Here is a 71,501-nt window from a genome sequence, read left to right as displayed (position 1 = left end):
CTCATGAATTATGAGAAGTAAGAAATCAATCAGCCATATACATTAAATGAGCCTTTATAGTAAAGTAGCAAACTCGATTGACAGAATGCTTCTGTACTTACATTTTTTTAAAACAAATGTTTGGCGAAAGTCAGGATAGGCTATTCTCTACTAATCTGCTAAACAGAAGTGCACAAATCAAATCTGGAAAGATTCCTGAAGGAAGGCCTTTAACAGATACATTCGAGTGTCTTATTCACCTCCGCCATTGTTTTCCAGTCATGCAGTTTGTTGTCAGCTTCTATAAAGACGTCCCAACAATAAATAGACAGCGTGGACAGGAGCACGCATGACTCATTTGGTAGTCACAGCCAGTGTTCTAGACACAGACAACCTTCTGCACGCATGTAATTTATTTATATGTCCTTTAATGTCACTCAATCTAGCTTTACCTGCAGAGACTAGCGCAAACCCCAAAAAATGGGATTATGGATTGAATTCACGGCACCATTCCTGTCTCAGCCTGAAGCGTGACAGCAAAGACAACTAATGACAGCAAATGTAGCATTCATTTATTATTATTTTATTGGAGCACACGTTTCATCTTAGATACAAAATAAAAGTTAAAACCCAACAACAATACCCCCCCCACCCCAACAGGACATCATTTAAAACTTTTATTAGCGTCGTCAACCAGGAAGGGTACATGGCTACCAGAAGAACAAAATTAAGTGCATTTGTAGTCTTTACTTGTAAACCCAGAAACACCAGATACGTTTCTTCTTATAATAGTTTATACTGCTGTTCATATGAATACGCAAGAGGACAAAACTACTGCTCATTTCAAAAAAGGATGTGACACACGGTGCAAAATGGCAACACTCCAATCCAAATAAAAGTCTCAAACGACACGTTAATTCCTTTAGCAGAGAACACAGACGCTTAGCAAATCAAATTGTGCTGGACGAACAGGACGTGACTTGAGCAAAAATAAAGCCGTCTCGATACGACACAACAACAATACAAGACTTTACTCTTTATCAGAATGGCCTGGTGAATATTTTTACGGACTTTAAAGACACCTACACAGCCGATTTGGGTAGAGATAAACCCCCCCCCCCCCCCCCCCCTCACACATTTATTAATTTGACATTCAGAGTTTTTTTTATATTTCAGCGCACGAAGAACGTGAACATTTGAGCAGAGAAGAAAACCACTCTAATTTAAATTACTTTTCTTTTCATCTGGAGGCGATCCTGAAGACATCCTTCCATATACTTTAACATTATAAGCGCGCCGTAATACAAGGAGACAGATTAAAAATACACCAATTGGCACCACTGTTCACACGGATATTCTGCTTAATTCAACAAGAAGTCAGACTTGAATTTGCTGGACGGATGCCGCCGTTTTTGCCATTTCTTTTCTCGACTTTAATCACAAATTTCTGTGGCAAAGGATGTCCAGTAAATCAGAGTTCACATCTGTCTGGGTTTACCTCTGTGTTTGCGTGTCTGTGCATGCGGTGTTATGAAACCATGGCGTCCTGGAAACCCCAAACCTCTAAGAGTGAAACCTGGAAGCTCTCAGCACACAGCGGAGGGTTGTCGAAGGTCGTGCACCTGCCAGTGCGCCCGTGGTTGAGCTCGGAGTCGATGTAGAGGGCGTTGCCTTCGCCGCCGCCTGATGCACAAAAGAGTTTGTGGAAGTTACTGACTTAAATAGTTCCATATGACGAGGCCGACACCAGTCACATATTTAAACTAAAACACGGAACCACCACCTTGTATCTGAAGGTTTACATTCACGTCCGTGCAGAATAAGATAATATTCTGTATAAACTGATGTCTTCCTTTCTTTGCGTGTCTTATATTGAACTGTTGGCGCTTCAAACAACATTTAATATAATACATAGGCAACCCGAGTCAACACACAATGCACGCTTTATAATAAGTTCTAGATAACTTTAGTTCAGTTTTAAAACGGTACTACCCCTGAACCTGATAACTAGCTGTTCCACATCTATCCAAATACAATCCAACCATAACCACCATTCCACTCACCCACTATGATGGAATCGAAGTTGCCGGCCATGAACATGGACGTATTCTTGGAATTGAGGTTGAAGTGCCGGGCGGAGAGGAAGGGCGACAGCTCTCCGGCAGGTTTCTCCGCTTGCCGCAGGCTGCTGTCGTCCATGCTTTGGCCCTCAGATGGGGGGGTTTCTTCCAGGTCCTGGCCCTTGACGGAGGAGGCCAACTCCGGGTGGCGGATCACCACCCACTCATAGCGCTCCATCTCTGGCTTCAGCTAGTGAAGGAAGCGGACACTCATCAACTACCAAAGTGAGCGACCCTCAATAAATGGAGAAATCCTGCATTTATTAGCATGAAAACAATACGCATCTCACACCTGAACATGAACAGAGAGCTCTAATAATATGATTGGTTTGCTACTGCAGAACTTAAAGTACTTCGTAAAACCAAATAAACAATCTGTTTTTGTGTGTACATGTCCATCCTGTTGATTTTTAAGAATGCATCTTGTGAAATAGAGATCACATCCTCGATTAAACTACCAGTTTAAGTCGAAACGCACGTCCCAGACTTCAGTCCTTGGAGACTGTCTCCACTTCCCTCTGGTGTCAAGCGAGGATAAGGTCAGGTACGACCGGCTTAGCTTCCGATCGGTGTGTGTGCTCAAGAATTAGTGCGTGAACCATCAGGCGTGTGCATTCAAACAGTCCACAACTGGGCATCATGCACGCCCTGTACTGTCAATAATGCTAATTATAGAGGCGGCACGACCGATAACGCAGGCGTTGATAGAAGTTAGTGCTACCCTATCACAGGCAGACACACTTAAGGCGTAGTCGAATCGTGACAGTCGAGGAAGGGCTTTCAAAGCAAGCAAGCTGGTCAGGCAACTTAGGCCTATTGTCATGTCACGGACCTGAGAAGCCAGAATGGATGGTTCCCTCTGGTGTTTAAAGTCCGGTACTGCTGAAGATGAATGTCACTTCTTTCTTTTTTTTCTTTTAAATTTTAAGATGAATAAAAGTATAGTTATTGGCTGGAAAAAAAAAAAAAGAAACTCACCCTGAAGACGAAACACTCCCCTGTGCCAAAGAAACTCAACTTGTTGCCTCCCCTCTTCCTCTCCTCCCAATCAGTGGACAGGAAGGCTCCACATACCTGAAGCAAAGTGGGACCGGAGTTAGCAACAACCGGATTCAAGTCATTCGACGGAATATTGGAGTAGTTTTAGCTGGGCAGCAGGGACAGATGTGGTCTTAGACTGGACAAGAAGCAGAGTGATGACGGTTCGTATTTGGTGCAGCCAGCCGATTGCTGCCGTTCCCAAATGGCCAATTATCTTTCAAATTAAATAAAGGCCAGAAATTTGAGCATCCCAAGTATCGTTCACCGACAAAAACTTCAATACAGATTAAAATAAAGATCGCCAGAGAAAATCAGATGAGAGCAGGGTGGAATAATGTTTGCTGCAAAAAGCTTGAATTACAGACAAGCTCCAACTCATGTGATTCCCAGTCAGTTCATCCATGAACTGGGTTTTCTCCCAGGCTTGCTCTTCATCTTACTGTGGTTCTTGATGACGACAGTAATTGTGAACGAGAGATTTCTGTTCACGTTTGTGATGCTTACGTCACCATCTATGGTCCTGATGAGGAGCAGAGTGGGTTCATAACCTTCACAGTGAGAGTAGAATCTGAAGAAAAACACAAACGATGAATCCACTGTAAAAAACGTACAGTAATGAATATTAGGATTGGACAGGGAACATGAAACTGCATCTGTACATTTTGTTTTAAAATATTTTCAAAAGCCTACGGCCTCATTTACCATTTCTGTTAAGGCTTTGTACCTCTGGAACATCTCCTTCAGGTTTTGGGCCCAACTCGTATTGCAAGACTCGCCATTGAACTGCGAGAAGCCGTGCTGGATAGAGTACCTGTTCAGGCTGCAACCATGGGTAGCGGTGGTGAAGAGGAGCTGTGGCTGACACAGGGCAAAGCGCTCCGGGATCCACGACCAGATGTCTCGCATCTCCTTGACGCCGACAATCCCCGAGGAGAAAGTGTCGGGGTTGAGAGCCAGCTGCACGTTTCGTCTGGAGACGACGCCAGAAATACAGACAGAGAGGGAGGAGAGTACAGAACTTCAGGCCGGTCACACAGTTGGTTATGAATTAAAAAAAAAAAAAATAGCAGCAGCAGACGTCATGGCATGGATAAAATACAGTTAATCCGAGAGTAAATGAGCAAGAGAAACGGACCTGGAAAAGAGCAGGGAGAACAGAACCCACCGAGAAATGTGAAATAACACAGAAGACGGTGGATGGGAAACCACGGCCCACAACCAGAAAGAAATAAGACAAAGACACCAAAACCATTTCAAAATGATTATTTGAAGCATATAAAAAAGGCTTGAAGAAAGAAAAGGTTGTTCTCGCCAATGATCAAGCTCCCTCAGTAGTTAATTCAATCATTTGTATTCCGTGGTGACACTTTGGGTCCTGCACTACTCTAAACAATAAAAGTCATTTAATCAGATGTGATGATAGCAAATATTCTAGCTTCGTTTAACTGCGAGAACCCTCTGAGGGAACTCTTGTACTTACTAATATGTATTTTAGCAACAAGACTCGACGTGGCAGGTAGCGTTTTTAATTCCAACATAACTGGAAACAGAAAGAGGTCAAGTTATCGACTGTACCGCTTCTGCTTGACAGTGATTCCTTTCTGCTGCAGGGACTTCTCATTCGTGAGTTGCAGCAGGGTGATCTCCTTGCGGCTGAACAGGCGGATGGAGAACGCTTTCTCCAGCAACTTATCCGGTGAGATGGTGGAGGCAATGCCCTTGATAAAAGCCTGAATGTCTGCCCTAACTTTATCCGAACCCTGGCGCGGCTCATCGGCCTGGTCTCCCTGGAGCCCCGCTTTATGCTTGCGGTAGAACTTCAGCAAAGCGATAGCCACACGGTAGAGGATCTTGTAGCCCTCCACTAGGTAGACATCCAGGATCCTGACGACGTGGCTGAAGGGTAGGTCGCCGAGCACCCAGCGCTGCCAGTCCGAGTACACCTGAAGCACATCCTGGGTTGAGGCAACGATCAGTTTGTGGGTGGCTGTGCAGTATTTGTTGGCCAGGTCACCGAAGGTCATGCAGCTGGACTCGTAGGCCAGGAAAGTTTGGTCCAGCATCCGTTTGCCCGGCTCGTTGCAGGACAGCAGGCGGCTGACGTGCTCGAAACACTGGGCCTCGTCTTCGCTGAAGTGCAGGAGCAACGACGTAGCGGCGGGGAGGGACGGGCAGTGGGAAATGTCCGGAAACTGTCCGGCAATGCAGTTAACAATCCGATGAACCGAGGCCACGGCCTCCTCCTTCAGGCAGTACCTTGGCACAGGATTTCCATCCACGAAATCCGGAAGTGGGCTGTGGGAGAACTGCTTCTTGTTGACGGCGTTTCCCATAACGTCACGATATACGTCTGCGTCGGGTGTGACCGTACGGCAGGGAACGGCTTTGATGAGCTGCCGGTAAACCTGCGCCCGCAGTTTGTGGTTTTTGGACCAGTAACCCTGCCGAGCCATCTGTTTGAACTCATTCTGGTCTTTACAGTCGACCTTGGTGGGCCCGCTGCTCTTGGCCAGATCACCCATCTGGTTCCAGTCCACGAAGCCGCCATATTCTCCGTCAGCCATTGTGCTGGAAAGTTACTGGCCTACCTGAGTGGGAAGAGATGGGGGACACTCCGGGACGCTGGCGACCTTCTGCACTCCACACAGCAGGTGACTAGCTTATTTTAACTGCCCATGATGGTTACTGGAAGACAAAATGAAGGAGAGAGAATAATGCAAACAACGTACAAAATCAGCAACCGTCAGGAGAGCGTTACTAAATATCAGTTTTCTAAAATATGTCTCCAAAAAGCCCGACTGTTCCGATATTTCATGACTTCCCAGGATAAATCAGTTGGTCCAGACAGGCTAAAGATAACTGAACCGTCTGGGTGGCAAGTCATTTGCACTGTGAAACAACGTTAGTCGGTTACACCGATCTGATTTGTGACCTGGTTGACGATCAAATGTAAAAAACAAAATAAAAAAATGTATTTCACATTTTGAAAGTGAAAACTAATTAAGTAAACCAAGAATTGCATGCAGGGTTGCCTTCCAAGGACAATTAGAAAGCAATACCAGGAAACCCGTGATTCACAAATCTTCGGCCAATAAAACAAATCGGCTAAAAGTTTAGCACTAAAACGCAAAAACTGGGCTTTTTGGTGAAGAGGGAACATAAACCTTCTTGTACATTGTAAAATTTAACCATTTATTTCAAATCACCATTTTTCCTAGCAATTAAATTACACATAAAGTGTGCAAACGCATGTCTGACAACAATTTGCGCTCTCCATCAAGTTAACAAATCACATGGAGATGCACGTTCATCATTTAGAAAATCACCAGATCACCACATGGAGATGTAAGCCAGGAAACCCTCACAGCGACAATCAGCTTAACCGCATCCCTCATGGTGATAAATTAATACGATCCAAATGGCATCAGAGCTCTGAGCTAACAAACATTTTTATTTTCCTGAATGAAAACTACAAAGAACCCAAATGTGTTTCAGTCAGAGAACCAGATCACTCTGAGGGTTTAGAAAACGCCATCAGATGCTGCGTTCTAATCTGCATCTCAAAGCTAGCTGCGAGAAAACAGAGCTCCTCGGAATAAACACATCAAAGCGTCCACATTATTCTAATTAGGAAGACAGCAAACGCTGTACCCCCCCCCCCCCCTCCCCCCCCTCCATTCATTCGCCCAGCTAGCATTGCTACCATTAGCTAGCTTCAAGCTACTTCCGTCATCGCACGGCACGCAGCTAATGAGACGCGAACCAGACGCGTAAACGGAGCACATCAGAGCGAAACAACAAAACACGCTGACGCCGCTGCGAGGACAGAGACGCACCAGCGCGTAAACCGGCGCTGTCCTTACCTGTGCGAGGGAGGACGTCTTGAGACGCGCAGCGGCGTTCGTGGCGCGCCTGGAGCATGCGCAGTGCGTTCAGTCCGCCGGCGCGTGAGCGCGCTTTTGTGGACGCTGCGGAGGGACGCAGGTGGTGCCGGTTCATTCCCATCAAATAGATTATGCAGTAATAATACACGGTGCGTGTAGTTCATTGGATTCCAATGATAGAGACTAGATGTTCTTCTTTACTTGTTGTTGTACACATCCTGTTAATTAAATAAGTGCTTGAGCTGGGAGAAGAACGAAAGTAGGACAACAAACCAGGCCTTTGTCCAGTTCTTTAGTTCTTCAAAGGCGGAACAGACGCATGACAATTATTACTGCTAATTACATTACACTTGGAGCCATCACAGCTTTGTACAACAAATCCTGACCCCTTGATTATGTTTTTCATGCCATCGCTCCCTCTAAACATGTCAGTGCTGGAGAGAGAGAGAGAGAGAGAGAGAGAGAGAGAGGAACAGATGGACATAAAGCCAATAAGCCTTTAGGTTTCAAGGTTTATGCTTATCAAATCCGTTCGCGCTCTCTCTCACACACAGTGTGCACGGTACTCCAGTAACTAAAATCCAATCCAATCACAGTTGCACACTGAGACACGCATGCATTCTTCAAGTTTAATAATATTATTATACAGAACTGAAGAATAATTAGTGATATCTCATATACTCTATTTGGAATTCACATGAATTAGATGAGTTCAAGTGGTGTCCTCCTCACAAGCACCTTTACAAACAGTGTAAAGTCGAGTTACTTGTTAGTTTCCTGTCGGGCGTGATCTAATAAACAAATAATTAGTACAAAACTACAATTAAGTGAAACATGTTTTTCATTCAACTGATCTCTCGTATATTTCCATTCTCGTGGTTGTAATCAAAATTACTTTAACTTAACTTAACTTAACTTTAAATTGCTGTCTTCTTTCTTCTGTTGCTTCTTTTTGTGCATTGTAGCAGAGGTTTGCACCATTTGAGCTATTTAAATGAGCGCCAGGGATGAGTGTCACTTCAGAACCAACAACCACGTCTCGCCAGCAAGACTGAAAGAAACTGTGTCATCCAATAGCGTGGGTTCCATTGTATATGTGAAAAGCCCAAGCAGTACTCTGGCTATTGTTTTCTTTAAAGGGGAGTCAGGTTACCTTGACAACCACGGGATGCCTACCATAGGTCCTTAGGCACAGATAAAGCATAGTCAGAGGAGGAGGGAAAGAAAGAAAAGCGACAAAAAGAGCAGGCACTATACCTCCCGGTCCCAACTATATATTTATTCTTTTATTTTTTTGCATTCATGTGGTTTCAAATATGCCTGAAATTTGTCATTGGGTGGAGACGGGGACCCCAGGAGGTGAGGATGTGTGTGTGTGTGTGTCTGAGTGTGAGGTTGTTCATGTGTTAATTTATCTTTTAGCGCTCACATTGAGATGCGACTGCTTTGTGACGGCATTGCTGTTTGATTTAGAACCAGAATTTCTGCCAGTTTAATAAACCTGCTTAACCCACTCACAGAAAGGCGAAATAAAAGAATTTCATGGCCGCTCATGCTAGCATCTGCGTTACTTTGCATTCTGCTGTTTTGCCCATATAGACTTGACTGATCTTGAATTCTTTTATCCAAATATGGATGTGCAAAATGTAGCTGTGCAACAGTTGTGTAATGACGTTTTTGTCTGATGAACCGATGCATTTACCACTGAGCATGTTGAATTCACTGCTATTTGCTCATCTTGTTTAAACAGTGAGAGTCAACCTCCTGTAAAGAGAACGCCATGCATGTTCCACTGCGGCCACGCAGGTGAGGCTCAGCATCATCGGGCTTGTGGCCAATGAAAGCTCTGGCAGTGACATAGGCTGGTGCACAATTAATCAATTTTGTAATTATGTCTTTGTTTTATACATGCAACAAGATCTCTCCAGGTTGTACGCATAGCCTATGTTCTCTCTAACATCCTGAAATACAAACTGAAATAAATTAGAAATAGTGTCTTAGAATGAATGAATGAGCACCACAGGAACTTGGGAAGCCTTGAAAAGTTTCAGGCACCTAAGCTTGGCTATGTTTCTTTAGTTATTGTGGGTTCAGTGACTGATAAACGTGAGGGTGAAGTGACTCTCCTCTCTGCCTCTTTGTTTCAGACAGTCCATGTGAACTGTGAGACATCACGCTTGAGCTATTTGTTTGGACCCCAGTCCTCCTTTGAATTGGAACTAACTAATTTAAGTTAGTTCTTTGAATTCTTTTTTTTTATTTGATGAATTTTTGTTTCAAATCCATTCCTAAATCTAATTCGAGAAGATGAAAGAGAGCTAAATTCATTTCTTTCTTTCTTTCTTTCTTTCTATTTTGTTTGAGCAGTTCAAATGTGAACACAACAAAAATATGATCAACAGCAAACATAAAATGCCCAAAAGGAGTAGGCAGAAGCAAACTTGATGAATACACGCCAGTTATCAGAATCAGAATCAGTTTATTATCCAGTCCGGAGATCGCCATTTTACAGTTCGTAAAGTGTGTGTGTGTGTGTGTGTACTGTATGTGTATATATATATATTCATCCATCCAACTGGTTTATCCGTGTATTGTGCCCTCTAGTGGTTGCCTGGTGCTCTGTCTGTGCCTGTCAGTGTTCACCCTGCTGCTGCAGAGCCTTTGGGTGCCACCTGAAATGACCAGACATGAACCAGCTGGGAGGTCACCTGAAGAACAAGGTAACACTCAAGCTTACTGTAAGACCACAAAGCAGAGGGGCAAACTTAAAAAAAAAAACTTTCAATAGTATACTTATGGACCCACGCAACTGTGGAGCAACACACATGAGTAGAGTAGGTTACAGAAAATAGCAGTACAAGGGTATGTTGTGTGGAGACTAATTGTCTTCCAGTGATTATTTCTCACATTAATATCTAGAATAGCATAGAGTCAATAATTTTTCAGTTTTTAAAATTACTTTATAATTTACCTGACAGTAAAAAAACGTTTTGCCGTGTGTTGCGCCGTGTCCAGTTAATTGCAATTCCCAGTTTTCCCACCTTACATCTCTAGTTCTACTCACTGGAGCTTCTCTCAAGACACAGAAGTCTGGTGACAGCTGCGTAAAGAGAAATTAAATGACATCATCACTCGGTGGGGATATTTTATTTATTTGCATCTTTTTTTTATATAGCTTCATCAAGGAGATCCTTTTCACCTCAAATCAACCCAACTACTCAGAAACATCTCTAAAACAGTCAAACTGTCTCCACCCTTCCCCGAGGTCTCCTCTACACACTCGATAGTCCCTATTCACTGCCAATGCAAATCTTTCAACAGTCCGGGTTGCTTTATACACACGTTTCAATCAAAGCATCCTTGATCTTCAATCGTAAATAGCTCATTTCAAAAGGCTTTCAAAACACACACGCACTGTTTTTACAGGTACTTATGGACCCACACACCTGTTCAAAGTAGAATATCTGCCAGTTCACAGTTAGTTGGCAAACTGTGAACACAAGTTTATGGTGTCAGTCATACACTTTCTACTGGCTGGCCTATCAAATAAAACACAAGAGGTGCTGCCAAAGTCCAATTTAACGGTGATAAAAACAGCAAACAGCAGTAACGTAACCCAAAATCTATGGCCTGCTGGTCAAATGTTTTGACAGTGCATCTCCTGAATGCCAGCAGTCATTTTCCTTGACTCCACATTATTGTCGGTAAAGACAGAAGGGTCAAAATATGAAATAAAATAGGAACACTTTTGACTTTTTGTTGTTGTCCTTTTAAACATTAGAGAACAAAAACAACCCTTGTCTGAAACAAAGCAACGCCGGAGTCAAATGTGAATCGCTTTTGGCTTTCTGTTAAAATTCAAAAATGCGTACGCGCAGCACGTCAGCATCGGTGCAACAGTCAAAGCAACGTGAGACGACCGCAGAGCTTCGGTTACGCGCAGAAATATAGGGCTGTCAGAAACCATGACTCAATTCCACCTTCGTCTGTCATTCAGGGGTTTTCACCGCAATATGAAAATATTCGACGCCATTACCCCCACATGGAATATAGAAAATAAACAAAGCTGTCACTAGTGCTGCCTCATTGGCTGCAGATCCACTTAAGGAAATATTCCTACATAACCCTGCCTGTTTTACCGATAAGTGGAACAAAATTTCCAAGCCATGCAGAATAAAACACATTATAATGGGAGGATATTGTACATGCATGGACGCATAATCGTGTCTGTGCTTTATGACACAGGCCAGCGTGGCCTCGGCTTCCGCAGGCTGGCTCTTCGCTTGGAGGCTTTGAGTGCTCAGGTGCAGAAGCTGAGCAGCGACGCCCAGCTGAGCAGAGACGATCTCAGCCTGCTCATCCAGAGGTACAGCACAACAATGCCAACGCTAACATGGAGCACAAAATGATCAGTGGCGCATCTCTGTACAATGAAGCAGTCGTAGGTTGCTGTATTTGTTCATCGAGTGTGGTTCCCAATCCAGCTTCAGAGAGGACCAGCAAGGTTTAGCCCACATAGTCGCGAGGGAGCTGGAGAGAGTGTCTCAGAGGCTTGAGCAGCTCAGCCGCCGCCGTCACCATCAGGCTCACACGCCACCACCAGACGACGACATCAGGATACACACAGGTACAACCCAGACGCTCGCAAAATGTGGCTTTTATTTGACATAACGGAAAAAAGATTTCTGCAGGATCCAAATAATTTCTAGTATCTTTTATTGCAGCATGTGGATGTTTTATTGAACATTTTGCTCATCCTTCTTATTATTCTTTGCTCCCAAGAAACTTGGTTTTATTTCCTTAATATGCGTTTTTAAATGTTTTGGATTTTTTTTTTTTACACAAATATTTTCTGGAAGACAGTAACAGTAAACTGCCTGATGCTCCAGATTCCCAAAGCTATCAAATTAAACTTTTAAAAAGATAAAACAGGCATCTGTGTCATGGTAATTTTTACCCTTCGCTTACATCTTCCCAGCTGAAATAGAGATTTTAGGAAACATCTCCAGTTTTAATACATTTTAACATTCCAGCAAAAAAAATAAACTACTGCCATCCCCCCCCGACTTGCATGTTTACTTTCATAATTAGTAATCAAGCTTTTCTGTGGTTGCTGTGGTGGTGTGATCCTCTGAGCCAAGAACACGGTTCACAGCCTCAGTAGAGGTTAACCATACAGTGAAATTAACAAGCTGTGATAATGGAGGCTTTGAATGGAGGCGGTTGAAGTCCTTGCGTAGACGTTTAACGAGTCCCACAGCACCAGTCCCGTTCAGGAAAAAGGTTTCCGTCTACGCCGTGACCCTCCTGAGAGGTGTCAGGTGAGAGTGGGGTTATGCACCCTGGTTGGCACACGAGGGGTTTTAAGTGTGTGTGTGTGTGTGTGTTTTTGTTTGTGTGTGTGGGTGTGCTTTCTGAAATAAAAATAAAAATAAAAAAGTTATGTAAAGCTCGGGCCTCACAGACATCGCACCATGCGTATCGCACACTCACAGACATGGATCATCACACACATGCCACCCACATGCACACGAATACACACCTCCCTGTCACCAGCCTGTTCACCCCTACCCTCTTCCTCTCACATTACCGCACAGCCATAAAATACGACTGAGTTACCCAGGAGTCCTTTCACCAGCTTGTCTGCTGATACTCTTATTTTTGCAGAGGGAACATTTTTTTTTTTTTTGCTGGACTCTCATGGCACATCGCTGGTTTAAGCCTTCCACACACCTCCGCCGTGCCTACAGCTTTTCTTATCACCCCCCCCCCCCCCACTTCATTTTTTTTTTAATTAGGTTGTTTTACATAGTTAAACGCTGCGTATCTTGGCCCGGGCCAGCATTGTAAAACGTTTACCTTAGGTAGGAGGGCAGGTGGATCAGGTGTGCGTGAATGTGTGTGTGTTCATTCCACTTGATTGACATTGGCTGGAGGTGGTGGGGGTCTTACGGGAAAGAGCCTTTGAGAACACACCGCCTCCCCTCTAATGCCTCTCACACGCATGGCAGCATTTAACATCGCGCCGGCGGCTGCTGCTCATTGGGAACTTTTTTTTTTTGAGTCCAGTCGGTTGTATATCAAAGTTATTATCCACTGTTCTTCATTACTTGCAATAGATTAACTCCACACTGAGCTTTTTGTTTCTGAAGCCAGAACATGTGGCATAATGATGCATTCCAAATGGCCTTATAAAGAAAAAATAAAAATGTGTGATGGCTAATATCTTACCCGTAGGGCCCAATGAGACGTGTGAGGTGCCAAAGGATCCTGCATATCCGGTGTGTGCGGAGAAAGTAGAGGTGGGAGCGTGGAAATATATGGTAGTATGAAGCGTATGGCTCTCTGGGTGCATTGCTGAAGCGCTTGCCTCTGCCTGGTTCCAAGCGGCGGTTTATGGGCTGTATGCGGGAATACAATTGTAGAGCGAGGCTAATCTGCATGAGGCATAACTAAAAATGTACGCTGTTATTTGAACTCATTATTGTGATTTAAAATCTGTCTCTCTGGCAGTTTCTGCAGGCCCACTGGAAGTCAGACTCCTGTTACGCCTTTTACGGTGTCGATGGATCTACCTGCTCCATTTTGACTTACCTCAGCCAAATAGAAGACTTCTGTCCCTCTCATCCAGGACCAAACCGCCCTGTCCTGCCGTGGCACCAGAATCCCCACCTGAACACGGAGAGCGTATATGACCACGCTACACTATTGGTGGTTAAATTCATACAATGATTTGTGCTCCCTGACCATAAATTTGCACACAGGCTGAGATCCGTACGACGCTGAACCCGCTGTATGAGGCCATCGACAACAGCAGTGGTCCTGCCGTGAGCTTCATCCGCTCCAGAGTGGAAAGGCTGTCGGATCAGTGGCTCCAGGCCGGCCTGAGGATGAGGAGGAGAGGCAACGGAACCGCCTTAAGCCAGATGAGGGTACAGCCTTGAAAATAATGTGAACGTATTATATTTTGATTGCATAATGTTTTAAAATCATTCTACCATTCACAATATGAAGTAATCTAATCTCTTCTGGCCGCTATTACGGATTGATCGTGTGCTTCTACGCACCCACAGGTGCTGCTTTATCCCGGCGCTCTGGCTGGGAGGAGTGGCCAGCGATTTGAAGCCATGGTGAAGCGAGGGGGTCCTTTAGGCGAGCTGGTGCAATGGGCGGACCTCGGCGCCTGTCTGACAATCCTGGGCCACAACCTCACCTTCAGCTCCACCCAGCAGCACCTCCACAGGTGGACGCCGCCGCCTGACACCCCCCAAGTTACCTTCATTGGACAGAAATGATTACTTTTGTTATTATTTGAGTAATTAGTGGTGTGCTGTGTGCTTATTGTAATCGGTCTAGCCTGATAGGTGCTGCTCCCGGTCGAGGCAGTTGTCCGATTCAAAGGCCTCTGACCTTCAACCTCATCTATACCGATTACCATGGCCTTGCTCACTTAAAAGGCGCCATGGGCTTGGCTTTCCTGCATTATCGGTAAGAATTCCATTTTGTAACTAAAAAATTATGCCTCTGCTATAGCAGTACTTACCTCAGCTTCACTGAGCAGGAAATGTGTTTCAAAGCCTTCGTTTTGAGGAGCTTTAATTCAGCGATAATGAAAATGACAAACCCTGACAATGATCAATATAATAAATAAAATAACCACCAATACTAAAAAAAAATAAGCACTTACATATTAATTAAAATGTAAATTTTTTGACATCATCTTTAGCATGTATAAATGTTTCTTTATACATTTTCACACGAGACAGCACTTACTTTTTCTTTCTTTTTACGTTTACATTTGCCCTCTACTTTCTACAACATCTACAATCACAGAAAAAAACTAAAGTCAGATGGAAGATGAAAAAACACTTCAAGTTGTGACATTTGCAAAAAATGATTCTCTTTTTTTCTTCTTAAATAATTGTAGGTGTCGCTTCAGGATCCTGGATTCTTTTGGAACTGAACCGGCTTTTAACTTGAGGAGTTATGCACGTAGTCATGGATACAAAACAGTGTGGGGCAGCTGGGGTCTGCAGCCTCTGCAGTACATGACCATGTTCCGTAAGACTATGTGTAATTGTGTGTGTGTGTGTGTGTGTGTGTGTGAATTGATTCAGAAACGCTCCTGCCACCTCTAAACTATAGGGTTGTAATGCTATGAGATTTTTATGGTACGATGTTTTCTTACCGTCACACTATACAGTATTACACAATCATTATCATTAATCGCGATGATCCTCCAAGTGCTTTTTTTGTTTGACAGATATGAACATGAATATATACGTTTATATACACATTTAGTTACGACTGCCACAGCACTGATCCTTCACACACACCCCTTTAAGCAGCTTCGCAGTGCGAGGATTAATTGCTGAGGTTAAATAAACTTGGTGCCCAGACAGCGCTTTCATTCCAACACCTCTAGCCGTCACGTTTCCCATCCCGCCAGGAGATGGAGACAAGCTGGACACGCTGGGCTGAGAGCCACACTTCATGCTTTGACCAGTGTTTATTTGTCCTGCTGAAGAAGAGAGAGAGAGAGAAGCATGGCTGTTAGCCGATGATGGGGAAGGTGTAGAAAAGGATAGAGACAGGGAAATAGAAACAAAGAGGAGAAAGCAGTTTAGGAAAGGAAAAGCTTGTGTCTTTGAAATGAAGGAAGATGAAAAAATATAATATATGGATACAAACAAAAGAAACTCCGATCTCTTGCAGCTCCTGATCGAACCAACACATACGACACGGTGTAGATACCGGGGTGCTGTTTCAAACGTCTGCTGAAGTCTGCCGTCATAAACTGTGAGCCGAGGCAGGTGTAAGAGACAAATGGAGATGAAGAGGAGCTAGGAGGAAATTGTGTGCTGCTGGGAGACTGAATTAATGATTTCTTTTTAAAGTCTGTTTTTAACAGAGAATGAGACACACACACTCACACACACACACACATGCAAATGCTGCAGATGCTTGCACACGGCTACTTTCCCACCTTTTCTGGCACATTCCTGGGTAAAGTAAATACTCATCTTCCACACATTCCTTCGTGTGTTGGAAAGCAGCAGGGTGGTAGCTGCCTATCCAAACACATCGCACACATGCAGAGGTCTTATTTCCTCTCAAAAATTGAATCTTAGCTGTTTATTTCTAAATATTTGGCTCTGAGACAAAAGGCAAGTTTAAGTACCACAAATAATGTAGAATATTTCTGCAAAATGTAATTTTTTTGTCATCTCCAGCTCACACTCCAGATAACTCCTTCCTGGGGTTTGTGAGTGAGGAGCCAGCGAGGAAGTTGGAGGCAGACGCGTACATCAAGGACAGGATGGCCGTTGTCTATGGAAAACAAGACTACATGTGGCAGGTACAAAGATGCAGAAGACAGCTGCATTTGTGCAGGTCTTCCACCTGCACACATGGCGAGCTTGTTTCTGTGTGTGTCTGTGTGTTACCAGGGTAAATCTGAGTATGTCGGCTTGATCAGTGAGCAGCTAGAGACCCACGCGACTGTCTACCAGGCTCCAGGACATGCCTCTCATCTGCCACGCTTCATCAGAAACCACGGCCTGCTGACTCAGGAACGCTTCCTACGACTTCTCCGCAGAGCCAGGGTGAGATGAAAAACATCAGAAGACGTGTGTTCTGCTTTTGCGTAGATTTTCTTTTTACTAATTGGTCTTCCTTCTGCTGCTTTCCGTCTCAGGTGTTTGTCGGCCTCGGGTTTCCCTACGAGGGTCCGGCTCCCATCGAGGCAATAGCGCTAGGCTGCGTGTTCCTTCAGCCACGGTTTGACCCGCCGCACTCATCAGACAACAACGAGTTCTACAAAGGCAAGCCCACCACGAGACAGGTGTGAATCTCCCTGAACTCAAACCAGCATAGAGTTTGAAGTGATTAGGAACGCTGCCAGTTTTTAGTTTTAACTTTGGCTCGTAGATCTCCTCCCAACACCCGTACGCTGAAACGTTCATTGGTAAACCCCACGTGTGGACAGTCAATCCCACCAACAAGACTGATGTACGCGAGGCAGTCAGAGCCATTCTGCGCACAGAGGTGAACAAGCATGGCTTCCGTATGTCTGTACATTAGCGCCTAACTAATACCAAATCAAATGTTTCAGTTTCAAAAAGATTGCATGTCTGTATTTTTTTTGCAGGTGAAGCCTTTCACTCCGCGAGAATTTGCATGTGAGGGAATGCTGGAGAGGGTTGAAAGTTATATCGCCCACCAGGTACAGACATATAAACCTGCGGACCTGTTGCATTGCTTCTGCTATGGCTTAATCAACGCAATCGCTTAAGACATTGCATAACATTGCATTGATTATGGCTCAATCAATATGTCAAAAGACTGATTGTGGACTTCTATGAAATCCCCCCCTCCCGCAACTTTTTTTTTAAACTTTACAATCGTTAATTCAAAGGCACTGAAATCAATATTTAAAGATCACATATTATACTCTTTTTCCACAAGATGTCGCAGTTCCCAGACACTTATATGAAATATCTGCAAAGGTTTTTGTCAAACTAGCAAACAGATGCTGCAGGACAGCGTCCCTCCCAAACGGCTCTGCCAGAAAAGCCTTTGAAAATGAAACTGAAACTAAGTTCATAAGCTGCATGCACGAAACCCAAAACCCAAAACCACCATGATACCGGTAGTTTAGAAACATGGGAAAAGTGAGTTTTTCATAATATGTCTCCTTTAAATGATTGGAACATTTCCACTTTTGCATATTGAAGAAGAGTAACCTTTCACATCATGCTTTGGTCTTCCCCATAAATTCCTCCAGAACTTTTGCAGCACGTCTGCCCCTACTTGGCCACCAGAAAGGTCTCTGAGGATACACCTTGGTCCTTTGGGTCAGTCGTGTGTAGAAGCATGTCGACGGTCCTCCCATGTGTGTGAGCCTGCTTTGTTTCACCTTCTAAACAGTCCTTCTACCTTCACCAGGTGAGAAATCACGCAGGTAAACACTGTCTGGCGGGACGGCGTGCGATGTTTAGGACCTTTATATTGTCTGTGAATGTACTCTAATTTGCTATTAACTGCTATTTGTGGTTTATGCCACTGGAAAAAAAAAATATCTTTTTTGGTCATAAATAAATTTTAATTTCCCATTTTTTTAGACTTGGCATCGACTGCTCCAGCGTGCAGCAGGAAGTGAACCACCTGCTTCCCTCCTTCATTCCCTGGGGTCGATTCTGCGGTCTTCAACAGGAGCCCCTGCTGTTCAGCTGTGCCGGCTCTGACCCGTCTCACCGCAGACTGTGTCCCTGCAGAGCTCACCTACCTGGACAGGTGGCACTGTGCCTCAACTGCTCCTGAAAGGCTTTGCGATAGAAGTCAGGGAATATGACGGAAATCAGAGTTAACACGAGGACAGCACCAAAGAGCCATATGTTTGGATCAAGAACCGATCCCAGTCAAAGACCAGCCTTCCTGCCAAAGCTACTGAAAGCTTTGCGATCTGTTTTTTGGATCTCACACTGATTAAGAAAGACGAGAGTATGTTGGATGTTATAGAAGTTTAAAAACATTTTGCAAGTATTTAATCTTTTATGAGATTCCCCCCCTCAGTCTGAGGGAATTGTCTCATACCATCTTCTGAAATACATTTTAATATTATTATATATTTGAATTTGCTCTTATAGGTTACAGCATTATAAGCACTTATAAGAAACTATAGTTACGAATGTCAATTCAACAACTCGCCATAATTCAATATGTGAGAAGGTGGAGAGAATTTGTTTTATATTAGAAAATGACAGTCTGCATCTACTTGGACAACACAGAGTCATTAATCAGGAACCAAAACGTAATGATTTGTAATTTATAAGCACTTAAAATGTCCAATGATGATGAATTTGAGGCCTGATGCTTCACAGGGCAGAATAAATTCCCCTTTTTGTTTTTGTAGCTTTTCCTCGATCCTTTTAGCAAATAGTTTTTAAATGAAGGCATGATTTACTTTAGGATGAGTATTGCTCATGAATCCATATAATTCTCATATAATTGACAGTGCAGCAAACCTATATTAAGCTAAATACATGTCTAATCATTCATATGCTTGCTTTGACGTATCGCTTCATGAATGTGTACGATGCATTGCTGGCTGCAACTATTAGCCAGAACCTTAGAGGAGAGGAGGCGACAGCCTAAATGATGAGGCTCATTATCCGAGGGAATCGAGGATAACCTCTGGATGCCTCTGGGAGGTCGGAGCCATACTGCCATGATTATACTGTCATATAAACCACTGGCTCCCAACCACCACTGACTTGGGAAACCCCCTCGGCCCTGTTTAAACCCGCGCCCCCTGCCACTTCAGGCAGATTATTGGTCTTTCAAACGCATATTTTGTGTCACTTAGGCCGGCATATAATTCAGTGAAGGCAGGATTAATTATGTTTTCGTTGGTGATTTTACTAGAAATTACATCTTAAATGATTTTGGTCGTAACAGATGACTCATTCTGCCCACAGTCCAATATTATTCCTTGACTGCATCATGACCTTAAGATACCCCCACCCGCCCCCCCCACCCCAAGGATATTTCACACTTCAGGTTGACATGAATTACAAACAGTATATACAGTGATTTAGTCATGAAACAAACAAATCGAGGTTTAGCACCGCTTCAGGCGCCTCAACTAGTCCCAGACTAACAGCTTGTGAAAGAAACAAATGATACTAAGTAAAGGCCAAACTGCAGCAGTATTGCAAGTGATGGGGTGCTGGACTTACATGGCACAGCTGTTAGCAAAGATGGCTCCAACAATGGCAACAGGCTGCTATTTGGAAATGTTCTTTTTCTTGGAACTGATGCGCTCATCACCCCCGATGCCCTCCATGTGACCAGATCATGCTGTCACTCACGGGGCAGGGCGTGAGCTTTGCTTGATTAGCTGAAGATCAGAAATGATGACGGAAAGGAACTTGTGTTTATGTCAAAAGCCTGTTTGGATTAGAGGGAAATAAAGGCTGCTTTCGACGCAGAGGGATGTCTGTGGTAACGGCGACTTTGGAAAGCAGCGTGTCATTCTTGGATGAGGCATGTGGATTGATATCGGTTACAATTGTTATGACATATAAAAGCTGTCACTCTCCTCCCAGGGGGCTGATAGCATTGGGTTCAACCGGAGGCTTCAGGAACTGCACAGACTGAGGGGTCTGTTAACCTTGTAAATGCTGGGACTGTGCAGGAGTCAAAAGCTGATGCCGTTTAATGAGAGTTTCTTCGCTATATCGGAATTTGCTATACATTCACACAGGAAACGGATCACAGATCGGCGTTGTTGAGTTTCAGTCTGGCCCGTTAAAGTCAACAAACGGGCTTTACCGTTAGCTTCCATGCAGCTATGCTGCTAACATAGCGAAAAATACTGCGGCTATGTATTTACATGAGCGCGCTTGCATGCCACCGCTGCAGGTTGAAATAACAGTTAGATGGTTTAAAAAATATGGGATGATTGATGAAGGGGTGAAAATAAAATAAAAAACCTTGAGGAAACATGAACTCTTGTTGAGGTCAGCCAGACATCATGGAATGTTAATGCTCCTGTAGAGGTTCAATAACGTTTGTCTGAGTGCTTTTTAATTTTACATGAGACGCAGGACCCGTAGCGACTCTTTCTCCTATACCTTTCGGCTGTGGAATGTGGTGGCAAATCAAGCTTCACTGCCAAGAGAAATGGGAGATCTTATAAAAGAAAGCAATGCAGGGAGAGTTTCACTTAAATCAAACCTTCGCCGTCTGTCACTCCTGTCATTATTTTTTTTGTTAAATAAAACATATTCTCAGAAACTGCATGCTATAGAGAATTGGGAATACAATTTACATTTTTTTCCAGACTTCATTCTATTTTCAGTCACATCATCAATTTGCATAAGGTAAGAGAGGACAAAGCACGAAACAGGACAAAGTCTGCATTAAATCCTAAATGACTGCCCCGGATCAGGAATTAGAATCAGCTTCAATTAACTAATCGGAGGAGGATTATAGATGTAACGCACCAAAGTCTTTTTCTCGCCGGGGGTTGCTGGTAAATGTAGCAATCTACAAAATCTGTAGTTATTGTTTTATGATACTTGTGTGACTTTGCTCTATTAATCACCCTGTTTACACTGACTCCTCAAGTGTAAACTCCTCATGTCCAGTCAAACAGTACAGAATGAAGTAATGGCCCCTCTTTCCACACATTTTGTATGATCTTCTATTGTTATTCCTTTTATGTATACTTTAATCTCCTATTTCTTTCTGCATAATAATCATCATCATCATCATCATTTTGGGGATAATGAAGTAAGTGATGTTTTCTTACCTTTATTTACATATTTTAGTATGTAGTCTTTGCACTAATAATATATTTTGCCAATATATGATGTGATGAAGACCTCTAAAGGTCCTCTATTCACTTTACTCCAATTTATACTTATCTGTTCATCACTGTATGTATCTATACATATACATATATATATATATATCTTTTACCAAATCATTTTATTGCCATTCCCACAACTTTTCCTTTTTTGCCTTTTCAGATTTGGTGCCTTGCAATGGCATGTCCTTGCCTGAAGAGGGCAGTGTGGTCAAGCTAAATCGGCTTAGTTTGAAACCCTGAACCAGAAATGAAAAAAAACAACAACAACAAAAGAGCAAAACAAAATGCTTAAGAAGAAAAAGCTAAAAATGTGCATGTTCAACATGAGTAAGAGAAAAGTGGCGAATCGGTAACAACGTGCTGACAAATGGAGCGAGTCTACAGGTCGCTTTCTGCCACTTCCATCCAACACACTTGCAAAAAGGGGGAGGACGAGGCAAAAGAAAGCAGCTGCTTTTATTGAAACATGTTATTGGCGTGCCAAGATTACACTGAACAACAACAACAACCCTCCTCGGTGGAAGCCAATAAAATGCTGACAACAAACACTTGGCTCGCCTACAGTGATGTTGGAACTGCGAAGCCACCGCGGTTTGGCCTTAATGATACTTGGTAACTGTTACAGACATAATCGAGGTAGCTGACTCATTGTTGGGTAACCTTAAAGAGATGCACTACTTTGGTGTGTGTGTGTGTGTGTGTGTGTGTGCAGACTCAGAATGGTGGCTGAGCTGTTCACCCAAAGTATATTTGTGTCAGCCTTGAGACGGATAAAATAACAAGCGTGCTCCGCTTGATGTGCTGCTGTGGACATCGGCAACACACACTTGCTGACCAGAGATCTGATTCTATATGGTTGAATGGTTAGCGCATGAGCAATACTTCAGTATTCCAGTCATCTCACCACACCTGAGTAACTCTGAGACAGATGCGTGTTATGGTCCATGTCTCCTCCATGTGCCTCGGTGTATCCAAAGAGCTTCTAATTCCATTGTCTTTATGGATGTATTCAACTGAATGCATTTTGCAACCTCTCGGGGACGGCAGAGGTCGTCCACACAGATCTATAGATCTAGATTCTAGAGCAACAGCAGCCACTGGATAAAATGTGATATTTGAAGGGATTTTTTTTTTACGACCCAAAGCAATAACAGCAGAAATATATTTTACAGTTTCCATTTCAACGTTTTGCAAGTAAAAACTTGGGAGTGGTGGTGAAATCCTATCTTATTTTTTCTGAACTGCTCCTTTGTAGCACAAGAGAGAGTTGTGAGGAAACACAGCGCTACCAGCAAGTGCCAAGAAAGCCCTTGTCATCTTTCAACCCACACATCGGAGTTGCTTTCATTTTCCTGTGGGCATAAATTGGCTCTCATTGTCCCATAAATGCCTTCTTTTAGGGTAGGATTCGTACTCAGGGGTGGCAGGGGTGTGTGTGTGTGTGTGTGCGTGTGTTAAAGCCCACCTTTTGATGTCTTCGCTGTAGAACAGGCGGTGCAGACGCCCCTGCCCATATGCTTCACAGAGCCTTCGCCACACACACACTAGCGTGTGACTCTTTCTCACACAGGCACATTAAAAGATATTAAACTGCTTTTCAGCTTTAATTCGGAGTCATGGGACGTAATAGCCAAGTAGGGTGGTTCGCATTAAGCTGTGCCCACTTCCTTGCCTGTAATTAAGGCTTCCCTTGCAGGGGGTCTCTAAAAGTCTTGTTTTTTTTTATACTCATAATCCTGACCTGTTAAGAGTGAGAGGGTGGAATAAGTTGAAATAATAAAGGTTATGGTTTTAATTTTGGGTGGTGACGTGTGTTTCTGTAGGCAAGCATTTGAGGGTTGACTACCAAATTCATCAAATATATATCAACTAATACAGTAGAAGTATATATAAGGGACTTTCAGTTCTGAGACAGAAAGCTCTGAAACCCAAACGTAGCAGAATGCAAAAAAACCAAAAAATCAAATATCAAAATTATAAATTATATGAAGTAAAGTTAGTTGCTTATTCGGTGCTGAGACTCTTCGGACAAACACTGGAGGTGGTGGTGGCTGATGGCACTGCAAAGTCACGCATAGCAGTGTGAATGAATGAGAGTTAGGCGTGAATAAAACTGAAAAAATAGCAAGATGTGAGAAACTTACATTGAGCAAGGGTGAGAGGTGTGTACGGCAGAACTACAAGTACTGGTACAAGGAATAATCTTCCTGATTGAACTTTCTTTAAAAAAAAAAATGTCTTCCCTGTTCACTATCACTTTGCGTAAGATTTATTTTTATTCTAAGTCTCTGCCCCTTTCCCTCCCTTCCCCCTGCTCTCTTTTCACTGTTTCAATCTCTTCCTCGTTGCTGCCCACTTCTGTCTCCCCCTTTCAGAGGCAGATGAGCCAGGTGATAGTGACACAGCCCGCTGTTTGCCAGTTACCAGTGTGATGACAGCGGCCAGCCCAGGTGCACATGCAGGTGGGAAGGCTTGGAATGTGAATGTGTGTGTGTGTGTGTGTGTGCAGGGGGGGGGGGGGGGTATGTAAGAGAGAGTGGTGTCTGACACTAGTATCTGTGTGTGTGTGATTGTCCTGGGATTGGGGGGGGGGGGGGGGGGGGGGCGGTCAGGACACAGGTGTGTTAGTGATTGTGGGAGCGTGAGAGAAGGCTGGGAAACAAGCAAAGAGAGGAGAGCAGCGGTGGGGGGGGGGGGGGGGATAACATGACCCCTGACCCTCTTCATCATCTGGGCAGTTGTCTCTAGACGTTTCACCATCACGCAGAGCTCACGAGCCTCAATAAGAGAGTCAAGACACAAAATCACCAGTGGGCCTAGTCAGAGCTCGGATGACATCATCTCGTTAAAGTGGAGGTTGTCAAATAAAACAAGGGTATGAGATGAGCTGGAAAGATAATGAGTGAAAATCTAGAGCGTTCCCACACATCTTTTTTTTTTTTTTTTTTTTGCAGGTTCATTGATGGTTCGGGTGCTATTGAGTCACCACAGCGAAGCACATTCCTTCCGCGGCGCACCTGTGAGACGAGCACAGATGATCCAACTGCCATCCCTTCACACAGACTCTTTCTCTTTTCTTTTCCTTTCTTTTCCTCTCTTTCACTCCCTCTGCCTCTTCTGGGGAACATTCCAGCGTTCACCCTCCCCTCTTCATCTCCGTCCCCCTGGGCTTCCTCTCGCTCATGCTCCTGAGAGCGGGAGGCTGCGGTGCCATCACTCACCACTTGGTGATAACTGGCACAAAGAGGGCCTTGGTGGCCTTGGCTGCGGCCGCTGGAGGGGCACTGCCACTGGGTGTAGAGAGGAGGAAAGCCCCCCCCCCCCCCCCCACCTCTCCAGTCCTCCATCGTCCCCAGGTCGTCAGATGATGAAAACTCTGTCAGTGGGGATTAGGAAGGAGTGGTGCGCATCGGAGGAGAGAATAACAGTGATAAAAGCGATGCCGCTTCACCTCTGTGAGCCCATCCCTCTTTCAAATTGCACACTATTTTTCACTTTAGACCAATTTTGGGATTCCAAATCTTTCAAGTTGCCAAACTGCTTTTAAGCTTGATTTTGTTTTTATTTGTTTATGTGGAGTAATTAAAATAGATTTCTGCTCATGCATTTTGAAGACCACATACCTTCTATAGCTCTATACTTATAGATCGCTGTCTTCATACAGGATAAGTATAGTCAGGGTGAAAATAAAAGTCATTCGTCGCTGAAAGACAGAACGTGCCGTCTCAACTCTTTTGTGAGTAACATTTAAAAATTACGGTGAAAATACATGTTATAATACATGTTATAAATGAAGGCTCCGCAGCCACTTGTGCAATGGGAGATAACAAAGAAGACAGCGAGGCATTATTTTTATGTAACGTATACTGCCCACCAAAAAAGTGCAGTAATACCTTGACATACGAGTATAATTCGTTCCTGGACCGAGCACGTAACTCAAATCAGTCGTATATCAAATCAATTTTCCGATATAAAATAACTGAAAACAATTAAATCCATTCCGGCCATCTGAAAACACTCAAATCAGCACTAATAATATATATATATATATATATAAAATACTCACAGACACACACAAAATTATATAATAAATGATATTAATGTGGTTTTCTTATGAGATTTACATTAAAGACAGACGATAACACTAACAGGGGGTACAATTATACTGTAATTGTACCTTCACACGTACTCTTACATAAACTTAGACATAATAGTTCTGACTTTGTGAGGCTTTGTGTTCTTGACAACATCCTTCTGTTTGTACTGTACTTGTATTGTACTCGTACTGGCGTGCCAAACCACTTGAATGAATGTCTAAAAAGGCCAGCCATCGTTAGATCAATACATTTTGGGACTGCTTGATGAATGGGGGGGGGGAGGTATTTGTATTTATTCTCAGGCTGGCCCAATGGTCTCACTTCATGGTGGGAGAAAATCAGCGCTGGAGAAGGATGGTGGGAGGGTGCGAGCTACGAAATTGATTACATGCCGGAGTCAGACAATACCCCGAGGAAGGGATAATTTGTGTTTGTGTTGTCTTTGGCTGGGGTTGTGTATATCTAAGGAAGCCAGGGAGTGTAAGAGAGTCCAGAGTGAAGTCTGAGGCGCACACAATGGCAGGAGGAGAGAGAGAGAGAGATGGAAAAAAGAGGGAGAGACCCACATCAAAGAAACTGGATCTGCATGTGAAAAAAAGCACAATGCTATTGTTGTTGAAATTGCAACGATTGCTGTTCACTAATTGTGCCGTCTTAAAACTGAAGCAGGACTTGTGGAACACTAACCCAGAAGTGGCAAATGTGTTTTCCACCAACCCAAAGAAAAACGAACAAAGTTGAAGTCAATTGAAATATTTATAGTCCCTTCAGGGAAATTTAAATGAAATTGCTAATTCTACTGAATACAATATTCAATATCGTGTGACGACCCCCATCTGATCAAGTGGACAGACCGGACATGAATATTTCAAGAGTGCACGTTTCCATTTATGTAAAATGCAGTAATGCAGCAGACGAGCAGTGATCTCTATTACCTGCCAAATAGTGAGACCATGAGAAATAGGTTCAGAACACAGACCATTTGACATGTTGTCTCCCTTTACTGGTTCTCATTTACATAACTAAGTGGACACTGGTAATCTTTCACATGCATGCAAGCTTGAACACAACTTTCACAGACCACAGACTCCATCCCTACACCCGTCCTGAACTTTCTTCCACTCGTCTCCTTTGTCACTTGCCCTCAGTTTCCTCTACACTTGAACTTTGATCCATCCTTCCTTCCCTCCCTCAGTCTCTCTCCATTCTCTCTCTCTCCTCTGTCCTATCCCCTCTTCTTGGCAATCGACGGCAGCATCGCTTTTAAGGCGCATGTCAAGGGAACTGTCTGCCACTTTCAATGGCCTTTGTGTCAGGCCTTTCTTCCCCTTAATTGGGTTTCCCCCAAACACTTTCCCATAGCATAGTCGTCTCGGCCCCTTTTCCCCCCAGCTACCCCTCTCCGCTCCTCTTTCCCCTCCCTCCTTCTCACTCCTCTAACTGTCCTGAATCCATTTTTTTTTTTACTGAAGACAACGTGCTAAAAGTATCAGCAGATGTTTTTTGAAGTGTGACATCATTCATGAACATGCATGTTAATATATGTGGAGGTAATAAAAATAATAATAATGCAAGCGTCAATCCAAGAATCAGTCGCTTCCACGAAAGGCTGATTACGCCAAGAGGGAGTAAGAAATCCTATTCCTTAAAACTCTGGAGAAAGAAAGACCCGCTGCACGGAAGACGTACAAGTACCTCGTAGTACCCGACCCACCAGCGCATCCTCGCCATCTCTTATCTCAGCTGCCATCTTCTCAGGACTTAGCTGACTGCGTTAGGTTTCTTCAGGGAACGTCTGTCCAAACTTTAGGGCCAAGTACGAGGGAAGACAACCTTGAAACAAAAAGAGCACATTCATTTGTTATGGAAGACGAAGGAGATGAAGGACACAGTGAAAACGAGTTGAAAAGTTTGCAGGAGAGTTGGCAGGAGAAATGAATCTGGAAACAAGCGTGCACTGCCCCTGGTGGGTGCAAGTGACGCCATTGTTCCTCACATGTGCACGCAGTGCTGCGGTGCCCTCACCTCAGGCAGACACATGTGGTTTTAATCCGCCGCATGCAGACAGACTCCTTCATTCTATCTGCATCTCTTTCTCCCTCCTAAAGCCCTCGTGTCTTTTCATCTGGCCCATCAGCCCTGCCTTTGCTCCCACTCCTGCTTCTTTGACAGCAGTCCCACTTCCTTTTCACAGTACGTACTTTATTCCTTTTCCTATTTCTCACATCCCTTGCCAGCATCGGATTCACCTTTTGAAGAAGCTCTTTCTTTCACGCCCTATTTTGCCACGCCTGAACACATCAGATGTCGCTGTACTTGTCATCCACTCTGTACGCTGATGTCTTTGTGCTATTTTCCTGCAGGACTTGCTGCAGGAAAATGCTTGCCTGTCCACATTCTACCAGTTTAAGAGAGTCGTAGAGAAGTAGATTGTTATAGCTGTGCTATAAAGGTGTGTAAGAGACAGTCTTATATACGCATGATTGAGTGCGTAAGAGTGAAGAGGCCGCGGCGCTGAGAGCTTCAACGTGATAAAAGAGGAAACGTGCCAGTGGATTCATCCACCTCAGACACGTTTCATCTGAAACGGCTGCTTTTCAGTCTCGTTTCCACAGCTCAGAGGGAAACAATGAAAAAGCTCACTTTTGAAAGTTGGTTTCAATTTTGAGAATCAAAAGAAGACCAACGCAAACCATCTTCAAGCCGCGATGAAAACAAAACGGCGGGCGCTTGGATTGAGTTTGACTCGTTGCGCCTTGGAATCGACAACAACGTCGCCTTACTGGGACGACGTTAACTCCGTGTGACAGGCGATGCCTTTAAAAACAGGTTTACCCAATTTTACGATGGGTGACGGTTATTGAGGGCGATGTTGTGTGAGCGTGATACGGCCAAGGTCAGAGGAAGTCCTAATGTGCACTAAAAAAAAAACAAGAGCGCGGCATACTACAATGGAATGATCACGATGGAGGACATTTGCTTCTTATTGACCTCCACCCTCTCGACTGCCCCCCCCCCCCCCCCCCAGTCAGGCGTGGCCCGTTGCCCTGAGTAACCTCACGCAGCATCTCCACATCCGAGAGTGGTGAATGGGAGTTCACTCTCCCTCCTCCCAGTGACACACACAGCTTTGTACCTTTGGCCTGAGAAGCAGGGGAGAGGTTGTTTTTTTTGCTGTCTGAACTCAACCAACCATCAAAACGCTCACAGCTGGGACCGGGAATCATGACCTGGGACCAGAACTCCTACGACTGCCTCCTCCAGAGCGACTTCAGATGTGTCAGTGCTGGCGATAAATACTTAAATAGGCAAAAGAAATCCTCTTCTTCGATACTAACACACATTTTTGGGTGTGATCTTATGAGCGAAGACAGTCCAGGTGCCTGCATGTGGAAAATGAAGAGAGCCTCTTGATATATAATATAATATAGAGACTAATATAAGATCAATCAAGGTTCGGTTTTACACAATTGCGTGAGCGGATGTAAAACAATTCGGCAAATTTGGCCATTTATTCGGTTTCCAAATGGAACAGGCCATCGCTTCAGAGATTGATTATTGCTGCCGAGAATGCTTGAACTCATGAGACATATTTTAAGTTGAGCTTCACTTATTCCATTGTGAAGTTTGGAGCTTTCCAAACGGCTCGAGAACAAGCTGCACTCATGCACATGCAGAGACAACAAAACGGGCAGCCTTTTCTTCCTCTCTACTTTTCTTTTTTTTTTCTTTTTTTACGTCTGTTAAGATTTAAAACGGCGTTACAATGAAGGCTTGTGAGTGTGTCTGGGGGCGGGGGGGCATTAAAGCAATGGAAGGCACCGGGGGTGTTATTGATCGATGCCGTTTTCATGGCTGCAGCCTGGAAGCAATTTTTGGACGAGATTAATTCAATACCAATTCTTCCCAGCACAGCCATGTGTCCCGGTCAACCCAAGCTGCCCTGAGAAACTCACACCCTCCTCACCCACCTCCATGCTTTCTAGCATGCTTAGCTGTCACCCCCCCCCCCCCCTGCATGTCACATTCTCCTCACGCTCGATGTACCCGTGTTTGTGTTCACAAGAAATGTAATGTTTGAAGAGAGAAGCATTCTGGGAGTCAACCATCTGACAGTTGATGGCCCCGCTGGAGGAGTTGAGTTTCACAGTACCTGAAACTGTTTTGTCTCAGCAGGCCGGTCTAAGAATATAATCCTGGTGCTACTCGGCTGCTGTCGTGGAGTCCAGTGAGAGATCCAGTGGTGTATTGACTTTATGGGGGGTAAAAATGAGGGGGGGGGTGGGGATTGTTGCATGTAACTGACATTCAGAGCAATGGTCTCATACTGTTTCAACATGTCTCCCCTTAAAGAATCAATTGTTCTCGTTTGATCAAACAGATCATTTGCGGCGAGGATTAAACGAAGGTTATGCTTCGCTGTCGTTGTTCCAGGGAGAACAGCCCACTCCGACTTTATCTTCTCGTAAAAGGATACGCTGCACTTTTCTGCACCACTGGCATACATGATTGACCACAATTAGGACAATTACTGCCAATTTTAATGACTGGGACAAATTGATGACAGAGTTTATGGGACCAGCTGTCCTCATTTTCTCCGTTTGATTTTCATCGATACTGAATGAAGAGCAGGGACAGTCGTGCAAGTTGTGGCGAGCTGCAGAGTGGAAGGTGCTGTGTGTGTAGGCCTGGACTACAGCGCCGTGTGAATGCAAAGCGTTGGGGTGTGTGTGCGTGTAGCTGAGTCACGTCCAAGGGCTGATCTGTGCCAGAGCCGCAGGTGTCCCTGTGGCCTGCAGATCGCAAGCAACCTGCCCCCCCCCCCCCCCCCCCCCACCAGGAAAATGCTTTCAACCAGAGTTGGGTTACTGCAAAGCAGCGCAGACATCTGAGAGACTCCAGGAATGTCCTTCCCCATCAAAGGGCAGCATTTGGCCATTTTTATATCTGCAATTAAAACGGGATCAATAAGAGGGAAGGAGAGGGAGCAAGTGTAAAAAGAATGGGCCCATGAAGCGAGTGAAAGAAGGTGAGAATAGAGGGAAGAGGAGAAGAAATGTCAGCACCTGCTATGTGTGTGTGAGCAAGAAGTATGATTCTACACCGCCCCCTTTATTTTTCCCATAGACCCTTTAATAAAAGGGAACGACTCCTCACAAATCAACATTTGGCATCTGGTTGCAATTGTTATGGGAAGAATCTTGCCAAGATAAGAGATAGAAAACGGACCAATGACCAATAACGTGAAAAAAAAAGCCACAATCCAGCATTCATTTCCTTTACTTGATCAATGCAGACACAAAAGAATGTAGTAAACAAGAAGCCAAAACCGACACATCAGCTGAGACATTCGCTTCATTTAATCGCCCCAACAATCCTTCATAGTGTCCAGATGGAGAGAACTCAACCACAGAGTTCTCATAACTCTATTGTTTGTCTTTCCTCTGAAGGTCAGCAGTCGCCTCAAAGACGATGGCCTTAGTTGTTCTCACTTTGAATGGAGGAAACTATTGTATTGCTTCACAGAGTTTCAAGGCAGCGCCTTTAAAACTTGTGCGTCAAACATTTCTTTTTTCTTTCTCTTAAAATGTGTTTTCTTTTATGGGCCAGGAAAACAGTCCAAACGCAAGACTCCGGAATGAGGCAACACAACACACACCTTGGGCTTTTTGAGGCTTGTAAAATGGATGTTCATTGCATTTCTCTCTCTCTCTCTCTCTCTCTCTCTCCAAGCCACCTGTGCACATGGATTGTGTTTTCATCTAACGGTAGGGGGCAGCTGAGACTCAGGATGTACACCAATCATACACTTAGCCATTGTTGGTGGTTCGTTTCCCCCCCCAGCCCCTGAGCAATTGTGTGAAAGCGTGTGAATGGGCTGCGAGTGGACGATCAGACTAGAAAGGTGGTATAGAAATACCAGACAGAGAAACTAGTTCTTCACTTTAAAGGTTGGGGTGGGGGGACCGTTCTGGCTTGACCTGATACTTCAGGTGGTTCTTGGCAGTGAAGACGTGAGGCGGCGTCACTTTGGCAAACCTTTTCTTTTTTTTTTTCGTACTCTCATATTCTAGTCTAAATTGTCTGCATGCTCTTGCTCTCCATCTCGCCTTTGGCTTCCTCGCTCTCTCTGCGACTTGGGGAGCTTTCAGTCGGCACATCGCGTGCAACGGCAAGTAAAGCAGGCTATAAAGGTGCGGTCCAGGAGCAATAATGCTGCTGGTGCAATGCGGAGGCTTGCATCGTCGTGTGTATTTTACCGCATTGCTGAAACAGTGGATGCACCTGTATTAAGCTGGAGTGTTTTTAAATCTGTCATTCTATGTGCACGTGAGTCCTTAAAGGACTTAGCCATCTGGCGAGTACTACTATACATCCAGCAGATTGCAACTTTGCCTGTGACATGGTCTTCCGCTGCCAGCTTCAACAGGCAGCTGCTTTCTGGCGCCCCATAAACAGAAGTCCTGCCAGATTTTACAGTTCTTTCCTTTTCACTTGTTCCCTCAAACAAAATGTGGATTAGGACCGGAGCCCGAGTCTGTTGGATTTGAACTGGAAGCCATCCTGAGTTGTCAACGTAGTTTCAAAAGCAACACTTCGCAAAAACAAGAGATTGACCGAGAGAAAATAAAGACTCACTGTTCAAAATGTTACGATATTTTCCAGGATGCTTAGAAAAGAGCCACATTTTGAAAGCAATTACTGAGTTTACACTGACTGAGCCACTGTCTTTAAATACTGGAATATGTGCTCTAGTTTGCTACAGGTTGTTTTTTTTTTTTTTTTTTTACATATAAATGATTCCATCCATATTGAATGGCCAAATAAAAAAACAATTTGCTGAACACAGGGTTCTTGGACTGGTCATTGATTGGCTGCTACCCAGATGTGATACAACAGAAGTTGATTTTTATTGGAGTTTTATTTTGTGTGGTGGAGGTAGATCAGGAGGTCCCTACGGACACTATAAAGCTTGCTCATATAAAGGGGTAATCCCCTGATAATTACAGGTAGGTTGCACCATACATGGAGTCAGAGCAAGGGAGACGCACCGCTACAAGAACCAAGCTCCCCTCCCTTAAACCATTAATGATAAAAGAATAATAGGTTGAGGCGAACGTAGGCTGTTCCCGCCAATTTGATTATTTCCTATAATAATTGAAGCTAAGCCTTAACAAGTGGATTGAATGTGTTTTTGTCAACTATTTGTAATGAAACATCATCTCAATAAAGTGCGGATGAAGTGTAATTGCATCCTGACATACAAGTGTAGATAGCCAAGCCCAACCTTTTGATTTATTGTGCATGATTTTGGGTTATGAAAAGGTCCCACTGCATTGGGCTCTATGAACCGGTGCTTGCGGCTTCACCCAGAGACTGGTAGATACAGTTTCCACAGCTAGTGGGTTAACCTCATCCACTAATGGTAGTGTTTCTGCTACGCTCTCTCTCATACCAGACATGCTGACATGGTCACGGTTAGACATACAAGCCATCCATCATAAAACAACACAGTCAGTCCTTAATGAAAGGGGGGGGGGGGGGCAACTTTGCTTAATGAAATAATGAGGAATGTACGTCGCTTATTTTAGTTAATTGAAATGAAGGAGTCCCAGTTTAACCACTGACTTGACTTTCTTGAACACATCAAGACAGAAAATAAAATACTCAAACAAAATATGAGATGTAGAAAGACAAGCAGAGAGAGACAGAGAGAGAAAGAGAGAGAGAGAGACCATCATGTCCACCAGCTCTCCAGCTTTTCCCGTCATCGTCCCGACATTCAAAGTCCCTGCTCTCAGTCCTAAACTTCTTCTTCTTGTAATTGTCTTGCTGAATGACCCACTTGTGGTTGAGTTTCAACACACGGCCTGATGAAGTGATGATCGCGTCACTATTTTCTGCTAGAAGAATTCATCCTGGCTCTGAAGCAGGAAAGCATTCCTACACATTATTTATGCTGTGCGATGGATGAGGACGAAGGCTTCTTCCGTGTTTCTGCAAGCTCATTTACAGGTGACGGAAGCTTAGATCTAAAAAAACCCCCATCAGTGACCAAAACAGACTATCAGTGAACGTGTTATCGGACAACACCCGGAATATATCCAAGCAGGTGTGTCTGATAAATCCAATCAAATAAAAAAGAAGAAATGAAGGTGAATGTGACTGAAGTGAGTTTTTGAATGACTGCTGCAAAGATGCCTCAGAAATGCAAAATAAATGTAATTCATTCATATTCTTAGAGTAAAAATATACAATATTAAAATGATTGTGGAGATGTCGAGCAGCATGCATGTTCCATATGAAGAACAAAAGTGGGGGAGGACAGGGCAATTGTGGGGGGCACAATATTCCCTAAAAATCACTGGAGGCCAAGTGAAATTGAGCCTAATTCCCAGGAATGCTGCTTCCGTCTGGACATGTCGATAAAAATAAAGCTTATTGTGATAGAGGAGGTTCGGCCCCCCCGGTAGAGTAATGAAAAGAAAACTGGCAGAGCTCCCAATGGGAAAGGCTCACCTTCCACCCTGCTGGCCATAAGCTAGATATTCATATGGATACTTACCTACAGGAGGGAAATGAGTGTGTGGCTCTACGTGCACAAACGGCATTCATGTGTGTGTGTGTGTGTGTGTGTGTGAGCGTCGGTTGTTCAGAATGTTAAGCTGCATACAAACAGGCACTTATCCAGTCTCCGTGGAAGGAAAAGCTTTGCAGAGAAAGTGAATGAGTGGTTTGGAACTGCAAATTGTAATTAAGGGACTGTGCAGGTGTGTGTGTGTGTGTGTGTGTGTGTGTGTAGGTGTGTGTGTGTGTGTGTATGTGTGTGTGGTGAAAGCAGAAAGGAGCTGAATCAGTGTTAAGACATTCTGAAATGACTCCAGATTTTGTCTCGTTATGTTCTTTTTAAAGAGCAGATATCAAAATCAAGACAGAGAAAAACACAGTCAAGCAAAAGCGAACAGATGATCAGATGATCAGGTGATCGGCTTCTTTTCATGTTTGTGAACCTATAAAGTCTTTTAATTAGAAGTAAATAAATAAGTAATGATTTAGAAATGTTCATGAACACTGTGGAAAAATAGGTCTCAAATAAACCAAACAAACATGTATTTTATAACTCCTAAGTGAGATCCATCCATTAAGCAGATTGTGTGTCCTGCAGCGGAGGGATTGTCACAGAGCAACTGTCAAGGCTTTGGTTTTTGGTTCATTTATTTTGATCATTTGTGCTCCTGTTTATTCATTCTGTTCTTTCTCTCTCGGCTGTGGGCGTGGCGGAGGACAGATTGGCAGAGCGGAGCAGACACACCTGTGATCCATTTTCCCATCATCATTACAGCTCACCTGTTCACCCTTCACCGGATTACTGCTTTGTCTCTCATGCCTTCCCAGTGACAGCGTTGTGGCCACGGTGTTTTGCTCTGTGATGCCAGTCTTATTATATTTAGGTATTTTTGGCGTTGTGACGGTGATCTTTCAATGGTTTTTTTAAAATTATTTCCCATCTTGCTTTTTTTAGACACTCGTCTGTTTTGAGTTTGGAATTAATAAAGACTTTGAACGGTCCTTTGCCGCCGTTTCCGCATTTTGGGGGTCCTCCTTCCTGCCAGTTCCAGTGCGGAACCAAACAGCAACTAGCATGCTGGTGAAGGGTGTTGAGACAAATAGACAGAATGACAGAGTGAGGGGAATCCCTGTGCTGAAGCAAAGAAGAGGGTTGGGAGGCAGCTTGTTCTGCAACCCCAGAATGTGATCTGGAATGATTTTTCTGGCCACTTGGTGAATGCAAACCTGACATTCACTCCCCTTTATGCACTGGGTCGAGTGAAGCTAAACAAAGGCTGAAATTCTGTGAGAAGCTGCAGATTTAGGAAATACGTCTTTGCAAATTAGCATAAGGGTTCACATTGTTTCCACATTTGAGTTTATCTGATGCATTTGCTATATAGGTATTTATTCTGACCTCTTAGAGCAAGATCCAAGGGATTCATTAGGTTTGACTGACGGAATGGGGATTCCTGGATCCAGGGCTACGATGGACTCTCTGCTTAGGAAAACAAATGTCCTCTCAGCCGTCGTGTACGATGCCAATAATCAAAGCAGCAGTATTCCTCTGTGTTATTAGCTTACCGAGGTCACATAGTTCTGTTAAGGCTAAAAGCTTGAACCTGAATGACTTCAACAGCCAAACCCCAAATATCAGTTTCGTGAAATCCAGAAGTTTTGCTCATTTCGTTAAATTCCTAATCTAGAATTTCAGATCGACACAATCCAAAGAGATGAAACGGCTCACTTTAAACCGCTCATTCTTCACTGTCTGGCCTCTGTGCCTTTTTCATACCTCTCAGGTATAGAAACGAGTGCAGTACACATGTGTGACTTTCCATCTTTTTTTGGGGGGGGAAGGGGTATGCAGTGGGGGTATCCAGATGGCCCCTTAATTAAACGCAGATGTGGCAGTTAAAGAAACAATGGTAAAAATGAAAGGATTGCATGTGTAATGCTGAAAAATACAAAGATAGGCACCTGGATGAACCCATTTGATGATAGAGAATAACTGAGAATCACAAGTATGCACCAATAAAATAGAGGAAGTCGTACCATAAAGACATGAGCACTTTAGGGGTGCCGTCTTCTGGGGTGCTATTTTATTTTTGCAGAATTTGAGTCAAAATAAGAGCAAAAGTTTAATCCTTTGAACAACATGCCCACAAATAAATATTATAGGCCCATATCACACTGAGTTAAAATACTACAAACGGCTACAAGTCAGCATTAATTCACCCCAAAGCTCTCAAGTCGATCAAACTCCACAGTAGGCCACGTTAGCCACAGCTGAGGAGTCCTAACCACAATGGTTGAAGTCGGCCTAGTGTTAGCCATGTTGTAGTTCAACACCTCCTAATGACTGTCAGCCGATCGGAGCTCACTTAAGACGTGTAATGTGACACCGCTGTTCACACCGCAAGCCAGCAGGTCTTCAGGGACTCCCCAAAGGCGTCTTGTGATGGACTCCCACAGAATGTCAGAATCAAGCGGCCGGCTGAGTGGACGGACCTGGACAGGAGGAACAGGGACAGATGGTCTCAGAAAGGCTTTATTACCAAGTACTGTTACAAAGAGAAGGAATTTGACTGGTGCTCTTTAACTATATTATAGTTCTGGAAAAAAATCATTTTACATTTCTGTACTTAAAAAATAATGTTTATTCTCATTCAATTTAAATCCTGGTTTCATTTTTGTAATCAGACACAACTCCAGGAGTCGGTTGCATTCCAGCAAACGTACGAAGCCCCCTTACCTGGTTTTTATTATGTTTGCTTATATCCCCCTTTCCCCAATAACCCTCTCCTCACCTCAGCCTTGAAATAATATTCATAACTTTGTCATGGCACACACACACACACAGCCCCCCCTCCGTGCCTTGCCTCGACCATGGAGGCCTGAGAGGCTCGGACACCAAAGACAACGGTCATTTGCAGGGTTCCTTTTGAGGGGATATAGACGTATGCACGATGTAAGTGCTTCTTCATGTCGGTGCTCAGGTCTGCTGTGCTTTTGATTATGCATAAAGCTGCTTGAGCTCTCTGCAAACTGGCCTGCTTGTGTCAGCGGGCTATGCAAACACCCGAGCCTTCATATATGAACATCGGTGTTGACTTTTCAAATCATAGGCATGAGTCAAAAAAAAAAAAGTGTGCATCCTAGAAGTTGCATGAGAGTTCACGATGGTTCAGGGAGACAAGAGGTTCGTCAAGAAGCATCTTCCAGGATGTAAAGCAGGGAGATTATTGATGTCCTATAGCCTGTAACAAATTATCCTGCATCGCATTAAAGTCTGCTGAAGTTCTTTAAAGAACAGCAAGTGGCACATCTGGCTCTGTTACAGTGACTTTGAAGGGGTTTCCCCCGCCCCCCCCCCCCCCCCCACTCTCCAGTGTCAGGTTTCTGGGATAGCGAGGACAGGTGCACATTCAGGTGGAGCGATACTCAAAGATCCCGTCTATTGCTCCTTACTGACAGTCCCATATCTCAAAAAAGCAATCATTGCTCTTGCGTCGTGTGGTTCGTACACCTGCATTTAATCCTCCTCATAGTGTGAAGTGAAGGTCTTTGGCTTACTTCAAAGCAAAACCTTTTTTTCTTTGCGTCACTTGTAAATCGCCCGAGGCCAAAGCACGTCGGTTTCACCTTGCGTGACGGTCAGATGATCCAAATATGACATAAACAGTGTAAGATGTGCCGTAAACATGATGATCAACCGCAGTAAATATCAAAGTTGGAATGAGATTTCTTGAAACAGCTTCACTAGATATAATGACGGGAACAATTTGCATCAGGTTTCCTGGATGCGACACAACTTTTAGATGCAAAAGATGAACCATTTGACGTACGGTCCCGCATTATTTTATTTTTTTAACACAAAAATAAAAATTTACCAACAAGACACACTGCTCCAGATCTCACCAGTGTCCTGCCAAGCATGACCCTCTCATTATGCCTGTCAGGAGGAAAAGGAAACGGGAGCGCAGCGTGCCAGGACAGTTCTTGCCTGTGACTGGATGCTAGTCCGGCATGCTGTGTTTGTTTTGGAGTAACTTGCGGTCTTGCGGTTTGTGGTGGTAATGCTGCCCTTTGGCATTGTGTGGCCCGGTTCTGCTCCATGCATGTACCGTAGTGCTTGTGTTGCCCTGGGCATAGCTTGGCTGCAGCCATTACCACTCTGGAAACAGGAGTAAGGGACAGGAAGTGTGTTTTCCCCTGGATTTGCAGCACCGTAACGGCCTTAGGGTCGTGTCCGCCATTGCACTGTGACATGCGCTAGGAGGAATTTGTTTTTATTAAAAGTGAGTCTCAGCCTTATTCGATATATATTTGAGTGTTTTGCTAATTATTTGTTGGTGCCGGGTCACAGGCGGCAACCTTGTATGCTTTCTTTTTTTTTGCAGTCAAAATTTCTGGTATGTGTTTTGGCTTCAGGTAGAATATGAGTACAGATGCTGCCTCTTTGCCATGAAAGCCATATCTAGTCTTTAGTTGTACCTTGCAATGTGTTTCATTGGCCTGTGGCCGCGACCGCCGAGTGGCATCTGTCATCAGAGCGTGCCCTCGCTCCACGCCAAGGTGAGTTTATTTGGCTTGATATGCGCTGTGCTGCCCGTATTTTCACAGGTGCCTATGTTGTTGAAGCAAGGGCCTGATTCCTGCTTTCCCTGGCGCACACAAGGCATTGGTTGTACAGAACTTCCTTTGGTGAGAAGAGGGGAGAAGGGTGACCCCCACCACCCTTCCTCGTTCCGTTTGGACACATTCCCATTTAGTATATCTCCTCTTCCCACCCTTATCTCCTTCATCAATTACGACGGGCTGAGCTAATGCATCTGTGAGTGAATATGACTTTTGTCAGTGACAGACAGATTGATAGCTCCGCGCCGAGGATTGTCTGGATCCAGATACAGCAGCACAGTTTGACTTTGGCTTTTAATGGCTAACCAGGTCTGTAAATGACACATCTTTATTGAGCCAGTGAATGACTGGACGCCAAAAGCAATAGAAAAGGCATCACGGATCAAATCCGTTGCTCTCTGACTGTTTTTCAAATGACATCAACATATTCAAGTGCAAATCTCCATGGCCAATTGAGCCAACGGTGGAAGAATTATGGTCCAGGCGCCGTCGTTATTCGCTGTGTCTCTTGGTAGAGAGTCCTCCCTGACAGAACCTCGTCCCGGTGAGCAGCTGCGGTCGGTTAACGCCAGGCGCCTGAGCCGAGGCGTTGTGGGAGAGCTTATAGAGCAGGTTGCTGCCCGTGGGGAGCTTTGCTTTTAATAACTCCCATGACACCGGGGAGAGTGGGGGGAGAGCGGGGGGGGGCGGGGGGGGGGGGGCAACCAATCACATGCCCCGTTGATGTAGTGGGAAAGACTTGGGTGTTCTTGTAGCCAATATGGCATCTGTCTGGCGTAGGTGCATTAAGTCTCGGGAGCGTTTTAAGCATCATTATTGCATTTGGATTCTTGAACAGTGTGTGAACACCCCCCCCCCCGAACCCTCCGACAAATGTAGTCGCTTTCTTAGGCCCGTGCCGCACAAGCACAGCTATTCACGTGAGCGTGCGAATAAAAACTGATCACGCATGAACCGAAGATGAAAGGCTGCGCGGCGCCTGCCTCACCGTCAGATGGTGATTTCATTTGAACTCGTGCAGCCACGGGAGCCAATCAGAAGTCTGCGTGTCACATTATTACCAAGGAACATACCGTAGAAATAAAAACCAGCCATAACAATTATTTTCAATTAATTTTCTTAACTGCTTATCCTGTTTTGGATCATAGGGGGCTGGAACCTGTCCCACCTGACATTGGGCGGGAGGCTGGTGGGGGGTGGGGGGGCTGGACGTGTCTCTGGCAGCAAGCCTTTGAATGTGGTCATCAGCCTCGCGGAGAATCGAACCCGAGACTCCTCTGACTGTCACAAACACAAACAACACCCACTGGCATGGAAAGGTTGTGGGTTTAGAAACATGTAAGAGGAAAAAGGGGTCGTCTTTTTCCCACCGTGTGCCTGGAACGGTCCCCAAAACCGAGGGACGTCTCAGACTCATCACTGTCTCAGTTATCTGTTGAGGAAAAGACCCTCGTCTTCACAAAACCACAGAGCCCGCTCTCTACATTTCATTAGCCGTCACGCCCGACGCTTGCCCCTCACATTTAGCCGCCGTCTTTTCATGTGGTCTCTGTACTTCAAGTCACTCTCTAATCACTTTCCTATCTTCTCTCAACCTTTCCTTCTCGTTCTCTAACCCCCCCCCCCCCAACTTCTCATTCTCTCAACCCGTCTTCACAGATAAGTAGTCATCCCTCACCTTTCACATAGCATCACATGGTAGCAATCAGAGTGGGCTTTGGCAGACAAATTAGGGCAGTTAATGTAGACCGGAGATCAGTGGCGAGGCGGGGAAGCTGGTGCTAAATGCCAACAGATGGGGCCTGTAGTGGACTGGCCCAGTCCAACGCGGCGCGGTACAGTATAGCCTAGAGGGGATGTGGAGCTGACAGAAAGCCCAATCGTAGAGGAGAGAAGAGCATTCTTACCAAATCTAACTTTTTATTAGGGGGAAATGGGAGACTTCAGAGCATGGAAACTCCAGAAAGGAAGGAAAGTTTCCTTTTTTTTTTATTGGAAAAAATGATGGAACCTGGGTGTTATCTGGGATCAGATTCGATCCAATATTTTTTTCCCCCCTCTTTTTTCTTTTTCTTTTTAAATGCTCAAAAGACATTCAGTCAACACCATTCCTCCCTGGCAGTCGAGGACAAAGCATGTTCCTCTCTGTCCATTTGTAAAGACACGGCATGTATTCCAGTAAGTGAGTCAGATTTTTTAAACAAATCTTTCCCCTTGCTCACCGCTGAATTATGCATCTTTAATCAAATGTTTGGCCGAGATGTCTGGCACTTAAAGCCAATTCAACATATATATATATACAAATATATTTTTTAGATCAGAAATCAGTCTGTCACCAGCTGCAAAATTTGTGTGCATGATTCTCTCTGACTTCTAATTATTCCAAATACATTTCCTCTACTTAACATCCTCCTGCTTTGCTCTGCGGGCGTTTTTAATCATGATTAAATTCCAACTAGCCTTGTTTGATGAAGTGAATGCCCCGTGTACATGACTAGGCGCTAACTCTATGCTACGTCTAAGCAGTTTAACTATCATCAAATCAAAAGAGTTGTTTTTTACATCCTCTTTCCTCAGAGTGCATTCGGATCCATATCCAACAAAAGCGTGACCTGAACGAGGTCGCTAAAATCAGACAAGCGGGTTCGATGCAGCACTTCAACATGATGAAAGTGCGTTTTATGCATCATTTAAAAGGTTTGTGTTGATGCTGGCACGAACTTCCTGCTTAGTCTTTCACTCTGGACTGTAATTGTTGAAGAACATATATTGAATTCGTTAATTAATGAGTGAGAAACCACATGGAGAGGAAATATAACTGCATAATCTATATTCATCTGTGCACAATCCGCTTTTTGTGATTACCTTAATACATGGGCTGCTTTTGCACGCACACACACACATACACACACACACACACACATTCCTCTTAAGTTACCGGCTTTGAAGAGGCAGATTCATCCCCATTTTCAACAGTACCCAATCAAACACAAAACTGCGGGGTGGATTAGGGCCAGGCTTGTGCTGCACAATGCTCCTATCTGGGACCACACTGGTTTTAAATTACCCTCTGATCCTTACTCATTTTCAATCACTCACTGACCCAATAAAGTTTGTTTCTACAATAAAATGCACCAACAAAGGAACAATGAATACCAATTTTGTTCAACAGAAGTCATTAAGATCGTCAACAGTGAGCATTTGTGACTTGGGAATTATCTTCGGCATCCTGGATCTGATTGGATCTGATTTGTGGGTTTCAAGTTTGAACGGTCACAAATGAGAAAAAGACATTTCCTATAGGGTGACATAACAAGCTCAATGGAAAAATGTATGAATGGAAAGACGGGGAGATTGAAGGATGACAGATGTGAAAGCGGAGGTGTGGTCATTGTCACGCTTGTTGTCAGCTCCAGAGGGAGCGGTGTCTCTTCAGACGACAGCTGGTTTCACTCAGGGAAAAGACATGCAGCGGAGAGAAAGCGAGGAGATCAGACCTTCACCTCTGAATATTTATGACCGTGGTCCACACAGATTTCTTGCCACATTTTTTGTGGTTTTCAGGGGCGTCGGGTGGGTACGGGGGGTGGTTGGGGGTTAGTATATATGGTGACCCACACACACACACTCACAGACAAGCATGCAAGAGTGTTCACAGATACATTCAGAAATTCACACATGCGCTCGCTGCCTCTGAGGGGAACGAGAAGGAGGGAAAAAAGAAATAAAAAAACGGAAATAAGTCATCATTATAATGGAAAGCCATGAATGTGGCAAGAAATACAATAAAAAAAAGCACGAGGGAAAAGAGGCGATTTAGGAAACAGACACACACACAGACCCCATGCAGTAAAATAGTGTTTTTGAGCTTTGAAGCGCGGCGGTAATAAGGCTTCATTTAAAGCCAACGATGCCGCATTGGCAGCTTATGAAAGTGTGATTGGTAAGGCCCGTCGTCTGCCGCTGGGTGGTTTGTGTTTGCATGGATTTGTGCGTGAGTGTCGGGAGGATATGGAGAGGAAAGAATGGACACCATTTGGCCAGAGCCACTTCTCCTCCAGACAAGCGATTCTGCAGAGCTCAGCTTGTCGATGCAAACACTTACGAGGTGTCCCAAATACAACTGAAGAGTCATTATTTTATGCAGATGTGGGAAAGAGACAACAATCAACAATAGGCCATATAGATTTCACCACATGGCAAACACACATTTATCAAGCTGGACTATGGAGACACAACAGAGCTTAGCCCAGTTAGATGCACTGCAGCATCAGGAAACACAGGGGAACAAAAAAAAACCCCTTCTGGCTCCAGATGATGATCTGGATCACCAATATCTAACGGTTTGCCATATCTCTCCAAATAAAACGTCTTCCTGCTCAGAGACAGATATACAAACAAAGCCGACGGACACACGGGGAGAACATGCAAACTCCTCACAGAAAGGCCACAATTTGGTTTTGAACCCGTGACCTTCTTGCCGTGAGGCAACAGCGCTACTCACTGTGCCACCGTGCTGCCCTCTAGCAGATTTCAATCTGTATATGTCTGAAATAAAACAGCCACAAAACGGGACTGGATTTTCACACGGACTCAACACTGACAGAGATCCCGCGTCTGAATCTCTCTCAGGGCCAAACATCTGGATCCACCTCTGTATTTGGTTTATTTTGTTGCCATTTCTGCATAATGGAAACTGAAGGGTGGACAGGAATGGGATGCTGAACACGGAACGGCAGAACATCCGGGATGGATGCACTTCAAGCAGGGACTTTGATAGCCGTGCTCTTGGAGAGAGATGATGAACAGTCACCTTCCTGTAATTCACCTTCAGGAGGATGGATGGAGTCACTCTGTTTGGTGAGAGGGTGTTGAGACGAGAAGAGTGAAGACTGTCGGTAAGACTGGGGAGGGGGGGGGTAAGGAGTTTCCTGCTTTGGACCTCACTCTGGAGTTGGGTTTCCTCCGAGGTGTGTGTGTGTGCCTCGCTGTTTATTTACAGAGTTTCAGCTCTTGCTCCATCCATAGAGGGGAGTCACCCAGCACCCCCCCCCCCCCCCCCCCGTTCTCCCCCTTCTTGCCAATGTGCATGGACACACACTAGAGCAGCTCACCAAGCGAGTATACGTTCCAATGTCAAAACCCCACACATATCAATTTGATAATTACGCCCGCAGCTCAGGTCAATGACGGCAATCAAAGGGACAAATGACCAGCACGACTCGCAGCTCATTAACTAATAATTTATTTATTTGTATCATTTAGATGAAAACGTCAGTGGTTCATTGCCTCAGAGGAAAAATGTACAAGGAAGACTCAGATGTAAGAGAAAATAATAGGAGGACTGAACTGAGGAAAGACTCCTTTCGTTCGCCATTAGTGGTGGGAGGACAATGTTTTATGTGAGTGAAGCATTATTCCTCGAACATTAATGGAACCGTAATAATTGTGTTTTTCCTGCTTCTGCCTCATGGGAAAAGTCACATTGCCGCCTCTCCACAAAGTCATTTACAATTAAGGTGGTTGTTGTCCGGAAACAGCTTTGAACCAACAAGAATACATTCTGCGTAACATCTGAACCGCATCTCCAGGCTGTGAGGGCAGAAAAGCATATGTTTCTGGTTTGGACGTCCGTATAACATCATCTGGTTTGTGCATCCAAATTCAAGAGTCGTCCCAGGCCAGGTGATGCTTTACAAAGGACAACATCAATGGTAGAGGCAGAGACATATTTACAACATTTAAATGTGGCAAAAACTCATTAAACAAGCCAAGATGGAAGTGGAATGGGGGGGGGGGGGGGGGATCACACCACTTGAAATAAGAATGAAGATCTTTGTCTTCAAATAGAATACATCGCCACTCTGCATGGCCAGTTCTTCGGCATACCACTTGTTTACTTGGGTAGAGTTAATAAGACACACACACACACCTGTAAATGCAATAATTGCTGCAATGGGGGAGGTAACAAAAAAGCCGTCACGGCTTCAGTTCCGCTGCCAAGCTGCTGGGCTCGCTAGCGTAAAACAACAGGACGGCTCTCCCTATGAAACCAACTAAATAGCTTTAACAATGCTGTGCTTCCACCCCCCCCCCCCCCCCTCCCCCCACAAAACATCTGGCCTGCTCTTGCATCTTATCTTTGTTCATTCAGGGTGGGCATTTTTTTTTTTGTTCTTTTTTTTGTAATTCCACATTAACAATTTAAACTCCAGATTGAAGGCGTCGTCTGACCGTCCGTTGTAACGTGTCTCATCATTCTCACACCACGCCGCGGAAGCTCGAGCGCCACACAGGTGAGGACAAACACAAGAAAAAGAAATGATGGTTTGACTGTAATTTTTTGGGGGTGAAATTATGAATATTTTCAGCAGGAAATGTTTTCTGTCAGATTTCATAGTCCTGTAAATTACAAAGTTTATTCGTGGGATATTTTATGCATTAGAAAATAAAATGTTGCGCGACAGATGGATGCACAATTAAGCATAAAGATTCACAATCAGTAACGTCCAACCCCAACGCTCATCGTTCACAATCGCCGCCCACATTCTTACGCTTACATTATTTTGCACACGTTTACAATCAGACCACGGACTTGTGTGAGTGTGTTCTTCACAGTTTGACATACATTCTCAGAAAACGTGAAACGTGAAACGTGAAACAGTGCAGCACACACATTTGTCTCTTTGCCATCACCAGGGTTTGGAGAGGATGGCGGCTGACACATAGAAGAGGGCAGAGGAGAGACACTTTTGGATGAACGACAAACCAAACATACCACTGCAGCCAGAGGAGCGTAACCACGAGCTTGCATGACAGGCCTGTCGGCGCACGCACACACACACACACACACGCACACACACTGCTTCGCTGGTTTGATGTGCCCCCTCAAAACTGTGTTTATCTTGTGCTCTATTTAAATAAATGTTAATGCGCTTTACAAAATGAAATAACGGCTCAAGGCAGATAAAAGGCCTGCGAGCGACCAGACGAGTCTCTCTGTGGTTTGTGTTGGTCTTGACTTCCATAGCCTCTTAATTGAATTTAAAAAACCCCAACTGTGCTTATTTGGCAAAGGATAACAGCGAATGGCTCAGGGTGGGCAAGAGAGGGAAGATGACTCGGGAAGTTTTCCTTTGGATTCCTCTGCTCATACTGGCGCAAGCCTCGCTCTGTTTCACTGCGAGCTTTTAGATGGACCAGCAAAGACCACAAACACGCAAACATAAAGTATACGAGGAATGAAATATGATCCTCTCATGTCATTATGCAATCAGTGAGCACACACACACACAGAGAAATACTTTCCAGCCTCATTCATTTTGTCAAAATATGTTAGAGAAAAAACACAGCTATGTTGTTTATCCAACTTGTTTTTCATTTTACTGCATGAAAAGGAACTCTCGTTTCAATCTCTTATTTTGGCATGCAAAAAGGATGCCAGTCACAAGGCAGATCAGGAAAACGCTCAGATATTTAAATACGAGGGAATAACATCGGCCACACAGGAACATCTGGAAGGCCACTAACCAGCGGAAGACATTCTTCACGGAGCTTAAAGTCCCCTTTGAAATATCGGCCTTGTTCTAAAATTCCAGCCATTTGTCCACATTGCTTAATCTTTCCTCCAGAAAAAAAAAAGTGACAAGCAATGACTTATGATGGTGACGTATAACTTTATAAACCACTAATGAGAGGGAATAGCGGTGAGGAGGCGCAGCCCCGGCGCCTGGAATGTGACTCACACAAGCTTAAATGGTTTGTTCTACGTACAATAAAACAAAAGATACAACTTAAATAAGGATTTTGGCTGGGATACGGATGGATGAGATAAAAGATAGCCACACAAAGAATATAAACTCTGCTATAGGTAGTGGCATAAAATACAGATATAACAGCCGACACCAGCAGTTTGTTCTGTCAGGGCTGTCTGGTGGTGGCGGGACTGAGGTGTGCTGTGGAAATCGTCCCAACAAAGGGAGCCCTTGGTTCCTCGTGGGACAGGAGTTTCATACTTCCAGTCTGTCGAAAGTTGCTGTCGAGGCCTGCAAAAAGCAGGGCCGTTTATTTATGAACACTTTAACAGGAAAAAGGCGGAAGTGGTCAGGCGGGACAGCCCGGGCTGACCCAGGCGGCGTTTGATTCGGCAAAGAGCTGCGAGGAGGCCAAGCTTGTTCAACTGTTGCAACTTGTTCCGTTGTTGAAAGATCGCAGCCGAGTAGTGTGGCGGGACATGAGCTGGGGTGGGGTGGGGTGGGTGGGGGGGCATCAGAGTTTGGTGACAAAGTGGACATTTCCGCTGTCGTCGTCGTCGAGGGAGGGAATGGCGTCTGCTACTGTCTTACACTTCATACCCTTTTTAATGGTCCCTTTTTAAGGCAAACCAATTGGACAAAAAAAAAAAAGACAACGGACATAACAAAGTCAAAACGTGAAAAATAAAGTGAAAATAATTATACAATATGCACAACATGAGGTCCTTGAAACAGGTAGGGTGCATGCAGTCTTCTAATGTGCAGAGTTCCCGTGATGGATAAGACAATAGGTTCGGGGGAAGGGGTGAGAGGTCACTGGGTGAGGTTTCATGAATGTGGGGGGTGGAGGGGGAGACAGGACTGCCTTCCCATCATGCTTTGCTGCACTTCCCCTTCTTCTCTTTGCGTTGGAACTTCCTCAGGCGTCTTGTCCAAACGTCCCTCCACTGGATCACCAGGCTGTTCTTATCAGCAATTAGGCCCACGCGCTCCGCCCCTGGACTGGGGGCTCCGGCCCCCGGCCCGACTCCTGTGCCTGCGCTCGTAGCGCCATCGCTGCCACCCATCACCAAGAACCGCTTGCTCATCTGGATCTTTGGACATTTGCAGGCGAGGTCCTTCATGTGCACCCACAGGATGTTGTCGCCCCGCTTCAAGGGCTCGCCGCGGCTCTTGTACACGGATACCACGTTGACGGAGAACTTGGCCCAATCCCCCACCGTCTCCATGTCCAGCACATTCACCTGGACCGCTGAGGACAAAAATAAATAAACACAAAAATAATAAATAGGCTTAGTCCGACAGTCTTAACACTCTCCATTTTCACGGTTCATGATTAAGGCTACAGTTTTACCGTAATCCTTCTTGCAATATTTCTTCATGTTGATCTTCAGGTTTCCCTTCACTGGTTTACAGTAAGACTCACAATCTGCAAAAGCAAAAACAGCCGTCGTTCAGTCCTGCCGGCACGAACATCGCAGATCGTCTGACATACACATTACACACATAAAGGACACTTACACACTTGGATTCAGAGCTGTTGCCATACGGTTACATTTTAGGACCATTTCGCACCATTTCATTGCACATTACGTGGGGCTCACGGAGCACGTAAATAGCAACTAGCACATCTGTCGTGCAAAGGTTGTGTGACTAAACTGTAATATAGTGTGAAACCGCCAATAAACGCACCCAAACGCATCACAATAAATCCCCCTGTGCCTGTTTCTACATGTGGGTGCTTGCTTGTATACCCTTGTGGCAACTGTTCTCATATTTACACCCATCTTTGCACCAATGGAGCCAAAGGCAGCGACAAACACGGCACCAATTTGGACAAATCGCACATGGAACCCCAGCAGCAGCCGGAGCTGTGAGGCCAGTCAAGTATCCTGCAGCAGAGCAATAAAAGAGTTCACTTTGACATGTTTTCTCGGATCTTGAGGAAAGGCAGCGCGTAATGGAAGCAGGTCATGGTTGGATGTGTGTGGATAGACCTTGGCTGCCAAGGTGACGCCTGAGACCACACCACATTGATGATCTCTGTTGACCAATTACGGGCGGGGCCACCAGTGATGAGGTGTTTTGCAATGATTGTGAGGGCTATAATAGACATCCTGCATGACTGATGCCGCTCATCTCTGGCCTTGATCGACTGTCTAAGACTATTTATCTCCGAGCATTTTTCCGACCCATCTTCGCAAAGCTACACAAATTTGGAAACTGCACTGGAAACAATTCAACCTTTGATTTATTGCTCTAGGCTTTGAAGAAACTACCTCACTCACCACAAACTCCCATCTCCTCACTTTTCAGCCCAAAAAATGTTAACTTCAACCCAAAGAAAAATTGATCCTTCCAATAAAAATTGAAATATTTGTGGAGTGATGTTGAAAAAAGATTGTGAGAGCAACACTTCCTTCGGACCACGAAAGTTGGAGATGAATCAGACACATGCAAGTAATATATCCAAATGGTTTGTTTTGTGTGATCCTGAATGATTTGTTTTGACAATAAAAGCTTTATTTCTTTGGAATCGTGAAAAGCATTTCCTATTTGTCAGGAAAAGACGGAATGAGAAAAGAAAAAAAGGCGAAATGAAATAAAGTTTTAATTGTAAGATGTTGGATGCACTAATGGCAACGACAAAAGTATGAGAAGGTCAAAAAATAACAGCCGATGCAGAGGATGCTCATGTTTCAGTATGAATACTACGATTCAGTGAAGAGACACGAGGATCTGTCCATGTTGCTTGTTTGGAACATCAGGGCATGACACAGAAAAAAATCACATGCTGGTAAATGATCTTGTATCTGCTGTTGGGCCCCTCATTGCCTTCAGATGGAAAACCGTTCATTCACATTTCGTCCCAAAGCAAACAGGATAAATTTGCTGGAAATGAAATGTTCCAATAAAATAAAAAAATAAAAAAGTGTGAGAGAGAAAAATTACACTTTGTGGGTTCCATGAGAACAGGGGTGTTACATCGTTCATTTTGTGTGTGTGTGTGTGCGGAGGGGGGGAGCAATGGAAGGAGGAAAGAAACGGGGGACCGAGGAGCCCGTAAAAATGTCCGGGAGGTTTGGCTGTATATCAGAGCGCTGGGGATTTTATTAGCGAGAGGAGAGAATATGAAAGAAAGGAAGAAAGAGAGAGCAGATGGCAGCTTCCAATAACGTCAAGACATGGCAACGTAAAAAAGAAATCGATGAGTGGAGGTGTGGATGTGGACGGGGGCAGAGGTGTGCTTTGTGAGTGGATTTGTGAATAGGTATGTGTTGTTGTACATGATTCACAGATGGAGGCCACGCATCGTACTGCAGTTTGCTTAAGGTCTTTTTCATTATGGGCGAGCATGTGGTTTCATGTGCAGATCATTATCATGTAAGTGTGCTTGCAACTGCGACAGGCATGCTTTTCTATGGGACGTGCATGGAACTCATTAGAGCGCCATCATTGTTTGCGTGTGTGGTACACGGTGGCTGGCCTAAAGGTATCAGTGGTGAAGTGTTGGCTGGGCTAGAGTGTATGTTTTCCCATGAAGAGTCACTTACTGCCGGCTGTTCACCTGGAAAAGCTGCTGGTGAATCGACCACTGACCCAGAAGACCAGCCCAATGAAAACATTCCCAATTGGCTCCTGGGCTCGAGATGCCCTCCTTCCCTCAGGCCCCTCTCACTGTGCCATGACAAGGACAAATTGCATCCAACGCCCCTTAGACAAAAACATTTTGGGGCCTTAGATTTCTGACGGAGAAACGCACTCTGTGGTAGCGTAGGAAGGAGAAAGATGTGAGGGGGACGCTGCGGTGCGTTTGGATGAGTTGAATTGGTGAGCAACGGTTGTGTACTTGGATCCAGTAACATTTTCCCAGGGTAGTCGTAAACACACACACACACACACACACACAAAAAGGACTGGACTGTGAAGTTTTGTTTTTTCTTTTATAAAAGGCTCAGACGCTAAAATAATGAGGAAATAGCAGAAGAAGGTTAATGCAAGAAAAGAGAGTGTAAATGTGAGAAAATTTATTTTGAAGGAAATACTTAGACAGTTTTGAATTCATGCAGAAAATCGTATACGATACAGCTATAGCCCTCTTTGACCCGTTTATGTCTGTGCGATAAGTGCAAGTACAGCAGTCTGTTGCTTCATTTCCATTTGGATTTTCTCTTGTTATTGTGCTAAGCTAAGCTAATTTGCTCAGCTAATTAACGTATTGTGCAGATGTGAGCGGTGTAAATAGTCCAATTCTTGACAAAAGCACAATTAGATTCAAACAATTCATTTAATATGAAGTAATGCATTCATTCTATAGCAATAGAATCAATGCGAGTCATTGAAGGCATCTTTAAACCTACAAATCATTCTTTCATACTGCGACTGCAAATGTAACCTTTAAATGAAAGAAATCCACAAATCAGTGTGATCTGTAGTCACCATTATGACAAAATTATGATTTGTCAAGGAACGCAGATAAAACAAAAACCAGTTACGTTGTGAACAGTGGTGTGAAGAATCAGTGGCTAAGTGGGAGGTGCAATCTGCAGCCTGAAGGATGACATTTCTCAAAAGCTCCCTAATGGATCAACATTTCCAAATCAACACCGGCAATCAAATAAATACAGGGACCAAAACATACAGTGGACAGAGAGAGAAGCTGAAGAAATTTCCCGAGTTGTTTGAAAGCTTTGTCTCCCTGCTGAACTTTAACTAATCGTCTGCCTATCTAATGGAGTTGGCCCTAAAGCTGCAGCCACATTTCGAACTCAGCTTTGCACGAAGCTGAAGTGAGACGTGGAAGAAACCGTGCCAAGGGCAGAGCTTTTTAAGACAATGGAAAAATGCTGTCGGTCCCAGCGCACTCATTCTTTTTGCCGGACTTCAAAAAGATGGGACCCACCCTTCATTAATATTTATTCCACACCTCAAAACTCTGCTCCCCCCAAAAAATATGAAAAGTAAGTTTTTGTTCCTCTCATAAAGCAGTGGTGCTTATGGGCGAGGTGAAAGGAGCGCACACTAACCTGCTGGTTCCTCCGTGCTGCTCACCACAGCTGTGGGGTTGACCACTGGGATTTCTGAAATGCAACACAAGAAAGGCAAAGCTATTTCACTGAGTAGATGCAAATCCAGACATTTTAAGTATGATCTAAGTGATTTGGTTGTAGGCCTGCTAAGAATGCATGTGTGGTCCAAGAAAAAAAATACAATAAGATGTTAGAATTAATTCAAGGCAATTCCAAACAGTGGGAACAGGGAGGTAAACTTAGTTTTGAATTTCAATAAAAAAACGCCACGCTTGTTGTGCATTAGGGTCGGATTGTAACACGTGTCGGCTACGCACAAGAACGCACATGAGGGGGGGGGTTGCAAACAGGCACGGCAGATAAACAATGACAGCCTGACAGGGTTGTTTATTGGTGCTGAGTGGGAAGGCAGGCTCAAATAAACCGTGCATTCCACGGACTAATGTGGAGGCTTCACCCGAATGTTTGAGAATCCAGTGAAACCTCTTAGGAGAGCAGAAGTGGAAGAAATAACGAAAGACCAAATCTACGTTTTCAATCAATCCCACGATCCAGGCTAAAGAAGTCAGGCCACTTAAAGTCGGAGCACAAGCTGAGTCGACTCTTTTGGAACGCTGATGAAATTGGAAAGGTGGCGGCACCAGATTAGTCCCGCCCCCCCCTCCCTTAGCAGATGCTGGGTTGACACTGCTGTGCCATCTACATGCAAACACGGACAGACAGACAGATGGACGGACGGCAAGGCAACCATTTTGCTTGGATCGTTTTGAGACGTTTTGCAGCCCCCCCCCCTCGCTGTGCCCGCCGGCTACTCCAAAAAGCACCTTGTGGAATTCCTCCAGGAATTCTCCCACTAATCATATGCGACTTTCCAATACAATTGCTAATGCTAATAAAGGGCTCTTTGCTGTTACCGTAAACAGAGTTTACTGGATGCTGGCGTCACATGCACCCAGAGGATCTGCTTTTGATTGGATTTGGATGTTGATGTTTAAAACAAGCACATGGGAGTGTGCTGGCGGGAGGTGGGGGGGGTGGGGGGGTTCGGAAAGCTTCATTTGAGGCCAAAGCAGCAGTTGTGTCTGAATTTATGGACACTCCGCCAACAAAAACAGACGAGGGTATGGAGCTTTGTGAAGACAGGAGCAGCTGCAAGAGGGGACTTCGTGTCTCTGTGTCCCCGTGGCCACATCGTGTGAAGACACAGATGATGAAAGGATCATTCAGATGAGGGTTGCTGCCGTCACGCTAATTGGGCTGCTTAAGAGGCTTGTCTTCTGTTTCGGGGTCCAGGAGCCCCAGTAGGCGGTATAGGATACCCACCCTTAAGCCATATTGACACACGCAAATGTCATTATCTCTATTTGTAATGGATCCTAATGAGGCTTTTAGCTTTGGAAACATACACGAGTGCTGTTGTCATCGCCCAGCACCAGCAGCACGGCATAAAAAAAAAGAAGACGTATTTTTTGGGGTTTTTGATTTATGCAGGTGACTCATGCAAAGTGTATTAAATGTGCAAATGCATGCCATTTCAGAGGAGAGATGTGTTTACATTAGTGCTCGATACAGATCACTTTTGCAAACCATCAAGATAACCAAATCTGATGTCAGTAAAAAAATAAATAAAATCTGAATTTAACAACAACAAGGTTTGTAGCCCTTCCAAGACCCACATTCTGCAAAATAAATTTTAGCTATAAACATAATGATGAAATTTTTACTGAGGCCTGTAACAATTTAACAAACATCTTCTTTTACTCCTGGAGAATTGGATTTGTAACTCTGCAGCATCAAAAGGTTGATGACACACTTCTCAAAAATGCATCTTCTACATATTTTGAGTTTGACAACATTTCTACGAACTCTGCCGCTCAAATACACACACACACCTACACACACACCTACACACACACACACACGGCTTCTTTCATTGCCTGTTCAGTGGTACTGAAACGAGCGTCCGCAACTTGGTTTCTCCTCCATTTGCCATCCGCTCCATGTGATAAAAACAACACGGCAGCATGTGGCACAATGTGGCGGCGCTCGGTGGGGCACTGGGCACACACACACAGTCTGCTTTGGTGGTGGTTGTCTTGTGAGCAAAGTGTGCACACAGGCCTTGGCTCAAAATGTGACGGAAAGTTGATCTCTTCTACAGCTGGGCGACTGGCAAATTTCATAATCCACAGCCACACATACACAATTGTCACAGGAAATTAAACATTTTGATGTAGCAGACATGCATATGTGGCAAGTAGAACACACACACACACACCCTACATGCTACTGACAGCGAGTAAAACAACAGTAACCAAGTTCTCACAATACCTGCTCTCCACTGATTTACAATTTGACAGTTTTGACATTACATCTGGGTTGTGTTTGCAATGAAATGATCATTTAATTTTAAGCAACCATGCAAAGCCACACAATGCATGTTCAGTATATTGAGTATGTCGTGCACGGACTGGGCTGAGTGCGCCTGTCAGAACGCCAGAAAGACTTCAGGCTACAAGTAAGTGTGCTTTCAATTACGCTGTAATGTCTCTGGTTGGAATACGGGCTGCTGTAGGAGTGGTCCGTGACTTTATTGTAACTGCGTCTTATGCCTTCTGTTATGTGATGTTTTTCACCATGGAACCTGTCAGTGTCTCATCGATTGAAGAGAAAAAAAACCCTCACAAACAAGTTCACAATGTCACCAGGCGACAATTGTGTTGTCACTCATTGTTAATCGTGTGTGCATGTGTGTGTGTGTGTGTGTGAGAGAGAGAGGGACTTACTGATGCAGGGGGCCACAGGTGAGCGGCTCTGTTGGTAGCCCTTAGCGCAGCGGTTGCAGGTGATGCCCGTAACGCCATCCTTGCAGGGGCATTGGCCTGTGGTCTGGTTGCATGTCTTGCCCGCTGCGCCCACAGGGTGGCAGTCACAGGCTGGGGCGGGCACAGGTGTGAAGGGGATCGGGAAGGTTGTTAAAAAAAGGGAGAAGAGAAAGAGAGAGATAATTCATCAAAAACCTGTTGTCAAGGCAACACATGCAACTGGCTGAGTCTATGCAGGGTAGGGGATCTTTTTAATCTTTTTATTCTTAGGCAGCAGGTGAGCCGATCGCTAAGGTGGTGCACAAGTGCTGCTTCATCACTTCCTGAAAGTTCATTCGATCCCCAGGAAATGCCAACAGCAACCAGCAACGCTACGGTCACCTCATTCTAGCAAATCCTTTAAGAGTTTTGTTGGTTCTAACCTAAGTTACCGAAAATCTCTTCAGCAATGTTGGCCCTTTTTTTTGGGGGGGGGGGGGGGTTAAGGAGCTGTTAAAGAGCTGGCGTGTTCTTCCGAAACCTTCCAAGAGCGCTTTACAAGATGTTAAAGAGGATGACAAGGACAGGGATAACTGAAATAATGGATACTGGAGTGTGAGAAGAGAAGGAGACGCCTGGAGAGGAGCTGTGAGTGACAGACACAGCACTTTAGCAGAGTCCACGCGTCATAAATGACCATGAATCCAACCAAACTGTGGCGTCTCTGTCATGCAATCCAATCAGATGAACAAATCAGTCATTTATCAATTCAAGACTTCGACATTTCCTCAAGACGCTGAGTAGACGGGATGAAACTGACTGATTTCACTCCAAATTTGCAAGTACAAAAAGAGTTAAGAAATATACCGCCATCTTTTAAACCTTTTAAAGCAGGTGCAGACGAGTAAAAAAAAACCCATAATAGTTCTAATTGTTTAATAGAATATTACAAAATTACACTTTGGGGAAAACCTTTTAACCCAACAGTGTGCGAAAGACAGCCGGTGGCACCACCACTCGACGCAACTGCAAATATATTTATTTATGCCCGGCATCTTCGAGCCACTACAACAGAGGGGGGGGGCCTGAGGATCCTATACCACCTGTCGGTAGGGCCAACAAAAAGAGAGTTTAAATGGCTGAAAGTGACCCTAAGAGTAATCGTGTGTGTCTGGCAGCGGGGATTAACTGCAGCTCAGATCTTCAGAAACACGTTTGCCTTTTTCCGGCCGGGCCGACCGGTCCACAGGTGTCAAAGTGGCGCCGCTCTGTTTGAAGCTGCGCACAGAGACGTAAATCTGATGTTTCAGCGTCCGTGCAAAATCCCCACCATTTGAGCCGTGCACCAGGACCGAGAAAAGCGAAGCTGTGATGAAGAGCTTCTGACCTCCAGGAGACAAATGTCGGCTATTAGAGGTCCGGTCAGGGGTCTTTGCGTGGCCAGTTGTTCTGTACCAACTTGGTAACCTTCAAGTCCGTGCCACTATATTCCGCTGCAGCTCCATGTGAATCCTTGAGTTTGTGCAGAGCGGCGTAATGAAACCCAGCTGATCAGACTCACACGCTGGATCGATTACATCCTCGGATCTTTTATCATTCACACAGATTAATGGGCTGACGAATCAATCAATTGCCTTTCATTTCTAAAGACGTGCAAACATGCTGGCTGTATCAAGAAGAAATATCTGCAAAGATCTGCGGTTCATTCTTGATTGCAAAATGGAGTCCATGAAGGACCCCCCCCCCCCGCCGCCCTGGTTATACAATGTGTCTGACACAAGTCTGACAAGACATGCGGCCATTGTTTTCCCTTCTCATCACCGAGCGGCAGAAATCATCAACTCGATCTGCTCCGTCTCGGTCAGTCAGTCACGCCAGACGCTCTCGCTTCCCTTCTAAACAATGATCGCGGTTTCCTTCCAATGTCAACACTGTCCAGTAAACAAGCAGCAACTTCCAGGTCTGAATGGGCAATAAGAGGCACGATGGGGGCGGCTGGTGTCAACCTCCAACCCCCCAGCTCTCCTCTGAAGTTTTTTATGTGTAGGGGGGTGGGGGGGGGCTCTGACCAGTTAAGAAGCAATAAAAACGTCCTCAGAGGTTGATGACTTTTCAAGCCTTTTGTGCTCGCAGATGTGACAGGCACTGAGTTGGGATTTGTAGTCATTTGACAGGCATTTGCTCTGTTTAACAGATCCGCGGCGCTCTGTGCATGTGTGTGCGTGCGTGCGTGTGTGTGTGTGTGTGTGTGTGTGTGTGTGTGTGTGTGTGTGCATATGGGCTGAAGTCCTTACCAGGACTGCTCTTTGTCAGCTGTTATTAGTTGTGGCCTCATTTGCACAGTGTGTTATTAAGCACCCTTTGCCGTTAATATGTTTTTAACAGTCAGTTACGTTCTGTTGGCTGTTCGCTCATATAAATGATGAAATCCACGCTTTTCTATGCAGTCTGGGAGATGGAGAGGGGGGAGGGGGGGGGTGTCCCAATCTGTGCGCCTGTTAGAATAATTCATGCCTTCAAATTGGAGCTCTTTAGTTCTCGTGTTACCTTTGTGGCTTGCCTTGCGTTATCCTTTCCTGCTGGGAATTATTTGGATTTAACACAATCTGATTTTGATCTGATTGGGATATACTTTTTTGGGGGGTATTAAACGCAAGTCTGTTATCTTTCAGATCCTTTAGCAGGATAGCAGAAACCTTGCTGATATCGCTGATGACATTCGGTTCATAACAAAACGTTGCTTCAGGGGTCGAGATGTGGGGAAAATAGGACCAATAAGCCGACGGTGTCGATGGAGCAGCGCCGCCCTCTCGGGGACAGATTCAAATCTTGATCCTCTGGTTCTGCTCCATTGGTGCTCATGCCCTTCTTCATGCCCTGTTCCAAACACACATTGGAGACGGAAGGCCAAGTGGTTTGTGTTGGCAAGCCCTGGCCTTTAAAAAAAAAAATCTCTTTTATCAATGCTACTGTAATGACGGAGGCAGGAGGACGGTGGTCACTCTTCACCTATCTACAGAGCAGGTTTAGAAACAGACATGGATATTTGTCCTATTAGCGGCTGCCGGCAATTGAGGCAGAGAAAAAGCAAATGTTTCAAAGGCCTTTAGCCAATCAGGGAGAGAAAACCCAGACGCTTGGAGAGGAGGAAGAGATGGAGGTTACGAAACAATGTGTTGGTGAAAAAAAAGTGACAAAGGGCCGAGCCAAAGGAAAAATCGCCACTCCTCAAAGGCGCTGGAATCTTTCTGATCAATTGTCGAGCCAGCGGCTCTCAATTTGCTTCTCAGACGTGATTTTTGTTACATCTGGGCCCTTCGCGTTGAAGGCGATAGGCTGCTGACCACCTGATCCAGAGGCCTTGATAAGGACTAATGTGGTGTGAGGGAGTCTGTGCGTGTCTGTGAGATGATCACACTTCAGGAAATCGAAAAAAGGAGGGAACAATTGGCACACGGGGAAACAGATCTCCAAACTGATGTCCTGTCGGGATCCAAGCAGAGCTCCTTCTGTCAGCAGCAGGTCAAATGACTCGAGGTTTAAGGTATGTGGCCAAATCGGCGTGGAACTTTGCCATTATATGATGTATGACTCGACATCTTGGTGCAACTAATATCATGCCATTCCTAACCTCACGGTGTTTGGTTACGGGTTGGGTCGGCTGCACGGGGAAAACTGAGCCGGAGCCAGTGGGACGTTCTCGCCATGAAACTTTGACCAAAAGATCATCACAGATCATGAACATTGGCAAATGCAGTTTTTTTTTTTTTTAAGTTCTGGAAGGGATTCTTTACCTTCATCAGGACCAAGAAAATCAAAAACATTCCCTCTCTCTGCTATTGATTTGAATTTTCTTCCGGGCACGGGAAACCGGTGGTGTTGTTTGTTTTGCAATGAGTTCAGAAAAAGGAGAGAAACGCTTCCAGCATAATATCAGGATGAAGCATATTTGCTGCAAATGTGAAATAATAACGGGGTAAAAATATTTGTTTCCATGGGAAAAGGTCAAGCCATTCTATCATGTGGTGTGCGGTACGGAGCAGTATTTGGTGGGACAGCCAGAAAAGCTTCAGGCGACGTGTCGATTTGCTCCCCGTTTCGACGGCACGTCTCGTCGGACGCGCTGACATATTTCAGTGGGCGGTACCCGTGACCGACCTCGTTTCCAATCATAACTTATTACTCCTTCGGTTAAACTCGTTACACTTTTTTTTGTCAGAAATGGCACAATCACGCACGTATCGTTGTGCTTCTACAGCATCTCAATCAGCTTTTGTTTGAACATTTTATAAACAGTTACTGTTGCTTTTTGCCAAATGAAAGGCCAAACGGATAATCTGTGACATTTTTGTGTAAATAAACATGCTTTTTTATTTTTGCTACTTTACGTTATATGCTGTAAACAGAGTGCTTGCTTTCTTTTTCTTTTTTTCTTATAGCAGAGGGAGAACGGGGGAACTTGAATGCTGACAAACGTGATAACTCTCACCTTTGCAAGCTCGTCGATGAGTAATCGGCCTCGCCATGTCCCTGTAAAACCCCTCCTTGCAGTAGTGGCAGTGGCGGCCCGCCGTGTTGTGGCGGCAGTTCATGCAGACCCCGCCGCTCTTCCTCCCCGACAGCTTGTACAGCTCCATGTTGAATCGGCAGCGCCGGGCGTGGAGGTTGCAGTTACACGCTGCAGACAGAAGAAGAACGTTAATCCCATTAGAAAACGAGATCAGGTGAAGTAATATCTTCAGAGTGTATTTCCCAGAAGAAAAGAAAAACACCCAAATTTAACTTGAAAGCATACGTTGCGGTAAAACCTATATGTTGTGCACATCGCCAGAGAGCAGGGAGACATTTTCCAGTAAGGCAAGCAGTAAGTGGTTTATAATCTACGCTGCAGCTGTGTGCCTGGCTGCTGCTCCAGAACTCATCAATCAAACGTGATCTTTGCAGAGCTCATTTTCTCCATTTTCATAATTAATGAATTCGGCTTCTCTCAGCCCATTAGTTATTAAATCACACGAAAGAGAGACGCAAGCTTCATGAATCACTGATGAGTAAAGACTTCTAGGATCTATTAAAGGCGCGGCTCATCCAGATAAAGGAATGGGCTTGAGACCGCCGTCTTCTAAATGAGGCGGGGACGCAATATATGGGACGTGCGACGTGAGAATATGTCTCTTCATTACCAACCAATCCCACTTGAACACCCAGTGGTTGCCTTCCTGGCTCTGACTCTTTACACTGATCCCACGCGCTCTGTTCGCTCTGATCGCAGGGGCCTGCGTTCGAGAAGCCTGATGAGAAACCGGCCCCGTACGTGTTTGCGTTAGAGCCTGATTCAGAGAGTCTGCCGGCTAAATCAGAGTCAGACCGGGGGACCTGAAGACTTGGCCGTGACTTCAAAGATGATTGCTGCAGAGCTAAGCTCCGGTTCAAAGTGACCCGCAGATGAATTAGAAAGAGGTAAAGAACGGCAGAGCTGCCTGGCCGAACATTTCAACAGTTATGACAGGAGAGGATTATTAGGGGATCACAACAGATGGTGATATTATTTAACTTGAATCTGGAATTTGAAGAAAAAGGCAATAACAATGGATGTTTGGAGTGGAATAAGATAAAACAGGGACTCAGTACACAGACCTGCTCTTGGGACTAGAAGAGGCCTTGATGTATTCGCCTGCATGTCTTTCTGTGCTGCAGAATGACTGGTGGGCAGGAGGGTCCAGAAGCCAATTCTAAAGCTGCCTTTACAGTCAGGATGGCCGAGCGGTCTAAGGCGCTGCGTTCAGGTCGCAGTCTCCTCTGGAGGCGTGGGTTCGAATCCCACTTCTGACAACATGTTTTTAGGCAGACAGGCAGTGGCTCAGTTGGTTGGGAACCGGACAAATACATGGCACGTGGACTGGTGGCCGGGGAGGGGCCAGTCTACCTCCAGGGCACCGCCGAGGTGCCCTCGAGCGAGTCACTGACCCCCTCAACTCCTGCGGTGCCTATATGCCCTCTCTGCATGTTAAAGGGGCCCTTTATATATATATATATATACACATGTGTTTTTGTGGACTGTTCACAGGCACCCACAATCGGGTCCAAATATATAATACATGGCGAAGACACACATCTGGATCACACAGATGACCTTGCTCCATCTGAAGCATCGTGATGGGATGGCACTAAAGGAAGCTTTATTTAAATAATATTCTGACAATGCAGCGGTTTGCTTTCCGTGTGTTGCCGGTTCTGTATCTAGTATTAGTACTTGTATTAGAACAGCGGAACACCCTGTCCAACTTCTTCTGTGGGCGAAATGGATGAAGAACAAAGCAGTTAGCGGAGTGGCTGAGTCTCTGCAGGGGAGACAAAGGTGGGGGGGGGGGGGGGGGGACTATGATTATGATCAAGCATCTCAAACACACACAGCTGTGAGCACTTGTGTCCTTTAACTCCTTGTAGTCGAGCATGAAAGCAACGGATCACGTTTTCTCCCTGACCGAGGCACCGGCGGCACTCGAAAGGCATCTCCTGGGATTTACTGCTTTGCAAGGAGATCAGCCAACAAAGTCTGAAGTAAGAGAGGAAATGTTCAAGAGTCGAAAACGTAAAGCTGGAGTTCAAATGATTTAGCATGTGTGGGAGTGACGGCTGGATTGGCTCGAACAACAGCCAAGATTTTTGCAGCAGAGAATGAGAGGACTCGTTTCTGTCGATACTAATGCTCCAGTGTCAGACTGAAAAAAAAAAGTCTGAATGAATGAAAATTAAATATTAGAGGAAAACAAACACACAGAGACACAAAGAACACTTATGGCCTCTAAAGTAGGTGTTTGCATGGATGTGTTTTCTATGGCGTGCAGTTACGCTAGCCGCGGAGCTGCAGCTGCCCGAAGATCCTGGAATGTTTATGGGTTTGTTTTGAAGTGCTTGCACACACGCACGCGCACACACACACACACCTCCCCCAACAACCTGCCACCCCCAATGACCGCTGCGCTCCCCTCTCCCATATTAGACTCCGCGGGGATAACTGAACGCCGCTGAAGGCCGTTTATTAATTCATTAACACATGAAAGCCTCACTAGCGTGTCGCAAAAGCACCAATTCTTATCTGCTCATGAAAAACAGCCACTTGAGCCAAGAGAGAAGCACCTGCGGGTGTTTCACAACGGCAATGGTGATCGCCCAGAGAATGCACTTCCTTTGTACCGGTCGCTGTCCAGTTTTGAGGTGAAGCAAATGTGATTCATCACGCTGTTGTTGAATCACTCAACGGATAAAGGTTTAAATAATGATGCGAGGAAAAGAATGACGACGCTCTGCAGGAAGCACCTGTTTCATTCCATTCTTCTTTGAGAAAAGGGACAGACATGGAATACTTCCAGCGAGAAGGACTTGAGGGAACACCTTTCAGCTTTTACAGCAGGTGCCTCAGTAAGTACATTTGCCCTGAGCGCGTTCGCAGACTCGTCTGTCAAGTGTGCTACAGAATGACAAATTGGCCTGTAAAGACCATGCTCAATGAATGAAATGCAAGCGCACACCGCCTCTCTGTTCCCCTCCATAAGTCAGGGATAAATGTACCCTCATTTTTCCTTTGGTTCGACCAAAGCCAAGCTGGTGAGCACCGCCAATTGATTTTGGATGCCTGAGCAAAACCCAAATCCCATGGCTGAAGTTGCTCCTTGAAAATTGGAGGGCTCTCCCTTCACCACCTCAGCCCTCTTGGCCCCAATCTGCGGTCCAGACCTGTTTGAACCCCCCCTGGGTGCTGTCCCTGCCTGGCCAAACAGGCTCCGCAATATGGGCTCCTGCCATCATGCGTGTGTGTGTGTCTGTGTCGAGTTCCGCCTGCCTCCTCCAGCCACCTGTTCAGGGCACCGGGGGGGGGGGACACACACCCGGTTAATTAGCTCCTCGATAGAGGCAAGGCAACCTACAGTGTGGACACACACCTACACACACACATACACACACACCTACACACCTACACACAAAGAGAGGTAGTGACCGCTCACAAAATGACAAAGATCGCATGGAAAGAGATACAAGCAGCCAAACAGAATGGGACAGATGTAAACGCTGCCGGGTCTGTAGGCACTAATGAGCTGCAGACAACGGGCTGAGACGAAGGTTTAAGAACAGCTGACGACTGACAGGAGGCTAAACTGCCTGCAGCCCAGCTGTGTGTGTTGCACGGACCGTGCTGCGACTCGAGCAGGAACTTCTAACTTGTAATGAAGTGGCTTCTCTTCCCTCTTCCAAACAGACGCATCTTTCACTCCCAGCTTCACCACCATGTCTCAACTCTCCCTTCTCTTAACTGGTTTCTGCGGTTGTAGCCTCACGCCGTGGGTTTAAGAGCCGGCTCTTGGGAGTCCTTTTGAACTGAGGGCCTCCTTCATTTCTCTTCTCTGCAAAGCCTCCCTTTCCTCTCTACTCTTACTTTCACGGGGCCCCATTTCAAATACTCTCACTGGATGCCGCTCCGTGATTTTCTGGATGCAAAACCTCTCTCTTGTCTTTCCTCCATCTCCTCTTTCTCTCTCTGGATGGCATCAGCCGGGGAAAGATTTTTTAACAAGATTAGGCTGGAGGGTTGCCATGTTGAGGGGGGGGGGGGGGGGGGGGGGTCAGTGGTGAGTTGAGTTGGTCTGTTCCCTCTCCCTGGTCCACTTCACTTACCCACATCTAAACATTGTTATCTCTGTCCTGCCTTAGTTGGTACCCCCCCCCCCCCCCACCCCACCCCGCAGGCAATTTACTGCAGTGCATGCATGCAACCATGAGGTCTTCCCTGAAGGGATGCATGTGATTCCTGGGCTGGCGTAGAAATAAAAAAGTGGCAGCTGGAACTACTATGCAAATTCAACGCTACAGGCACAGACAAAATAAAATGTCTGTGATTCGTCTGTGATCAGTCTGCAGGGCAGGGGCTTTAAGTGAAGACATAAAAAAAAAAGACTAAAGCATTCCTGGGTTGATGATTGGCGACACCGAGCAGTAAAATCAGAGGTCAACGGTTAAACCGAGGAGGAGAGTATTATAATAATAAACACATAAAAACAAACTTCTGCAATGATTTAATTAGGCTTATTTTTTATTTAAATTAGATTTTTTTTATTCTTATTTCTAGCTTTATGATGGGATTTGTTGGTTGCCATGCTGCAGCAACTCGCCAGCATCATTAAAACAACAGATGGGAGAATCCTTTGATATAATGGTGTCTATGATCAGAGCTCTTGAGACTAACAATCAATTAAAAGCATGACTGACGCTGTTCTTCCATCCTGTCGTCACAAGCAGGATGGGTCAAAACGTGATATTCTACACTATGTTTGGCCACAAAAACAACCAGTGGAACAGCCGGACTCCTGTAGAGCTTGTCAATATAGAAACTAGATGGACTCTCAGTAGAACATGTAGCTCCCTCCAGTGATCAACCTAACCAACAAACACCATCCATATCATACATTACTGATCATAACCAGGGTTCTTATCATTTTAAAGGAAGTTTAAATTCAACTTATCAGGACCTATATTTTAAAATAAAAAATGTGTCGCTTCTTTGGAATGTTCCACTCTTCCTCCAGATCCGTGAAGCGTTTCATATATAATGGTTGTTGCAGTTTTAAAGAATAAAGAGATTTTATCAGGATGTCAGCCTCCAGACTTGATGAAAATCTATCCTGTAGTTTATGTTTTATTTTGTAATTTGCTAGCAAACAGATAATTAAACAAATCAATATACCGGTATTTGAAAATAAGGTAAAGCCAAAGGAATAAAGAATTTGTCCATATGTGTGTGTGTGGTTTTTATTTTAGAGATGGTGCCAATAACAGATTCGTTAGACGGCTCGTGTCTGAGAAAGTGAAAGAAAACCAGTTAATGTCCGCTCACACATTCCTGTCAATTGCCCTTCTTGTTAAAACATGTAATTTCTTCTTATGGTCTCTACAGTTTGCTTCCACCAGCAACATCGGCTTGTAGCCAAAATACACATATTTTCCTCAGGCAATAGGGCACAGAGGCCTGGAGTCTGAAGTCTGATTTCAGCAAGCAGAGAAAAGCCCATGAAATAAAAGAAGAGGCAGCAGGCAGGAAAATGTCGAAGCTGAGACTTAATCTTTGACAAGAGTCAGTTACACCAGGATAGAGCGGAAGAGAATGCCGGCGGTGATCGGCACCTCAGGAGGTGATTGCTACCATCTGTGGGCGAGCGGGGTGGGCACTGCAGCTCCACCGGTTTGCTTTGGCACGGGGATGAAACGTAACATCGCATTACATGTGGCTCTCACGCATGCACAAATGCAAGGAGATCCAAATGCACACACACACACACACTCACTCACACAGTACATCTTTCTGATCAGAGTTTGAACCCTGTTATCGGACACTCTGCTGTCCTTCAGGTTTGTTTCACCGTGTCCCCTTCTTGCCAGAGGACCTTTATGGGTGGCTCCACAGAATGAGAAATGCATCAATCCTTTGCGGTTTGGCCAAAGACCAGAGCTGCAATACTGACAGAGGGAATAAAAGCAAAGCTGCACGGCTATACGGTGCAAACCAATCAAACTGACCAAATAGGCCAGATAGAGGAAGTTACTTTGGTTTCCAGCTCTTAAAATACATGCGCTCACACACACGCGCGCGCACGCACACACACACAAATGTGCACAAACATCTCCTCCTGCGTTGTGCCGTAAGTAATTGAAGTGCCGGCTCTCTATTAGCCGCTGGCAACAGGCGGTGGAGGGGGGAGGGGTCGGTGGGGTCTTTAAGTCAATTAGCGAAAATAGAAGCTTAAGCACATACGTGTAAATCACGGAGAGCAAGAAAGAAGAATCGACTGGACTTTTTCCAAGATTGATTGAAGACGTTTCACATCTCATCTGAGAGGCTTCTTCAGTTCTGAGAGACTGGTAGACAGTTTAGATACTTGTTCTCTACCCTGAGTAAAAACTGTAAATGATCCAATCTGTGCCATGGCCGTCTTTATTTCAGAACGGGGTCGTTTATCAATCGCCGAGTCTAAAATGTCTCTTGACAAATGACAAGGACATGGTTCTGACCTCCATTTGCCCTTGATACAAGACAAGGAGGTGGGAAAATGGTGTGAAAGGATTGGGGCCTGTTTTGAAATTCTAATGAGTGTCGAATAACGACATACACTTTCATCAGCGAGGGGAACAACCGGAGAGAGAAAGGGAGGACACATTCGTGCTCCTGGTGTTTCCGCAGCTCTGTACAGATATCTGTTATTGTCCCTCAGCATGTGTTCGTAGCACATACAAACCCATCTGTCAAATTCCCCTTAATTCCAGCTAATAGTTTCCACAAATCAGAGGCTGAACACACCAAAAACTGTAAAGCCAGCAAATAGTTTGAATGAGCTCCGGGCTTGTTGCGTCAATATCTGCCTGTTCTTCTGCTGTAAAAGCGCATTTTCAAAAGCCACTGCTTGTTCATTAATGCGGCAGACATGATCTAAGAACGTGAATTACATAACAGGTAATAACTTTATTTTTTTTAGAAGCAATAACTCATTTTAGAAATGCCCAACCAGGCGATGACATGAACTGATGTGCAATAAGAGTCTAAAGTGTACACTTATTTGCTTTATTGGTTTAATTTCCTATAAATCTCCTTTTTTGTTTATAAAAAAATTATACTGCATCACTCACTGGTCTCAATATATCAGAACGGACCATTAAAAAATTAAACAACACGCCCAAACACCACCACGAAGCAGGACAGCCCGGCCCGGCTAACAACCGCAGCTCACCTGCCTTTCTGGCAAATACATGGCAGTCGAGGCAGCCTTAGTGTGACCTCGATGCAATTACATGAATGCATTCCAGTGTGCCTGGCACGGTGCTGGGAAACAGACCTGGCTTGGCCGGTCCATTAGGGATGGATGGTGTCTGGCACTGCGCTCGTCGCGTCCCAGAGCAGTACTCTGGACTTCCTGCAGGTTGAGTCCAAATGAGGAGAAAGTGGATGCGGAATATAACGGCTTGATGTGGCGGCCAAACGGGTCCAAGATGACTGCACACACACATACAGCCAAGAGCTGAGAGCTCCTGCACCATAAATGATCATCTACTCAGGATGTCACAATGTCCTTGACTTCACAAGAGGCCTCTCCGTCTTATACACGCTGTTATGGCACGGCACACTGTCGCACATTTTTTTAAATCAACATAAAGCATTGGCATTACAAAATCTACCGTGCCAATGCTCCATCGCAACCAATAACCAAATTTTTTATTGCTCATCTGTTTCCTCATTCTGCCTCCAGGAAGATAAATCACACCTTTTTCCCCCATCACGTCTCCCTCAATACAAACAGACGTGCTTCTTTACGAGGCCGCCCTCTCTGACTGCACCAGCAGGGATCTGTAAACCGATGTCTCGAGGCAGGATTCATACAGAGGCAGGCGACAGATGGGTGAATGTGTGTGTGTGTCAAGTCTGGACTCAGAGACAATCCTTACAAAAATCTTTTAAAAGAGGTGAAATCACCTAGAAAGCACATCACTTCTCAGAGGTGGGGTGTGAAACTATTAGGCTGTTCTACATCTGCCTGCTCTTAAGTCCTCCCCTTCAACTTAACCTTGTCACCACCCAACAAAGGATCACAACCTCAGCCCAGCCCCCCTCAGACCCTACATCTAACCCAAACACCCAAAAGGGCCTCATGAAGTCTCGAGCGACGCCTCAGGGACTCTTTGGCTCTGAAACTTGCCATTGTTAGACACATTCCCAGTCTAAATACTCACACGGCAGCCACCGAATCCCAACGCCACTTGTTTCACAAAGAAAAGCAGGCATAGAAATCAACAATGGGCGGGCACATTTTAAGAATATTGGCTTATATACACTAGAGGGGAATTTAAAAAACTCTCTGAGGATCATTTGGAACCATACCGGAATAAACTTTAAAGAGGCTTTTGGACCATGGAATTGGGGACATCTGAGACAGACTTTTTGGTGTGCCCAGATGTGTGATCAGGTATTTCGTGCAATGTGAAAAAGACTCGAGCTACCCTGTATCAACACTGAGATTAGGTCATCAGAGTTGGCCGGAGCAGTCGGGCTGCCTAGTGCAGAAATTGTGGCTGGAAGTGACATATCAACCCCGTTGAGAAAAGATCTATGGAAAGTAGGTGTAACATTTCAGAAACATGGAACATTGGAAAGAGAGCTTGTGCCGGACTGCGAGTGAGAACACACTTAGGGATTCACAGGATATTGTTGCAGAAGGGGAAAGGTGTGCATGTGTGAGCTCCGTGCAGTGAGCGAGGGCGTCAAGGCTGGAATTGAAGCCAAAGTAAGATAGTGTTGCTTTGGGAGGTCACAGAGTTCAAAGTGAGAGAAAGGACGCGTTCGTTCGCCGAGCTAATGCTAAAATGGCCTTTGGCTCTGTCACCACCAGTCCCCAGTAAACAGATCTGGCACTTTCTTGATGCTATGTATTAAAATAAATACACTTTTTCTATGTTCTGCACCTGCTTTTTTCTTTCCGGATGTAATTTGATTTCATTACAGGAAAAAGTTGAAATGGGGACAGCATCTTTTAATAAGGCTTTTCTTTTTCCTGTCCGCACTAATTTTTATGACGAGCATAATTTACCTAAATTAAGTTCCGCCTATGCCTATTTCTGCTGAAGGAGAAATGCTGTGAAGACGACTACAAAAGAAACATTGACACATTAGAGAACAATTTCCCGCCTAACACGACATTTACAGCCATAACATTATATATCACATCGAGAACCTTTTTCTCTAAGAAAGGCTAATCCGATACAAGTACGATCTATTTACAAAAATTGACACGGAAATTGATATACTGTTACTTGGCGAGCTTTCAGGGTATGTCTGGGTGACTTTTACAGAGCATGTCTTGAGGTTAAAACAAACACAGGCAAATAACATTCTTGGATGTCTTGGCTGTAGCGGTGTGCCAAATGACTCGAGCTGTTGTCAGCCACTGTTTAGACTTGCTTGTGAAAAAGCGCATTTTCAAAGACAAGTCCAGAAAGCATGATTTTTGCTGAGAAGCATGCCTGTTTCCCTGCAAAAGGAGCAGTAAATAGAGGAGGCTGATGGGAAATGCAAAGGGAAATGTGCTAGCGTTTTTTTATTTTTAGAGGGGATTGCCAAAGTTGCAAGCTCAACCAATCTGAACTACCAGAACTCCTCACCTGAATAAACACAAACTCATCCAGAAGGTTCTGGAAACATTCTTAATTACCCTTGTGACGGTCAACGACAGGTCAATCTTTTTTTTTTTCTTCTACCACAGCCCCTCTTTTCCTGTGTGTAGGTGTCTAAATTGACTTTGCTGGCCCGCTTTTGCATTGCTGCGCTCATATCCTGGAAACGGGCGGTGAAAGGGTCACGACTGCTCGACAAGAACAAAGATATGGACATTTCGAAAAACATTTCAAATGCTAATGCACGTCATCGGATGAAGACTGACGATCCGAATCCCAGTCTGTCATTGAGATGTATTCAGAAGAGTAATACTACCTCCCTCATTCATAAGAAGGGGACTGGGACACATTAAGGAACAGTACTGAAAACATAGCGGACATTTATGCGTGCTCTTTTTCCAATGGCAGCTGAACTGATGTCAAGTGTTTTAAGGATTTTGCATCTGACTTTTCAAAAGCAACATAACAAAGATAGAGTTGAGATATCTGTGGCGGTAAGCTATCTACGTCGCTTCCAACCAAAGAGGAACAGACAGCCTTTTCCATAGAAGATGGGCTGAAATATATTAAAAGCAAACAGGAAATGACATGGAGGGAAAGACTTACGCAGACACTCGTTGGCCTCGCGGGCGTTGGCCCTCTGCCATGGCCGATCGTAGTGAAAAGGCTTGCAGCGGTCGCATTCAGGTCCTTCTGTGTTGTGCTTACAGTCACACACCAGCTTGCCTTCCTTGTCTTTCAGACAGCGGGATCCGTGTCCATTGCATTTGCACCTCCCGCCCACCTGGAAATCTCCCACAGCATAGAAATAAGTTGGCAACGTTGATGTCACCGCCGTGGGGTCATCGTCCCTCCCTCCGCCGTTGCTTCCGGCCCCCAGACCCAACTCCCGGGGTAGCTGGGGTCGGCTGAAGACCACGCGGATGTCGGTGACAGTCACCCAGTCCTGAAGGACGGGGCTGTTGTCAAAGTCTTTGCTGGAGGGCCGTCCATCTAGAGTGCTGAATGCAATGAGCCCTCCGGAAAGGGGGTAGAGGTCAGTGTGACCATCTGTGCACAAGGCCTCCTGTTCATTCTGCTTAGTGATGCTGGCTTTGTTTGGCCGGTTGTACATACGGCGGCACTGTGAGGAGTAGAACTGGTAGGGCATCCAGGTCTTGCCGTAGTCCATGCTCTTGTGTACAGCCAGGGATTCAGGGCGTGGCGAACAGAATTGCAGACTGACATAGGTGATCTCAAACTTCTTGCCTAGCGATAGGGTGAGCGTTACATTATGTGGAGAGGTGTTCAGATTCTCCGACTGCCAGCAGGTGAGGTTGTGGGCCGAGTTGAGGTCAGTGAGGTAGGAGGCAGGGCGGGCACGGCGAGGGTCAACAGCGTCACAGATCTGGCATGTTCGCACAGAGGGCCGATCGTCGCCTCGCTCCACCACACTGCAGGAACGGGACGGGGGCCTCCCACAAACGCTGGACACCATCACCTCCTTGCCGAAGGCAGCGTTGATAAACTCTGGGATGCAGCGGCGGGCTGCACCGGCGTCGTCATAGCAAGGGTCTGGTGGGGTCTGCTGCCCTGCAAAGGGATTGGCGGCGCTGTGGGTGGAGGCTGAGCATGCCAGGAGGCACAAGCCCAGCAGGTACCACCAGGGTTCCCTCATCCTCTTTGGAGGGCAAGTGTATCAGAGTGTGTGTGTGTGTGGATATAAATGTATGTGTCCTGCAGAGGTGTCTGTGTTTATGATCCCCCCCCCCCCCCTCCCCGCCCTGTGTGTCTAATTATGAGTAGAAAGAGAGTGTCTGAGCTCAGTGACCCTTCGCTTCAGGCTGACTGGAGCCCTTCCTGCAAGAGACAGAAACAAACAGAGAGGTCGTGTCACAGACATATTTTTACCATAATAGGGTATGAAACACTAAGTGGGGCAGATCAATTTCTACTGCATAACAAACAACTCATGCATCTTCAACCTCATTATTTTGGCTCTGGTGAAGGACATTTATTTTATTTAAAGCTTGACCAAGGATAAAACTTTTATATGAGAGTAGAAAGGGGAATTAACCATTTAAAGAGAGACATTAGAGACTGGCTCTGCATCCTGAATTTCGATGGGGAATTAAAGTAGCCTCCTTCACTGCTTTTATTCAGGTCGAAAGCGGCCGAGCCTTCAGGTCATGCTTGAGCAGCGTGGCAGAAGTTACCCTATAATCCCCCGTGATGCTGCAAAGCAGTGGACCCTGCATGACCTCTGGTCAAACCTCTGCTTAAACAGTGCCTCATTAAAACATAAGCTATTTTAAATACATATTTGGAGACATGCCACAGCATTTCAGTTGCTATTATTTTTTGGTGGAACAAAAACTTTATTATTATGCAGCCAAGAGTAGATTGCTTTATGTCTATTCACTGGACAACAAAAATCACCAAAAGTGATTTTAGGATTATAATACACAAAAAAGGTGAGGCGATGGGATTCCATCCATCCATCCATCCATCCATCCTCTTGTAGATCAGTTGCTTGCTATGGGCGAGAGGGGCGTGGTACACCTCGGATACGTCGCCAGAGCATCACGGGGGGGTGGGGGGGGGGGGGTTCCATTCAAGCCTTTATAAATCTTGGGGTCAAGATAGGCACCTGGATGACATCATTCATACGCTCACAGCTAGGCATGGGGCCTCTCAGCCCCTTAGAGAAAAAGATGGGGGGGCACAGGCAGAGAAAGCTTTGGGGTAAAAGAAAGAGACAGAGAAAGAGAAGTATATGACTGAAGGATTTCCCCCCACTAATCCCCCCCCCCTTTTTTTTTTTTACTTCCTTGGTTGTCAAATGTAGAAAAGCGCCTCAAAACAGACAGCTGAGGGGTTGAGAAGCCACCCCAGCCCCAAGCCAAGGTATTTATGATATTACAATGAATCACGCCCGCCTCCTCCTACCCTCACTCGTCTTCTTACGCTATAGCATCGCTCTTAATCTTGATAGAACAATAGCCTGCCTCTGTATCCACTTCAGTCAAGCCGGGAAGGC

At 45.1% G+C, this 71,501-nt stretch overlaps 3 protein-coding genes and 1 non-coding gene across 4 annotated transcripts; 2 read left to right on the top strand and 2 right to left on the bottom strand.

Annotated features, from left to right (window-relative positions):
* Positions 1-1,507: 1,507 nt before the first annotated feature.
* Positions 1,508-5,704, bottom strand: tbc1d24 (TBC1 domain family, member 24). Its single transcript, XM_068754748.1, has 6 exons — positions 4,716-5,704; positions 3,952-4,110; positions 3,645-3,708; positions 3,078-3,173; positions 2,043-2,289; positions 1,508-1,662 (listed from the first exon to the last, which is right to left on the bottom strand). Exons 1-6 carry the CDS (start codon positions 5,702-5,704, stop codon positions 1,508-1,510), a joined length of 1,710 nt encoding a protein of 569 aa, XP_068610849.1.
* Positions 5,705-8,804: 3,100 nt separating this feature from the next.
* Positions 8,805-18,346, top strand: LOC137910433 (alpha-1,6-mannosylglycoprotein 6-beta-N-acetylglucosaminyltransferase B-like). The gene is made up of 17 exons (XM_068754871.1): positions 8,805-8,830; positions 9,629-9,744; positions 11,270-11,390; positions 11,509-11,651; positions 13,262-13,326; positions 13,538-13,711; positions 13,789-13,956; positions 14,098-14,267; positions 14,381-14,512; positions 14,952-15,085; positions 16,258-16,382; positions 16,474-16,629; positions 16,722-16,868; positions 16,955-17,071; positions 17,175-17,249; positions 17,811-17,971; positions 18,148-18,346. Exons 1-17 carry the CDS (start codon positions 8,805-8,807, stop codon positions 18,344-18,346), a joined length of 2,229 nt encoding a protein of 742 aa, XP_068610972.1.
* Positions 18,347-47,315: 28,969 nt separating this feature from the next.
* Positions 47,316-70,139, bottom strand: ntn2 (netrin 2). The gene is made up of 6 exons (XM_068754491.1): positions 69,089-70,139; positions 58,767-58,955; positions 54,260-54,409; positions 51,471-51,524; positions 47,798-47,872; positions 47,316-47,695 (listed from the first exon to the last, which is right to left on the bottom strand). The coding sequence occupies exons 1-6, from the start codon at positions 70,137-70,139 to the stop codon at positions 47,316-47,318; spliced, it is 1,899 nt and encodes a 632-aa protein (XP_068610592.1).
* On the top strand, positions 60,024-60,106 carry trnal-cag (transfer RNA leucine (anticodon CAG)). The gene has a single exon. It is a non-coding gene; the product is annotated as a tRNA-Leu (tRNA).
* Positions 70,140-71,501: the final 1,362 nt, after the last annotated feature.

This window comes from Brachionichthys hirsutus, chromosome 21 (assembly GCF_040956055.1).
Source record: "Brachionichthys hirsutus isolate HB-005 chromosome 21, CSIRO-AGI_Bhir_v1, whole genome shotgun sequence".
In the NCBI taxonomy this organism is placed as follows: Eukaryota; Metazoa; Chordata; class Actinopteri; order Lophiiformes; family Brachionichthyidae; genus Brachionichthys; species Brachionichthys hirsutus.
Note: the sequence above shows the minus strand (reverse complement) of the source record. Positions and strands in the feature narration are given on the sequence as shown.

Bases quoted from the DNA above. Each gene is read 5' to 3' on its own strand.
- LOC137910433 (XM_068754871.1), top strand. From the start codon at position 8,805: ATGCATGTTCCACTGCGGCCACGCAG. The intron at 15,086-16,257 runs GTAAGACTATGT...TGTCATCTCCAG, and splicing joins GCAGTACATGACCATGTTCC to CTCACACTCCAGATAACTCC. The intron at 17,250-17,810 runs GTACAGACATAT...AAATTCCTCCAG, and splicing joins AAAGTTATATCGCCCACCAG to AACTTTTGCAGCACGTCTGC.
- ntn2 (XM_068754491.1), bottom strand. From the start codon at position 70,139: ATGAGGGAACCCTGGTGGTACCTGCTGGGCTTGTGCCTCCTGGCATGC. The intron at 51,525-54,259 runs GTAAGTCCCTCT...GTTGCATTTCAG, and splicing joins ACCTGTGGCCCCCTGCATCA to AAATCCCAGTGGTCAACCCC. The intron at 47,696-47,797 runs GTAAAACTGTAG...TTTTGTCCTCAG, and splicing joins ATATTGCAAGAAGGATTACG to CGGTCCAGGTGAATGTGCTG.
- tbc1d24 (XM_068754748.1), bottom strand. From the start codon at position 5,704: ATGGCTGACGGAGAATATGGCGGCTTCGTGGACTGGAACCAGATGGGT. The intron at 4,111-4,715 runs GTACAGTCGATA...CGTCGTCTCCAG, and splicing joins ATCACTGTCAAGCAGAAGCG to ACGAAACGTGCAGCTGGCTC. The intron at 2,290-3,077 runs GTGAGTTTCTTT...TTCCTTCACTAG, and splicing joins GGGAGTGTTTCGTCTTCAGG to CTGAAGCCAGAGATGGAGCG.